The 72,089-nt window shown below is 41.5% G+C and overlaps 2 protein-coding genes across 3 annotated transcripts; one reads left to right on the plus strand and one right to left on the minus strand.

Annotated features, from left to right (window-relative positions):
* Window positions 1–13,005: 13,005 nt before the first annotated feature.
* On the plus strand, window positions 13,006–14,019 carry LOC311060720 (fructose-1,6-bisphosphatase 1-like; the record flags this gene model as incomplete). Its single annotated transcript, XM_084079021.1, has 1 exon — window positions 13,006–14,019. One exon carries the CDS (start codon window positions 13,006–13,008, stop codon window positions 14,017–14,019), a length of 1,014 nt encoding a protein of 337 aa, XP_083935147.1.
* A 2,119-nt stretch (window positions 14,020–16,138) lies between these two features.
* On the minus strand, window positions 16,139–59,938 carry itga3b (integrin, alpha 3b). Of its 2 annotated transcripts, XR_014602172.1 has the most exons (26): window positions 59,553–59,938; window positions 37,951–38,078; window positions 35,858–35,940; window positions 34,627–34,876; window positions 33,953–34,051; window positions 33,202–33,406; window positions 31,714–31,907; window positions 30,467–30,555; window positions 30,231–30,367; window positions 29,952–30,041; window positions 29,424–29,491; window positions 28,869–29,014; window positions 28,279–28,425; window positions 28,090–28,187; window positions 27,716–27,884; window positions 27,220–27,300; window positions 26,605–26,684; window positions 25,787–25,864; window positions 25,006–25,108; window positions 23,219–23,395; window positions 22,463–22,594; window positions 21,910–22,023; window positions 21,186–21,284; window positions 20,642–20,767; window positions 18,852–19,024; window positions 18,187–18,336 (listed from the first exon to the last, which is right to left on the minus strand). XR_014602172.1 is itself a non-coding variant. In XM_084077530.1 (25 exons), the coding sequence occupies exons 1-25, from the start codon at window positions 59,711–59,713 to the stop codon at window positions 18,169–18,171; spliced, it is 3,222 nt and encodes a 1,073-aa protein (XP_083933656.1). In that variant the 5' UTR covers window positions 59,714–59,938; the 3' UTR covers window positions 16,139–18,168. The 2 variants fall into 2 exon arrangements, 1 of the variants encoding a protein (XP_083933656.1); XM_084077530.1 differs by lacking the exon at window positions 18,852–19,024 and having other exon boundaries at window positions 16,139–18,336.
* Window positions 59,939–72,089: the final 12,151 nt, after the last annotated feature.

A 72,089-nucleotide genomic window follows, 5' to 3' on the forward strand; every position in this document is an offset into this window, starting at 1 on the left:
TGATGTTACATAATATATACAAGCTATTGGTAGCTTGTTCATGTTTAACATATGCTTTGTTAAACATTCCTAAAGTATCTATAAATCCTTAGTACATGTTATTATGTGCCCTATAGTAAAGTGAAGACAGTTCATCATTTACAACTGTCTGTTAATGTGTTTGTTCATGTTTAACATGCCTTGTAAAACATTCCTAAAATATCTATAAATCCTTTGTACATGTTATTATGTGCCCTACAGTAAAGTGAAGACAGTTCATCATTTATGACTGTCTGTTAATGTGGACTTTCTCCTTACCTGTTGCAAACTACCTGGCTTTCATGAATGCAGACACCAAACAATTATAGAATTATCATTCATGTTAAGCAAATGATGCGTAAGACATTCGTAAAGAGTATGTAAACCATTTGTGGTGTTAGGGACCAAAAAAGTCACTACAAAGTACTACCAATCAACTCTAAATTGCCTGAAACAGGTTTTTGGGGGGACGATTTTGGCCTCCACACTTAGTGATTATTTCGGATTTAACTTTCGTTTCGGTGGTGACCAACTTTCGTTTCGGTAGTTTGATTACAAAATGTAAGTTGTGTAAAAAATAATCTGACTATACTAAGTTGTTATTTGTTTGTTTAAGTCAGGCTATACTCTACTCAGAGTCATAAGTTTACAAAATGTACTAAAGTACAGTGAACGTCTGTGCGGTTTGTCTTCATCACTGAAAATAACGTACATGTAAACTGATGTCATGTGCAGTTGGGGTGAAGAAACACAACCATTTCACTCCTAATAATACCTATTTAATTTGACATCCTGACTTGCTGCTGGAGCTGAGGCTTGAACCTGTTACCTGCGGCTCACTAGTCAGTGACTCTAACCATTCACCTACAGCTGTTTCCTTAGATCTGTGGTTCTGAAACGTTTTGTTGTCAACCCCCCAAATTGACATGTATTTGGGCAGTGGACCCCAATGTGAAAAGATGTAGTGTCAGGGCCCCCCATGAAAAAGATTTATATTTATGCTGTAACACATTTTTTTAAAGTTATTTGTCTTGTTTGTTGTTCAAGTCAAAGCACCAGGAAGGCTATACTTGTCAGCCATCTGTTAGCTCAATGGGTTGAGACGCAGTATTCATGATCCAGAGGCCATGAGTTCAAATCCCATTGATGTCTTTCCTATGATTCTTTCCTTTGCAGACTGGCTTCCAGAAGATCAACTGAAAAGTACCAGGAAGGCTATATTTGTCATCCAACTGTTAGCTCAATGGGTTGAGACGCAGTATACATGATCCAGAGGCCATGAGTTCAAATCCCATTGATGTCTTTCCTATGATTCTTTCCATTGCAGACTGGCTTCCAGAAGATCAACTGAAAACTACCAGGAAGGCTGTACTTGTCAGCCATCTGTTAGCGCAATGGGTTGAGACGCAGTATTCATGATCCAGAGGCCATGAGTTCAAATCCCATTGATGTCTTTCCTGTGATTCTTTCCTTTGCAGACTGGCTTCCAGAAGATTAAGTGAAAACTACCAGGAAGGCTGTACTTGTCAGCCATCTGTTAGCTCAATGGGTTGAGACGCAGTATTCATGATCCAGAGGCCATGAGTTCAAATCCCATTGATGTCTTTCCTTTGCAGACTGGCTTCCAGAAGATCAACTGAAAATTACCAGGAAGGCTATATTTGTCATCCAACTGTTAGCTCAATGGGTTGAGACGCAGTATACATGATCCAGAGGCCATGAGTTCAAATCCCATTGATGTCTTTCCTATGATTCTTTCCATTGCAGACTGGCTTCCAGAAGATCAACTGAAAAGTACCAGGAAGGCTGTACTTGTCAGCCATCTGTTAGCTCAATGGGTTGAGACGCAGTATTCATGATCCAGAGGTCATGAGTTCAAATCCCACTGGTGTCTTTACTGTGATGCTTTCCTTTGCAGACTAACTTCTAGAAAAACAAGTTAAAACCACCAGAAAACCTGTAACTCTCAGCTAACAGCATAGCTCAACTGGTAGAGCGTCTGTCCAATAACATGACTTGACTTGACTTGACTTGACTTGAGTGGGTTCGATTCCCACTCGAGTCAAGTGTCCCCGGTCGGCAACGGATAAATTGACTTACCTGGTTACCTGGGACACTTGACTCGAGTGGGAATCGAACCCACTCAAGTCAAGTCAAGTCATGTTATTGGACAGACGCTCTACCAGTTGAGCTATGCTGTAGGCTGAGAGTTACAGGTTTCCTGGTGGTTTTAACTTGTTTTTCTAGAAGTTAGTCTGCAAAGGGAAGCATCACTAAGGATATCAGTCAATTTATCCGTTGCCCGGGGACACTTGACTCGAGTGGGAATCGAACCCACTCAAGTCAAGTCAAGTCAAGTCAAGTCATGTTATTGGACAGACGCTCTACCAGTTGAGCTATGCTGTTAGCTGAGAGTTACAGGTTTTCTGGTGGTTTTAACTTGTTTTTCTAGAAGTTAGTCTGCAAAGGAAAGCATCACAGTAAAGACACCAGTGGGATTTGAACTCATGGCCTCTGGATCATGAATACTGCGTCTCAACCCATTGAGCTAACAGATGGCTGACAAGTACAGCCTTCCTGGTACTTTTCAGTTGATCTTCTGGAAGCCAGTCTGCAATGGAAAGAATCATAGGAAAGACATCAATGGGATTTGAACTCATGGCCTCTGGATCATGTATACTGCGTCTCAACCCATTGAGCTAACAGTTGGAGGACAAATATAGCCTTCCTGGTACTTTTCAGTTGATCTTCTGGAAGCCAGTCTGCAAAGGAAAGAATCATAGGAAAGACATCAATGGGATTTGAACTCATGGCCTCTGGATCATGAATACTGCGTCTCAACCCATTGAGCTAACAGATGGCTGACAAGTACAGCCTTCCTGGTAGTTTTCACTTAATCTTCTGGAAGCCAGTTTGCAAAGGAAAGAATCATAGGAAAGACATCAATGGGATTTGAACTCATGGCCTCTGGATCATGAATACTGCGTCTCAACCCATTGCGCTAACAGATGGCTGACAAGTACAGCCTTCCTGGTACTTTTCAGTTGATCTTCTGGAAGCCAGTCTGCAATGGAAAGAATCATAGGAAAGACATCAATGGGATTTGAACTCATGGCCTCTGGATCATGTATACTGCGTCTCAACCCATTGAGCTAACAGTTGGATGACAAATATAGCCTTCCTGGTAATTTTCAGTTGATCTTCTGGAAGCCAGTCTGCAAAGGAAAGACATCAATGGGATTTGAACTCATGGCCTCTGGATCATGAATACTGCATCTCAACCCATTGAGCTAACAGATGGCTGACAAGTACAGCCTTCCTGGTGCTTTGACTTGAACAACAAACAAGACAAATAACTTTAAAAAAATGTGTTACAGCATAAATATAAATCTTTTTCATGGGGGGCCCTGACACTACATCTTTTCACATTGGGGTCCACTGCCCAAATACATGTCAATTTGGGGGGTTGACAACAAAACGTTTCAGAACCACAGATTCCAAGGAAACAGCTGTAGGTGAATGGTTAGAGTCACTGACTAGTGAGCCGCAGGTAACAGGTTCAAGCCTCAGCTCCAGCAGCAAGTCAGGATGTCAAATTAAATAGGTATTATTAGGAGTGAAATGGTTGTGTTTCTTCACCCCAACTGCACATGACATCAGTTTACATGTACGTTATTTTCAGTGATGAAGACAAACCGCACAGACGTTCACTGTACTTTAGTACATTTTGTAAACTTATGACTCTGAGTAGAGTATAGCCTGACTTAAACAAACAAATAACAACTTAGTATAGTCAGATTATTTTTTACACAACTTACATTTTGTAATCAAACTACCGAAACGAAAGTTGGTCACCACCGAAACGAAAGTTAAATCCGAAATAATCACTAAGTGTGGAGGCCAAAATCGTCCCCCCAAAAACCTGTTAGGAGTACGTTTCAGGCAATTTAGAGTTGATTGGTAGTACTTTGTAGTGACTTTTTTGGTCCCTAACACCACAAATGGTTTACATACTCTTTACGAATGTCTTACGCATCATTTGCTTAACATGAATGATAATTCTAGTAATTGTTTGGTGTCTGCATTCATGAAAGCCAGGTAGTTTGCAACAGGTAAGGAGAAAGTCCACATTAACAGACAGTCATAAATGATGAACTGTCTTCACTTTACTGTAGGGCACATAATAACATGTACAAAGGATTTATAGATATTTTAGGAATGTTTTACAAGGCATGTTAAACATGAACAAACACATTAACAGACAGTTGTAAATGATGAACTGTCTTCACTTTACTATAGGGCACATAATAACATGTACTAAGGATTTATAGATACTTTAGGAATGTTTAACAAAGCATATGTTAAACATGAACAAGCTACCAATAGCTTGTATATATTATGTAACATCAGTTACAAATGATTTAATAATCATTTACAGATGTATTATACATGGCTTATTCATGAATAGTTACTAATACCTTTATAGATGATTTGTAACCGTAGTTATAAAGGTTTTAGTAATCATTTACGAATGTCAATAAACAGGTTGTTAATGATTTGTTAATAGTCTACAAACTGCTTATAAACGTTTATAAATGCTTTAGAATGGGTCGTTACAAATGATTTAATAATCTTTTACAGATGTATATAAATGGCTTATTCATGAATAGTTCACTACTTACTAATACTTTACAAATGATTTGTAACTGTAGTTATAAAGGTTTAGTAATCATTTACGAATGTCAACAAACAGGTTGTTGATGATTTGTTAATAGTCTACAAACTACTTATAAACGTTTATAAATGCTTTATAACGGGTCATTATTGTAAAGTGCTACCAAAAAGTCACTACAAAGTACTACCAATCAACTTTAAATTGCCTGAAACGTACTCCTAACAGGTTTTTGGGGGAACATTTTTTTTTTCGTTTCGGTAGTGACAGTACCGAAACGAAAAAAAAATTACTAAGTCCAGAGCTCGATGAATGTTAGGGACCCAAAAAAAAGTCACTACAAAGTACTACCAATCAACTTTAAATTGTCTGAAACGTACTCCTAACAGGTTTTTGGGGGAACATTTTTTTTTTCGTTTCGGTAGTGACAGTACCGAAACGAAAAAAAAATTACTAAGTCCAGAGCTCGATGAATGTTAGGGACCCAAAAAAAAGTCACTACAAAGTACTACCAATCAACTTTAAATTGTCTGAAACGGACTCCTAACAGGTTTTTGGGGGAACATTTTTTTTTTCGTTTCGGTAGTGACAGTACCGAAACGAAAAAAAAATTACTAAGTCCAGAGCTCGATGAATGTTAGGGACCAAAAAAAAAGTCACTACTAGTGATGCGCGGGTTGACCCGTAACCCGCGGGACCCGCGGGTCAACCCGCGGCGCGGGTGGGTCAAGTCAGAATTTTGGAGAAAATGATGCGGGCTGAGGGTGAGCGGGTCACGCGCTCTCACACGCAAAAAAAAAAAAAATAATAACATGCTCTTGTTTTGTCTTTATTCCTAATAAGAATAAGAATAATAACAATAAAACAGTTTGAATACACTTGGGGATTATTTTCTAACCATAATTTTACAGAATAAAAAAAAATCGCGGGTCGCGGGGCGGGTTGAGCCATAGATTTATATATGGGTTCGCGGGGCGGGTTGAGGCGGGTTGCGTTCCGTGGCGGGGCGGGGCGGGTCATGAAAAAACCCGACCCGCGCATCACTAGTCACTTCAAAGTACTACCAATCAACTTTAAATTGCCTGAAACGTACTCCTAACAGGTTTTTGGGGGAACATTTTTTTTTTCGTTTCGGTAGTGACAGTACCGAAACGAAAAAAAAATTACGAAGTCCAGAGCTCGATGAATGTTAGGGACCAAAAAAAAAGTCACTACAAAGTACTACCAATCAACTTTAAATTGCCTGAAACGTACTCCTAACAGGTTTTTGGGGGAACCATTTTTTTTTCGTTTCGGTATAGTGACAGTACCGAAACGAAAAAGAAATTACTAAGTCCAGAGCTCGATGAATGTTAGGGACCAAAAAAAAAGTCACTACAAAGTACTACCAATCAACTTTAAATTGCCTGAAACGTACTCCTAACAGGTTTTTGGGGGAACATTTCTTTTTTCGTTTCGGTAGTGACAGTACCGAAACGAAAAAAAAATTACTAAGTCCAGAGCTCGATGAATGTTAGGGACCAAAAAAAAAGTCACTACAAAGTACTACCAATCAACTTTAAATTGCCTGAAACGTACTCCTAACAGGTTTTTGGGGGAACATTTTTTTTTTCTTTTCGGTAGTGACACAATGGTGTCACTACCGAAACGAAAAAAAAATTACTAAGTCCAGAGCTCGATGAATGTTAGGGACCAAAAAAAAAGTCACTACAAAGTACTACCAATCAACTTTAAATTGCAATTTATTTTTCGTTTCGGTACCGAAATCACTCCATACTTAGTGATTTTTTCGGATTTAACTTTCGTTTCGGTAGTGACATAATGGTGGAAAAAAAATTACTCCAATACAAAGTACTACCAAACAACTCTAAATTGCCTGAAACGTACTCCTAACAGGTTTTTGGGGGGGACGATTTTGGCCTCCACACTTAGTGATTTTTTCCGATTTAACTTTCGTTTCGGTAGTGACACAAAAACGTTTCGGTAGTGACACAATGGTGAAAAAAGAAAAATACTCCACTACAAAGTTTTGGGGGGACGATTTTGGCCTCTACACTTAGTGATTTATTCGGATTTAACTTTCGTTTCGGTAAAATACATTTTACCGAAACGAAAATTACCAATCAACTCTAAATTGCCTGAAACGTACTCCTAACAGGTTTTTGGGGGGACGATTTTGGCCTCCACACTTAGTGATTTTTTCGCATTTAACTTTCGTTTCGGTAAAATAAATTTTACCGAAACGAAAATTACCAATCAACTCTAAATTGTCTGAAACGTACTCCTAACAGGTTTTTGGGGGGACGATTTTGGCCTCCACAATTAGTGATTTTTTCGGATTTAACTTTCGTTTCGGTAGTGACAAACTTTTGTTTCGGTAGTGACACAATGGTGAAAAAATAAATTTACTAAGTCCAGAGCTCAATGACTGTTAGGGACCAAAAAAAGTCACTACAAAGTACTACCAATCAACTCTAAATTGCCTAAAACGTACTCCTAACAGGTTTTTGGGGGGACGATTTTGCCTGCACACTTGGTGATTTTTTCGGATTTAACTTTCGTTTCGGTAAAATAAATTTTACCGAAACGAAAATTACCAATCAACTCTAAATTGCCTGAAACGTACTCCTAACAGGTTTTTTGGGGGGGGATTTTGGCCTCCACAATTAGTGATTTTTTCGGATTTAACTTTCTTTTCGGTAGTGACAAACTTTCGTTTCGGTAGTGACACAATGGGGAAAAAATAAATTTACTAAGTCCAGAGCTCGATGAATGTTAGGGACCAAAAAAGTCACTACAAAGTACTACCAATCAACTCTAAATTGCCTGAAACGTACTCCTAACAGGTTTTTGAGGGACGATTTTGGCCTCCACACTTAGTGATTTTTTCCGATTTAACTTTCGTTTCGGTAGTGACACAAAAACGTTTCGGTAGTGACACAATGGTGAAAAAAGAAAAATACTCCACTACAAAGTTTTGGGGGGACGATTTTGGCCTCTACACTTAGTGATTTATTCGGATTTAACTTTCGTTTCGGTAAAATACATCTTACCGAAACGAAAATTACCAATCAACTCTAAATTGCCTGAAACGTACTCCTAACAGGTTTTTGGGGGGACGATTTTGGCCTCCACACTTAGTGATTTTTTCGCATTTAACTTTCGTTTCGGTAAAATAAATTTTACCGAAACGAAAATTACCAATCAACTCTAAATTGTCTGAAACGTACTCCTAACAGGTTTTTGGGGGGACGATTTTGGCCTCCACAATTAGTGATTTTTTCGGATTTAACTTTCGTTTCGGTAGTGACAAACTTTTGTTTCGGTAGTGACACAATGGTGAAAAAATAAATTTACTAAGTCCAGAGCTCAATGACTGTTAGGGACCAAAAAAAGTCACTACAAAGTACTACCAATCAACTTTAAATTGCCTGAAACGTACTCCTAACAGGTTTTTGGGGGAACATTTCTTTTTTCGTTTCGGTAGTGACAGTACCGAAACGAAAAAAAAATTACTAAGTCCAGAGCTCGATGAATGTTAGGGACCAAAAAAAAAGTCACTACAAAGTACTACCAATCAACTTTAAATTGCCTGAAACGTACTCCTAACAGGTTTTTGGGGGAACATTTTTTTTTTCTTTTCGGTAGTGACACAATGGTGTCACTACCGAAACGAAAAAAAAATTACTAAGTCCAGAGCTCGATGAATGTTAGGGACCAAAAAAAAAGTCACTACAAAGTACTACCAATCAACTTTAAATTGCAATTTATTTTTCGTTTCGGTACCGAAATCACTCCATACTTAGTGATTTTTTCGGATTTAACTTTCGTTTCGGTAGTGACATAATGGTGGAAAAAAAATTACTCCAATACAAAGTACTACCAAACAACTCTAAATTGCCTGAAACGTACTCCTAACAGGTTTTTGGGGGGGACGATTTTGGCCTCCACACTTAGTGATTTTTTCCGATTTAACTTTCGTTTCGGTAGTGACACAAAAACGTTTCGGTAGTGACACAATGGTGAAAAAAGAAAAATACTCCACTACAAAGTTTTGGGGGGACGATTTTGGCCTCTACACTTAGTGATTTATTCGGATTTAACTTTCGTTTCGGTAAAATACATTTTACCGAAACGAAAATTACCAATCAACTCTAAATTGCCTGAAACGTACTCCTAACAGGTTTTTGGGGGGACGATTTTGGCCTCCACACTTAGTGATTTTTTCGCATTTAACTTTCGTTTCGGTAAAATAAATTTTACCGAAACGAAAATTACCAATCAACTCTAAATTGTCTGAAACGTACTCCTAACAGGTTTTTGGGGGGACGATTTTGGCCTCCACAATTAGTGATTTTTTCGGATTTAACTTTCGTTTCGGTAGTGACAAACTTTTGTTTCGGTAGTGACACAATGGTGAAAAAATAAATTTACTAAGTCCAGAGCTCAATGACTGTTAGGGACCAAAAAAAGTCACTACAAAGTACTACCAATCAACTCTAAATTGCCTAAAACGTACTCCTAACAGGTTTTTGGGGGGACGATTTTGCCTGCACACTTGGTGATTTTTTCGGATTTAACTTTCGTTTCGGTAAAATAAATTTTACCGAAACGAAAATTACCAATCAACTCTAAATTGCCTGAAACGTACTCCTAACAGGTTTTTTGGGGGGGGATTTTGGCCTCCACAATTAGTGATTTTTTCGGATTTAACTTTCTTTTCGGTAGTGACAAACTTTCGTTTCGGTAGTGACACAATGGGGAAAAAATAAATTTACTAAGTCCAGAGCTCGATGAATGTTAGGGACCAAAAAAGTCACTACAAAGTACTACCAATCAACTCTAAATTGCCTGAAACGTACTCCTAACAGGTTTTTGGGGGACGATTTTGGCCTCCACACTTAGTGATTTTTTCCGATTTAACTTTCGTTTCGGTAGTGACACAAAAACGTTTCGGTAGTGACACAATGGTGAAAAAAGAAAAATACTCCACTACAAAGTTTTGGGGGGACGATTTTGGCCTCTACACTTAGTGATTTATTCGGATTTAACTTTCGTTTCGGTAAAATACATCTTACCGAAACGAAAATTACCAATCAACTCTAAATTGCCTGAAACGTACTCCTAACAGGTTTTTGGGGGGACGATTTTGGCCTCCACACTTAGTGATTTTTTCGCATTTAACTTTCGTTTCGGTAAAATAAATTTTACCGAAACGAAAATTACCAATCAACTCTAAATTGTCTGAAACGTACTCCTAACAGGTTTTTGGGGGGACGATTTTGGCCTCCACAATTAGTGATTTTTTCGGATTTAACTTTCGTTTCGGTAGTGACAAACTTTTGTTTCGGTAGTGACACAATGGTGAAAAAATAAATTTACTAAGTCCAGAGCTCAATGACTGTTAGGGACCAAAAAACGTCACTACAAAGTACTACCAATCAACTCTAAATTGCCTAAAACGTACTCCTAACAGGTTTTTGGGGGGACGATTTTGCCTGCACACTTGGTGATTTTTTCGGATTTAACTTTCGTTTCGGTAAAATAAATTTTACCGAAACGAAAATTACCAATCAACTCTAAATTGCCTGAAACGTACTCCTAACAGGTTTTTGGGGGGACGATTTTGGCCTCCACAATTAGTGATTTTTTCGGATTTAACTTTCGTTTCGGTAGTGACAAACTTTTGTTTCGGTAGTGACACAATGGTGAAAAAATAAATTTACTAAGTCCAGAGCTCAATGACTGTTAGGGACCAAAAAAAGTCACTACAAAGTACTACCAATCAACTCTAAATTGCCTAAAACGTACTCCTAACAGGTTTTTGGGGGGACGATTTTGCCTGCACACTTGGTGATTTTTTCGGATTTAACTTTCGTTTCGGTAAAATAAATTTTACCGAAACGAAAATTACCAATCAACTCTAAATTGCCTGAAACGTACTCCTAACAGGTTTTTTGGGGGGGGATTTTGGCCTCCACAATTAGTGATTTTTTCGGATTTAACTTTCTTTTCGGTAGTGACAAACTTTCGTTTCGGTAGTGACACAATGGGGAAAAAATAAATTTACTAAGTCCAGAGCTCGATGAATGTTAGGGACCAAAAAAGTCACTACAAAGTACTACCAATCAACTCTAAATTGCCTGAAACGTACTCCTAACAGGTTTTTGGGGGACGATTTTGGCCTCCACACTTAGTGATTTTTTCCGATTTAACTTTCGTTTCGGTAGTGACACAAAAACGTTTCGGTAGTGACACAATGGTGAAAAAAGAAAAATACTCCACTACAAAGTTTTGGGGGGACGATTTTGGCCTCTACACTTAGTGATTTATTCGGATTTAACTTTCGTTTCGGTAAAATACATCTTACCGAAACGAAAATTACCAATCAACTCTAAATTGCCTGAAACGTACTCCTAACAGGTTTTTGGGGGGACGATTTTGGCCTCCACACTTAGTGATTTTTTCGCATTTAACTTTCGTTTCGGTAAAATAAATTTTACCGAAACGAAAATTACCAATCAACTCTAAATTGTCTGAAACGTACTCCTAACAGGTTTTTGGGGGGACGATTTTGGCCTCCACAATTAGTGATTTTTTCGGATTTAACTTTCGTTTCGGTAGTGACAAACTTTTGTTTCGGTAGTGACACAATGGTGAAAAAATAAATTTACTAAGTCCAGAGCTCAATGACTGTTAGGGACCAAAAAACGTCACTACAAAGTACTACCAATCAACTCTAAATTGCCTAAAACGTACTCCTAACAGGTTTTTGGGGGGACGATTTTGCCTGCACACTTGGTGATTTTTTCGGATTTAACTTTCGTTTCGGTAAAATAAATTTTACCGAAACGAAAATTACCAATCAACTCTAAATTGCCTGAAACGTACTCCTAACAGGTTTTTGGGGGGGGGATTTTGGCCTCCACAATTAGTGATTTTTTCGGATTTAACTTTCTTTTCGGTAGTGACAAACTTTCGTTTCGGTAGTGACACAATGGGGAAAAAATAAATTTACTAAGTCCAGAGCTCGATGAATGTTAGGGACCAAAAAAGTCACTACAAAGTACTACCAATCAACTCTAAATTGCCTGAAACGTACTCCTAACAGGTTTTTGGGGGACGATTTTGGCCTCCACACTTAGTGATTTTTTCGGATTTAACTTTCGTTTCGGTAAAATACATTTTACCGAAACGAAAATTACCAATCAACTCTAAATTGCCTGAAACGTACTCCTAACAGGTTTTTGGGGGGACGATTTTGGCCTCCACACTTAGTGATTTTTTCGCATTTAACCTTCGTTTCGGTAAAATAAATTTTACCGAAACGAAAATTACCAATCAACTCTAAATTGCCTGAAACGTACTCCTAACAGGTTTTTGGGGGGACGATTGTGGCCTCCACACTTAGTGATTTTTTCGGATTTAACTGACAGACGCAATAGTGCGTCTGTCCATATCCTACCTAGTCCATAATATGTGTAATTATATTAACTTGCCGGGCCAGATATTATCGCTGACCAGACAGTTCTGACCCACAGCCCACCTGTTGCCTACAACTGCTATAGGTAGTGGGTTATACACAGGAAGGACGTATGTTGGCAAATGGGCCTAAATACATTGTCTCCCATATTATGGCTTTGTTGTTAAACAACAGAAATTCAACATTAATTTAGACTGCAAACATGTCATTTTACAACAGCAGCCCTTACTGGTGAAGGAACTGAAGTACAGTATATAAAACCATCAACAAAAACGAAATCAAATCTTTAATTCACAAACTGCGTTTTTTTCTTCTTTCTTTTTCTTTTTTTGTTGTTCATGAAATCCCTCAAGGCAGGGGAGAAACCTTTTAAGTGATAAATGTTGGGAACAGGCATTCAGGGCTAGAGAAGAGGAGAACATTCTATGATCCATGTTCCTTCATCCAGGCCACAGTGATGGGGGAGGGGGATAGGAAGAGCGTTGCAGTGCATTTCAGACGGTTTCCCAAACATCTCATCACCTCATGTCTGTGTCTATACTGTAGGTTGTTGTTTTTTGTTTTGTTTAGTTTTTTTTTACAAATCTAAAACTTCTAACGTTTGATTGGTTGACTGATATTTGTATTGACAAAAATGCATAATTACATGACCATATGACATGTACATATCTGTCAAATTATTGTGATGTCTTTCACCACTTCTGTGTCCATTTATGCCCATATATAGATCTCCCTGACATAGTTCTGACATCAGAGACCGATTATAATGGGCACTGCATTAAGTACTCTGAGGCAACAGGCTCAGGTCCACACGCAGTCATTTGACATAGTCATGTCTGATCAGAGTGCCTTCGACACCAATGTGTTGACCCTCACCAGGTTTGTTTTAGAGGAGGGGAGGAAGGCCCGGGGTACAGGGGAGCTGACCACCCTGCTCAACTCAATCTGCACAGCTGTCAAAGCCATCTCCAATGCGGTCAGGAAGGCTGGCATCGCTAACCTGTATGGCATTGCTGGGAGTACTAATGTGACAGGCGACCAGGTGAAGAAGCTGGATGTACTATCTAATGATCTGGTCATGAACATGATCAAGTCCTCCTTCACATCCTGTGTTCTGGTGTCAGAGGAGGATGAGAAAGCCATTATTGTGGAACCAGAACAGCGGGGCAAATACATTGTGTGTTTTGATCCCCTGGATGGTTCATCGAACATCGACTGTCTCGTGTCAATTGGAACAATCTTTGCCATCTACAGAAAGACTACAGACGATGAGCCTTGTGAGAACGATGCTCTTCAGTCTGGCAGAAACATTGTGGCTGCTGGTTACGCCTTATACGGCAGTGCCACAATGATGGTCCTTTCCACTGGTCAAGGAGTCAACTGCTTTATGCTTGATCCAGCCATTGGTGAATTCATCCTTGTGGATCGAGATGTCAGAATTAAGAAGAAGGGAAAGATCTACAGTTTGAATGAAGGATATGCACAGCACTTCTATCCAGATGTAACAGAGTACCTACAGAAGAAGAAATACCCAGAGGACGGCACAGCCCCATATGGTGGCCGGTATATTGGGTCCATGGTAGCTGATGTTCACCGTACTTTAGTGTATGGAGGAATCTTCTTGTATCCCGCCAATGTCAAGAGTCCTCAGGGCAAGCTAAGGCTGCTGTATGAATGCAACCCCATGGCGTTCATCGTAGAGCAGGCAGGAGGGATGGCCACAACAGGAGCCGTGAATGTTCTTGATGTGCAGCCCACCAGCATCCACCAGCGAGTCCCTGTGGTCCTGGGTTCCCCGGATGATGTACAGGAGTACATCTCCATCTTCAAGAAACATGCCAAGTGAAGCATTCACCTCTGTCGAAGCAGTAGCCACAGCTAAGTTCAATAGGCCTCATGACAACAACACAAGGCTGAGATGTTTCATGTTTGAAAAGGATTTTGTTTTCGGTTGCTGATATCTGAACAGGTCAATGAATGTGTGGACAGGGTCACTAGGATACTTCCTCTTTATCATAACTGCACTGAATGATCAAGGAGAAGAAATTCAAATGAGATAAATGGGACCTAATGTTTTCAACCTCATCTACAGTATGCAGCCTCACACTGTCAGTGGAAGGCACATTCAGTTTGTCCATCTTTCATTTCCTATCGTAGAAGATCCGGGTAGATCACAGTCACAGAGACATGCATATTCTTGCCTTCATCTTGATCTTGAGGTCTCACCAATCACTAACCAATTCTGTCAGTCCTATACACCCACAAGAGGACCACCCAGAAGTCTCTGACCACCAAGAGGCCTTCTCCCTCCTCTTCTGGTGGGACCTCCCATGTTTCGGGGGCTAACGCACAAGCTCATGGGCCTGCAGCCCAGGGCACCATATTACGGGGGAACACATGTGGGCCCTATATGCTTATGAATTATTGTGTTTTGAAATGTAATATGTTAAAAGGGGTTCAGTCAGGAACACTCATGTCTTAAGTAGATTTACCATTTATTTCAACAAATGGAATACAGTTAAACTTGGCATTAACATCTCTTTAAGATGTTCCCTAATTTTAGCTAGGCATAATGCTATGCCAGGTATACAAGAGCGGGACTAAGAAATACATTGATACTGTAGATTGATACTGTAGATTGACTTGAGTCAGCAGACATTAAATCTGAATAATCTTTGAGCCTATGCTAGACTCCGATCTAAAAGGTGGAGGCTGGGGTGGAGGAAGCAGCAGCAAAAGCAGCGTGAGAAGTGAGATCTAATGACTGAAGAAGCCATATTTAAAGAAGCCGCCCTGTTGAGAGTGTGAGCTCTGATTGGAGTCTAGACAAGCGTGGCTGATTGAAAACAGTCAGCAGACTGACAGCTGATTATAAGGCATGTATGACGTCTGTGACCTGCATGAACTAACGAGATGCTTCAGTAGTAGTAGTGCATGCACATTCACTGCAGTTCAGTATCCAGGTTCAGGATTAATACATCTGCACACTGCTCCCACCTGTTTATTGCAGATTACTGCAATAAACCGGTGGGAGATATTACCAGTCTGCAGACTTTATTTTATTTATTATGTTAACCTTCAAAACACCTTTTTTTTTTTTTAAAGCTTGAAACCCAAAAGAACCATCTGGCCGACGACTTCAAACTCGGCATGTGTGTCATCGTCGACCCGAGAGAGTGCCGTGCCTGGCGTCAAGTCGATCAGATAGTCAGTTGTCCAGAAATACCGATCAAACCGGTATGCCCAATTGCCCATATATTGGCATATGATGACATCAGGGATTTACGTATGGGCATAAAAGGGACACAGGCAGACAGATAGATACAGAGATCTCCATAATTATATGGGAATAAAGGGACGCAGACAGACTGGTAAAACGGGTACTCTGGGTTTGACGGGTATTGCATAACCGGGTGGGGCATTCATTCCCGACTTGCATCGTTCCCAAGTAGTCCGGTGCCCAATGGGCTACTATACTAGACCAAGTTTAGAGTCTAGTATGACGTAGTTAATTATTATTTTTTACAAATGAGTTTAGTGTCTCATTAAGTTATTCAATGAGACACACAAATTCAAACATATGTTTTTTCAAGAGAGACCAATCTCACGATATTGCTTTAAAGGCAAATACCCCTACGACTACTTCATCTTCATCCAGTGGCATCAGGGACACTCTCCAGTAGTTGAGTAGCGTGTTGACCTCATACAGCAAAATAGTCTGGTCTGTCTACATAAAGCAAAAGAAAACTGCATTAACAATCTAATAAGAGAAAGCTATCACATTGCTAGGGAGAATGTAGCGTTTTCTTTGTCTGAAACATTGTTGTGTTACTATGTTTTCATTCCAAGTTGCTCATACGATATGTTGCATTTTCTGGTTTGCTAATTTGTTCCAGGCCAATGTGGGGAACACGGTTGTGCGGGTCACAACCGTGTTCCATTCAGGTTAGAATTGAACCAGAGAGTTCCTTACAAACAGTTTAATTACATTGAAACAGCACAGTAAAAACATAACAAAAAACACCAATGTAGAGAGAGGAGTTTGTGCACTGGTCTTTCCCTCTTAACTGAGTGAGTCAATGGGGCCTCTGTGGTGATGTCCACAGATAGTCCAGTGTGCAGAATACCTGTGGGCTCTCAGGTGACAGAGGCTGGTAACACAACACTTGGTCCCGCCGCCTCTCATTTTAGATAACTGACTTGTCTCTTCACTGAAAAAACCCAGTCCAGATCCATTTGAAGAGTTTCTTTCCAAAGTGGTATTTACAACATTTGAAAAGGGTGACACCTGGTCTTAAAAAACACACATACAAACAATGGACAACGGTACATTTTAACGTAGGATAATTCAGTCCTTGATTGACAAAACGGCAACTCTTTTGGACTGGATCCATCGATATTTTCGGAATATTGTATGATTAAAGGACATTTTGTGACAAATGACATTTCACCATAAGCGATGCTTAATATTTGGGAGATTAACCTTTTATTCTCAGTGTTGCAGATTGACCACGATGGGGGCCATGCTGTGATGATGGTCCATTATTAGTGGCAGCTTGTGGTTATGCATAGCACAGGGGCAATGAAACAACAAAAGCAACTGTGGCAATATGCATTCAGATTCAAAAGTACTGTAGGTGTTCATTAAAATAGTCCATGAAATCAGCCCTCGCTATACAACTCATACTGTATCTGTGTGCTATAGTACACAATCATGACACTTCCAGACAGACACATAACTACATTATTATTCCAGTGTTGAGACTCCCCATATGTGATTACTTGAAGATAATCAGTAACTGTAATCACATGATACAGTGTAATAAATAGCAATCCCTAGGGCCACAGCGGTTTCAAATGCACTCCTGCCACCCTCATCAAATGTTGACTAGATCTAAAAGTGGATAAGCGGATTTTCAAAAGTGGATAAGCAGATTTTGCTCATCTACAGAGGCCTGTCATGGAATGTTTGCAGCCTGGTTACTCTACTTCTGTATTTGTTCAGCGGCAAAAGATGCCGACGTGATGACAAAAGGAAAGACTACAAGTTTATGACCACTTGTGGTGGTGTGTCCTTTGTCTAGTAACCAGTCTGTGAACATTCTGTCATAAAACCTCTATTTTCCACTCTTGGAGTGCTGGCAGCATATGAGAAATATGTGTAGGAGAAAACCTGGAGAATGCGAAGATATGCTGGATAAATTTCATTATGCACTTAAACCATTTGTCTCTCTACCAAATCAATGTGCTCTGTATTTGTTTCCAGAAAGCAGGGAGAAAGGCTTCCATTTGTCAAGGCAGCTTGACAAACACACAGTTAATGCTGTCAGCAAAATTGTGTTTGATAAGCTAAGCTATTTACTGTAAACCTCAACACAAACATTCAAATAAGGCACTCTTATTATTCTTTCATCACCGAATGTTTGTTGGTCAACAGTACAAAATAATCTCTCGGGCTACTGCTGTAGGTTCCGTTTCATAACCATGCAGAGCCAGCTGGTTGTTAAACCACAAAGTGATAATCAAGGACAGAGCTGAAAGAACAACATTAACAATCACAGAGAAAATCAATAGACTAATTCCTCTGATTAGAGACAAAACAGACATAATAGATTACCAGCAGGAAAAACAACAACAAAAGAATAGAAATATATATGCAAAAGCCTTACACAAATTCTGCAGCAGAATAAAATCATAATAAAATCATTTACAATTTGAACATACAGTAGCCCCCTTTTCCAATGTACAACACTGCATTCATCAAAAATACTTAACAATTTACAATCTCTGAAACAAAACTGTTTAGCATATTGCACTAAAGAAAGGACAATGTCTTGATGAAACTCACTATGGCATTTACAAACAATAAAGTTCCAGAATTCACGATTGCTCCATGTGCCACGACATGTGGCACGACAGGCCCAATGTTCTCTTCGCTTGGCCAATGTCAAAAAATGGAGTGGAGGTGAAACGTTTGGGGTTCAACGTTGAGAGTTCAGTAGTAGTAATGCTGCATCTCTGTCCAGTTAGTGATCCAATACTTTTTCTGCGGCTCCTCAAGCTGAAAGCCCAGGTTGAACTGGTAGCGCTCAGCCTTGCGGATCCTCACCCCCTTATGCTTTGGCATGATCCGATAGTAGATGGTCCGCTTGAAGAATCCAAGCTGTTAGAACAAGGGATTAGGATTAATGAAGAGGGATATATTTGGGATAACATTCAGAATTAATGCTACAAGTCTACAAGTCAGAGGCTGAGGAGGAAAAGTCAGATTGAGTAAAAAAAAAGAATGCATTAGTAGCCGATGAACAGTAGGAATCGAGTTGTGTATTTATGCTGCGTTATCTTGCTTTCAGAAAAGCAGAACATTTATAGAAACTCTGCTCCTGCTGGTGTCCAAACATCCCCCAGCTGTGCAATAAAAACGGTGACTTTTACAATGGCTACAGCTGTCATAGTCAAGCCAGGCTGAAGGTTAAAGAGCAGACAAGCATAAGAGATAGTTAGTAGTGGAGTAAGGCACAGTATTAGGCTGAAAAGGAAGCAGAAAGGGTGTCAGTCAACCAGGAGAAGATGACACAGTTAGCAGTAAGGAAGAAGTAATAACGTGAAATCAGTCATTCCCTGCAGTTAGCCCCACTACTAATGTAACCGCATCCATTTGATGGAGTCAGATATTACCCAGAGCCCCTATAGGTGTGTGCCGTAGGCCCCCACGGTAGAGGGGGGACCCGGGGGGGGCCTCAGTAGTCTTCGGTAAGCCTCTCTGTCTCAGAGGGCTGGATCTTCATCTCAGCTTTCTGGGCTTTGGCTTCGTACATCTCCCTCCTGCTCGCCCGCCGGAAGAAACCACACTGAGGGAGGAGGACGTGGGGTGGGGGTGGGGTTTGGGGGGGGGTTGGGGGGTCAGACAGGCAGCTCAATGTGGAGGTCGCAGACACCGACGGCTACACCATTAATATACAATATGCAAGTCATTACTTTAGATTTGGCATGTTCTTGAATCTGCAAGTTCTGAATCAACAATCACAGCGTGTAGACAATGTGGAAACTTTTTTTTTGCCAAAAAGGAAAAAAAAGAATCATGGAGGCAGTACACAAAAAGGAAAATAATTAGACTGACGTGTTCAGTCATACACTAGACCCTGTACAGCAATTCCCTGTATGTGCAAGGATAAAACACATGTTTTAACACAAATATTATTCATATCATATTGTCTCTGTCCATATTTCATACTTTGATATTTTGGGGGTAAATAGATGTATTTGCCCTGGGTGACCGGAATGATAAAAGCAAACAGAGGATAATAACTGATAGCTTGAGCTGACAAATCAGCTCAACCTATGGAGCAGTGGTTCCTAGACGTTTTAGCTCAAGACCCAAGAGAGAAATTTGATTACTAGTGAAAACAGTCAGCTTTACCAATTGGCTGAGCTTCACTTTATTTGTGCCGCACCGCCAATATAAGTGGCAGAGCTGGAGCGAAGTGAAATGAGGTGCGCGTGGCTCTGACCACGACTACAATGTACATGACATAACAGGAGTATTGGGCAATGGGTGGGGCGTGTATTCGGTTCCCAACTTGCATCGTTCCCGCCTTGCATTGCCCTGTGTAGTTCTATATAGGGTTGGGATCCTTTAGGATTTTAACGATTCCGGTTCCTTAACGATTACCCCGAAATGGCTTATTTTCTATCAATTACACACCCCATGAAGCCTTGAATTCATGGAGAGTTTCTAGTTTTTGTCGCAGACTACTGAGTCTCCTATTGACCGATCAACCATTTTTGGTTTAGGAATGCAACAAAAAAAAAAAAATCTCCATGAATTCAAGGTTTCATGTAGCCTGGCTCCACCCCCTGAATCGCTTGCCTCGCATTCAGAGTCTGGTGATGCTGTCGAAGGCGGGGGTTTCTCGGTTGAAAATCTGTACGAAGAATCGGGATCGGGATAATCCAGTATGAACCAATCACCAAAGAGTCCAACTTTGGCCACGCCCCCACCTCAGAAAACGGCTGCACTGAGAGGGCCTTCAGACTGAATAATGGAGTGGAACAAAATGAAAATTCAGGCTGAGTGTCAGGCTAGGTTTCATGGGGTGTGTAATTGATAGAAAATAAGTCATTTTTGGGTGAACTATATTCCTTTAACGGTCCGATTCCTTAACGGTTCCCTTTAACAATTCCTATAAGAGGTTCCAAATGGACCCTTGGAAGTCTGTAACTCTGAGAGGGTACAAATGGAACCAAATGGAGCCATGGTGGTGCTTGAAATGAAAAGGTTTGAGAACCACTAGTATTGTAATTGTATAATAGACGTGACGTCCACATACCAGCTATGACTGTCTGATAAAACCGGTTTCCGGAAACGGTTCCGGTTCCTCAAATGTTGGATCCGGTTCCTTCGGTTCCTCCGGTTTCCGGATGCCCAACCCTAGTCCTATAATATGTATGAGTGAAGGCAATCTTACCTTCCACAGGACGAGGCTGATGACTCCTAATAAGAGGATCCCTGCTACGGCAGCAATTATGACGATCCACAGTGGAACCTCGTAAGGCGTCTCCTCGCCCAGCACTGGGTCTATGTCCACTCTGAACTGTGGGAGGAAAACACACATACAGTGTGTCTAGGGTTTGATTTTCTGGGGGGGACGGGGTCCATGCCTCTGATTTTGATATCCCCATTCTGGTGGATATGTTTTATTTTTGCTTCTGGTCAGACTGAGTTAAATACATGCATTTCCTTCTGGGAAATGTAGACTGTCTGATATATGTACAGTATGTCTGATACCACAATTTGAAAAATAATGTTGTTAAAAAAATGTTAACCACATTCAGCCTGGTGTCCCTGTTTTTGGCACATCAGTCAAGATTTGTCAAGATCAAGATTCAAATAGCGATATACAGTAGCAGACTATAGTCCTATAATCCTACAACAAATAGCAGAAATAGCTGTGGTTAAGAAAATGTGTGATTTTTAACAATGAAACCCTGATAGTCACTAGTACCACGCACCTCTCTGGTCACACTGTCCATCTTGATGGTGGGCTTGTCTGTGATCAGCTTCAGCGTGGCTTGACCCTTGACCTGTACCCTCCCTGCATTGGGATAGTCCTGCAGACAGACATCAAACTGATTCACTAAACGCTCAACAGGCTCCACATTTACACTATAATATAGTGTAAATGTTCACATAAAGGAGACAGTTCCCATAACCAAGTAAAGATCATTTACTAAATGATCTTTACTTGGTTATGGTAACTTGTTCAGATTGTACCTAGTTATGCACATGCAAAGACTCATAGATTGTTTAGAGGTATATAGTATATATCCCTTAATGAACTCAACAGCGACGGGGACAAAAAATACATGAAAGTCTGTATATTTAGATTTGACTTCAAATCAGTATTACAATTATTTCAAGCCTTTGCCTTGATTACGATTAATGAACAATTATAAAAATAAATACATAATGAAAATAGCCAATAACTGATCTACAAGCTCGAGCCTGAGCTATGAGCTTGTAGATCAGCTATTTTAGCTATTTTTGTACGCCACCATTGTACAACGGAGAATAATATAGGGCTTAAATGGTAAATAAGACTAATTAATTTAGTTGATTATAAAAAAATGTATTAGAACATTTGTTAATGAATCTCGATTCATTAACACAAGTTGGGTAAAAAAAAGTTGGGTTTTGGTTTGAAATAAATGTGTACTTCAGCCTGTGACCTCTGACCTCTAGCATTGTGCTGTTCCAGATGCGGGACCTGACGATGACCTTGGCTGAGGTATTCATGTTGAGCAGAGGGCAGGTGAAGGTCACACAACGCGCTGAGCTCAAGGAGCAGTCCTTCATAAACAACAACAGTGATTACAATGCAGTCAGAGTGCAGTCAGAGTGTTCATTTAACTCTGGAGAGTGTGCAAATATAACCAAATGGACCTAAGGAAAACAGTGTCACACACACACACACACACACACATACATACAATCATTTAGAATATTTTTAACACAAATCTTCTGGGACAAACATTTTCAGATGGGGGCAAATACATACTGTATCATTTTGGGGGGTCCTTGACACGAAAGAGAGTGAGAGCTTTAGAAGGCATTTGTAGAATCTTAATGGGTTAAGCTTTGCTACACACACTTTTTATCTAAAAAGGCACGATCTATGCAAAGCTATTTCCTTGATTGTAATGAAATTCTACTCATAATGTTCCCAAAAAGTTGTACTGCATAGACAGCAGTTTTAAAGGGTTCCATTAAGGCAGTGCCAAGCCCTCACCAACAAGTAGGATTTTCGATGTGTTTGCAGTGTGATGGCCGCCTGCGGTTCAAGTATATGTGGCTGGACGTTGTTGTCACCATCGTCCAGCGCGATCTGTCGCTTGGGACGCTTGCGCTTGCCCTCGGACAACTGGAAGACGGTGGGGGAGACAAAGGAAAACAAAGAAACACATGACATCACTGGGCTTGGTGGTAATTGCTGGTTTCGATAAAGACATTATGGTCTCCCAGAATCTTCCCAAAATAGCATTTCCACTGTCTATACGTAAGCCAAACTCAGAATGGTTTTCTATTTTGGACCCTGTGAGTAAGCGTTCTTGTCTGGCCGAGGTTTTTCCAAATATTATTCCTGAGAGACGGTGGTTTTGGCACAGAGGAGTTTTCACACTGTACGACCTCGCTCACACTGACCTCTGTTCAGACTGACCTCAGAACAGCAAGTAGGGACACTAGGGTAAAGAAAGTAGCCAGGGTGGCATAGTACAAGACCCTGTTTGCTCCATTTACATAATGTTGTTCATTTATTGTGAGCTACGATTGTGTTTCACGCCTCACTGCAAAGTCTGCAGTTCATTTCCCTTTCATTTCATTTCAGTTCATTTGAGTTCAGTTCACGTTCAATACACCACAAAGCCAGGTTTAGGTCTCCCAAATCTATCAACATTGTTCCACTTAAAATAAAGTAGCTTTTTTTTGGTGTCTTTCAGGGATCAAGACCTTCATTTCTCTTCATCAGAATATAAACTCCACTTACAGTGAGGTTTAGTGGATTGACAACATCATCACCGGGAACACAGTGTGTCTGTGACGTCCCCTTGACGACGATCTCCGTCAGGTAGAGAAGCCACTTGCCATTGGTCACCTCGAATGGCCACGCAAACTCCACCGCCAGCGTTCCCATGTTACCTAAAGGTGAACCCAACACTGTCACCTGGTGGGAACAAAAGTCATCACAGTCCATAAATTCATGGATGGGATTCATGTGCTGTGTGATACAGTAACATGCAGTGGGGTGAAACGAAGGCTTTGCTTAAGAGATTGTTATGGGTGAATGCTACGCCATCCCGGCCGCACCCCAGTTAATAATGGTCAATTACAATGAAGCTTTCAGGCTAAAACACACTGGCTGCGAACGGCCCTCGTCCAAAAAGCCGGCAGCGGCCACTGTTCTGTTTCCAGGCGCCACTGAAAAAAAAAACGTTTTAAATGCCCCTGGGTACCCTCCCAAGGCCTCCCACTCTTATTCTGCTCCCGTAGCATGTTTGCAAAGTCTGTTGTTGTCAAGGTACAATGGACGAGGACAGACTGTTGAAATAGAGAAATATCCAAAGTCGTATGGCACACAATCCTGTCATTATAAATACCTTAGCCATTGCTCTGGAGATTGCCTATTCAGGTGAGGAATCAAGTTGCCTGTAATTAACAAATGTGAGATCTCAATGGTGTTCTTCCTGCAGTGCAACGTTGACTTCACGTGCGTCAATGGCGCATTGCTGCGCCGCACAGGCACAGCGCACGTTCAACAAGGAAGGCCACTTCCCCTGGCCAGCACTGTCATGCCCCTTACTCATTGAGAAATTTATTTTTGATCAGCGCTCATATGAACCTGTCAATTCTTGACATATTAACCCTTTAAGACCGGGAATGCATCTGTGTCACTTTTTTATTTGAGCTAAAAAAGCATTATTTTACACTTTGGCTATTGAAAAATAGCAGATCTACAAGCTCATAGCTACGAGCTTGTAGATCTGCTATTTTTGAAAAATCGAGAAAATGTGTGCAAATTAATATATTCATATTCTTTTAAAGTGAACATTTTTAACTCTTAAATCTTTGCTTCTGGGGGTCCCTGGAACAAAATATTTTGAGATGGGGGTCGGCGGCCAAATACATATAATTTTGGGGGTCCTTGACATGAAAAAGAGAACCACTGATATAGAAACATAGTTTTTTTTTTTAAACGTAGGATTACAAGACATTTTGTAGAATCGGAACCTCAGGCCTTAATGGGTTAATATACAGTTAAATCCCTTAGTAACTAACAGGGTTTATGTCTTATAACGTGTTGCATCCGTCTGTCCCTAAATAAATCACATTCAAACATCATTTTGTTCTCTTCTGGTTGAACTATTTTCTGCACTGACGTGCCTTTGTGTGCTTTTGTTCACTTTAATTGCTGGACTGTGTTTTTTAATGTTCTTTTTTAATGTTTGTTTTGGCTGCTATTCCTTGGCCAGGTCTGGGAAAAAAAAGAGACATCAATGTGACTTCCTAGTCAAATAAAGGTTTAAAAAAAGGGGGGAAAAAGACCTGGCAACGACCACTAACAGTAGATCTTGTCTGTGAGCTGACGACCAGACCACCAGACATAGGTCATCAAATAATCCTTCCCCCGTGTGTGATATTAAAACTGCCCAGAATAAACCTGCTGATTCTAGCGACCGGGTGGGGTTGTTGTGGCCACCGTGGCTCGGTGTACCCACGCAGATGCAACATAAAAGCCCTGTTGTAATGTGGTCTGTGGTGGTGGAGGTGACTCACGCTGAAGGTGTACTCCACCAGACTGCCCACGTCACTGCTGCTGTTCATGGCTGACTCCCCCTTCACCTCGCCACTGAAGGAGCGCTGCAGCAGGGGCTTGTCTCTGGAGGGGAGGGAGGATGCTTAGAGGTTAGAGGACACTTTCTATGTAAAACGGGTAAAAAAAACAACAACAATTAAATGATATTGTTTAAAACTAAAGGGATATTTCACTTTAATACACTCACAGGGTCATGTTTTACTTTTACTTTGATGGCAAGCATCATGTCTTATGAACAGAGGGCTGCAATTATAGATTTTTTTTATAGCGATTATTTTTATAGCGATTCTTTTTATAGCAATTATTTTTATAGCAATTATTTTTATAGCAATTATTTTCATAGCGATTATTTTATAGCAATTATTTTCATAGCGATTATTCTGTCAATTACTTTTTTGATTAATCAAATAATTAAGAAGCAAGTTTTTCGGTAATCTGTTTCATATTTTACATATCAACAAATTGATAGTAGTAGTCTGAAAGTCTGGTTAACCACTTAAACCCTGCTTAATACTTTGTTGTTCAACAGTGTCAAATAAAATATAATAAAAAAAACAGCCCATCTACAAGCTTGTAGATCTGCTATTTTCTATTTTAAAAGAAACACAAAATTGGGGGGAAAGTGAAAGTTTGACAATTTCCCATTGATTATTATTGATTATCTTTTATAATTGATTAAATGTATTTGTTTGTTAACTGTTGCAGCCCTATTCTATCATTCACATGATCTTGTGTACTCACATGGAGAAGGTGGTGAGGATGGTGTTCTCAATGAGAAGCGTCACTGGAACAGCCACCAGGTCACTCTGCTCACTCAGACTGAACAAATCACACAGATCATATTAATGCAATTGTCAATTCCCCAGTCATATTGAGTTATTAGCGATGTGAAACAAATGTACCAAGAATTGTGCTGCAACCGCAATAGTAACTATACAGGCAAGATGTCGTTCTATTTCCTAAAGATTTCCTCCAATCTACAGAAATTATGTTTTTGTTTCAATATAGTATCCAGTCCAATACAGTGTTGAACCAGAACTGGGACCATAACAGGAAATCACAATTACACTTTTAAATATATTAAATATTATACATTTGCCACAAAAAGATGCGAGAAAGAGATAGTCCCACTTTAAATTTTCATGTGTATACTGTTGTGCTAGCCTGGGATCCAGCCTGCTACACTACATTTTTTCTCACTTCGTTTCTCAGTCTGGAAAGGCTCCTATTTGACTCGTTTTGCAGAACTACACTGGAACTACATATGTTACGTAGGCAACGTCGTTGCTGATTGGATGTTGGAGATAGGAGGCTTTACAGACTAAGAAAAAAATCTGCCGAACGTACTGCAGTGAAGCAGGCTGGATCCCAGGCTACTGCTGTGCAGTCATTTTGTAATATACAGTAGAGGCAGTAAACTGTCTTATTATACAGTATGGAATAGACTAGAATAGTAATGTGTAACAGTGTAATGTAGTCATTTTTAAATTACATTTGTACCTCAAGGTATTATCTACACAGTATATTGTCTGTATGCAGATATGCTTAGTAATACTTACGTGGACAGGAGTAACTGAGACACAATCTCTTCCGTGTCCAGATTGATCTCTGTTGTCTCAAAGATAAGCTGCAATGCCACCTATCATAACAAATGGACAGCGACACAAAGGGAGACTGCTCACAAAAGAAATGTTTTAAAATTATGTTTTAAATTAAGTTTTGAAGCTGCACTGGAGAATTTGCACACTTTGCGTACATTGGCGGCCACATGTGGCAGCGAGAGATAACTGTTTCAATAATTGCACCGCTGTACAGCATTTGAAACAGGGATGGTGTGCTAATCTCATATATTTTTAATCCTTTACATTATTTAGGCAGGTAAACACCTTTTTGTTTTTTACCATGATGACCTATTAAAACACATATTTGCTAACAAATCTTACATAGTGCAGCTTTAAATGTAATTGTTATACTTTATATTGGCTTTTTAAATTATGCAGGCAAACTAAACTACAATGAAGAACATGAAAGAGAATGGGTGAGAATAAAACCAAGCTAAACTTAAAGTGCCACTATGTTACATAGTGCAGCTTTAACATCAACTCAGTGAAGACAAATCAGTAGCATACAGTAATTAAACATTGTAGTGTTGTTGTGTGATTATTAAAATATACCTTCTCTTTGCCCTTCAATGGGTTGCCCAGTTCACATGTCAACTTGTCCTCAAAATGACACTCAATGACATCATTGGGGTCCTACATATGAGAGAAATGAAAGAAAAGAGACCAGAAAATGTATGTGAAACCAGTGGGTTTTGTGAGAATGGTGTCAACATAGGGCACTGTAAAAAAAAAACTGACACTTAATCTTTTTTTTTAAATGCTTGAAAAAATAATCTGGCAATAGACTGCCAAAAAAATATTTTTATAATCAAAGGATACAGTTTCTCAAAGTGAGGTCCAGGGTCCTTCAGGGTTAATTGAGGGGGTTCCAAATGTACCCTTACAGGTCTGTAACTCTGAGAGTGTACAAATGGGAACTTTTGCACACTCTCAGAGTTATTCTGGGGGTCCTTGACATTAAAAAGTTTGAGAATCTGGATTGGGGGGGGGGGGGGGGGGAAGAAAGAAAATGCAATAATAGATGTATGCTGCCCTCTGGTGGACGTACCTCGGACCTGACACCAGAGTATCGGAGCGTGTCAGGAATGGTGACGTCTAACATGGCCTGGTGAGCGTCCTCGGCCAGCTTCCCTGAAGCAGGATAGTTGGTCACCTTCACCTTCAGCATTATCTTCTTCACGTTGCTGTTGTAGTGCAGCACCTGGCGCTTGTCTTGCCTGAGCATGTGGAAAACCGTGCACATGCAGTCAGCAAGCAGCAGGTTGTACGGTGTTATTGACACGAAGCATCCTTTAGTTTAAATACTTTCTTAAAACCCATGGAGTCAGTAATTGACCTCTTCCAGCACCACGCCTTCAAACACAGTTTTGCGGAATGAAACTCAGTCGGCTAATTAAATGCACACATGCGTGTCTCATTTACCTGGGGTAAACGTCTCCCTCTGCGCTAGCATATTGAGCTGTCAGCACTAGGTTACTCGTACACTTGTTGTCTAAGCCACACTCCCTCAGGAAGTTGATCTGTGGAAGTTAGCAAAACAGTTTAGTGAGAAAGTCATATCACATACACACACAAACAGACAATATATAAACTCAGCTTCACTGTATATACCTCGGTTCTTTCTGTGAGTTTCTGCTTCTGGCTGAGACTTGGGAAGGAGTCCAGGTTCTGGAGAGAGCGTCTGGATTTGGGTTTCTGCTCTTGAAGGGACACATTGAGCGAAAAGACCACGGGCTCCAGCTTGTCCCTCACATTTGGCTGCAGAATCAAACATGGCTCTTAGTTCATGTCAAACAGTGGCACATGACCAGCTATTACAGTAGGTCAACAGCAGCAGATTGCCTTTCAATCAGTGTTGCCATATTTTGCGAGATAAATAAGCAACCAGGTATATGAAAACAAGCCCAAAAGAAGCGACTAACACATGAGCACTTTAAACCTGTATACATCGTCTATTTGAAAATGGCAGAGTTGTAGATCTGCTATTTTCAAATGAAATCTTCAAATGAAACAATTGGTTTAACAACATTAGGAAACAAGCCCAAATAAGCAACTACCGTACACTTTACAAAAAAAAAAGCAACCCGCTGCAGCCAAAATGTACAAACAACTTTACAGAAAAACAAACCCAAAGTCGCTTATAATAAGCGGACATGGCAACACGGCTTTCAATAGTGTGTATGTGTGTCTCTGTTCCTTACCACCACAGTGAGCTGCAGGACCACACATTTAGGTTTGTGGGAGGGCAGGTTCATGGTGCTTGTGAAAGTGTCATCTTTGTTCTCCACGAACAGAATACGAGCGCTCTTCCTCCTGTCCATATCTGTCTCCACTGTGTATTTCACCGCTACGGGGAGATTAAAAAAATAACAAGAGCAGTGATTCTCTACTGATCTCACACAGGGATAAAAATCTTTGTGTTGGTCATAAATCCAGGAGAAACTAGAACAAACAATTGAAATCATTCTTGTAAGAAAATCTCAACCTCCTTTTGGGTTGTGAGACGCACTGGTTGACGTATTATTAGTGAGTACAACCAAGAGAAATCAATAAATGGTCAACATTCCCACATTCAACAAAGATTGCAGGGATATTACATGACTTCAGTATACACAACGTTTACTGTTTTTTAATTTTGAATGTTAATACATATAGTAGTCTTTAAATAGAAAGACTTATACACCACCTGTGAATATTTAAAATATACTATGATTGCTTTCATTCATATATATATATAGGTAAAGGAGGATACTTACTGATATCTTTCTTGAAGTCTTTGTTGCCATTGCTGAGGGTGTAGTTAAAACACACAGTCGCTGTAATACTGCAAGAGACAAATGACTGCCATTATACAAACATTATAATGGCAACAATGATAGGCCTATATGATGTAATTTTTGCAGAGGTTTCAGAATTTCTATTTTACAATCTAAAAATGTAAGATTAGAGGGATATCCAGGAATAAATGTATCCCTAAAAAAAGTAGCATCTTGCACTGCAAAATAATGTTTCATTTGCAGTGATGAATAAACACGTTTGCATTGTAATGAACTATTAACTAAAGCCTGATTTGTACTTAGTTGCTCGCCGGTGTCGACCCACTGAGAATAGCAGAGTTTTGCAGATTGGCTATTTCCCGTGCACGCCAATTCACAACCAAGTATAAATAACTGCATCATTCCCTGTGTGGTCTAATGAGTTGTGGTGTTTTGGTGTGTTTCACATTTATTGTAAACACATTTCCCTTTTGAGAAAAGATAGAATAGATTAGAATATTTTCTCACCATGCTGGTTTCTCAGGGGTACACTGGTTGACATCCACAATCAGTGGCTGTACAGTGAAGTTCTTGAAGAGGTGGACAACAGGACGAGCTCTGAGAAAACAATTTAATGAATTGGAAAAAAAGGAAATAAAAGCACCCCAATTAAATAAGTAATTACAGCAACAAACACATACATTTACAGGTGCAACATAAGATGAAGAATGCAATACTACAAGTGCTGGTTTGATACAGTAAATATTTAACATTCCTGGGTTGTGAATATCTTCTCATAACCACTACCTGAGCAGGGCAATGCGATCATCCAGGGATCCAACGAGGATGTCTGGGTATCTGTTACCATCCATGTCCATCCCCCCGTTGATGGAGTAGCCAAAAGTCTGGAACCCGCCATTGCCCACTGACTTCCCCTCAATCACCTGTAGAGGGTGACAAAGGATAAAAACGGATATTTCAGTAGAGCTGAATGTAATGTGAGTTATAGCCACCACAGTGAATAATATCCACCAGGCTGTTACCTGACTTGGCTCCTCCGAGATTCCCTTCCTACTTCCCGTCCATATATAGACTCTTCCTGAATCATGGAAGGGGGCACCCACGGCAAAATCTATGGAAAAAAATCAGTACATTGGTAGGGATATTTAATGAAACATAGAATCAAGGCTGAAGGAAAGACTGCAATGACAGCCTTGTGTAAGCAAGGTGTCTTCCCTCTAGGTGGCACAAGAAAGCAACTAGGAGAATACCACTATTAGTTTAAATTTTTACTTCTCAGATAATAAAATTGCCGCATTTGTATGAATTAAACATGTATAAGATATTGAGGCAGGCAATAATGTGTCTCTTGTTATATACGTATACTATTGGCAAGATAAGAAAAATGCTTAATGCACTGCTGCACATACAATACCTTTGTGGGCAAATTCCACACACATTTTTCACTGTTTAACAAAGGCATAATCACTGAGTAACTATAAAATAATTACTTCCTTTCCATGGTGTAGAGAAGTGAATTGACCCACTGTTGTCAAAATACAAGAGTAAAAGAATGTTGCATTCAAAGTCATTAAGTGTTTTAACCACGATGGTTAAATCATATAGTAAATTACACACAAATTACAATAATAACTAAGTAATTGCTTATTTCCCTTACATTCACAATTAGAGCCATGGCCAGCATATGACCAGTATTTTTAACATCTGAGAAAATATGAAACAATACAAAGTGTAGTTGTTTTGTCGTTTTTGTAGCTCTATATTCTGTTTTGATCATTGCTATTTGTTCAGTAACTGGGATCTCCCTGTCTCTCCGACTCTTTAGTAAACAAAAAATGCCTTTTCAGATCAGAATACCAATTGTATCCAATCAGGATACAATCAGAGAACTCATACAGGACAGGATAAATACAGTAAGTGAAATTGGAAGTGATGACACAAAGAAATGAGCATACAAAATTGGAACTGAATCACTATTAAAATGAAAAATGAAGCTGATAAATTGGTACTCTCTCCTGACTGGAAAGAATTGGCAACCCACCTGAAAACTTATTTTCTGTTTATTAAAGAGCTGGAGAGACGAGAGACCCTTGTTACTATCAGAATATATAGCATGTTTTGACAGTGATGGATAACGTTGATGGAAGCGAGTGTAAAAAAAAATACTGATGATTTCCTTTAACTCTAAAATCACAATAAACTTAATTTCTAACTTCAATAATGTCATTCTGGGCTTGGGATTAATACAGCATCCCAATCACTTCAATACCTTGGAATCCATCTTGGTTGACATCCCCAATGGCGGCCACAGCCAAGCCGAAGCCAGATTTTGCAGGGCCTTTCAGCACCATGGTAGCAGTCTTCTGGAAAGATCCGTTCTCATTCATGAAGACGTACACAGCTCCACCCTCGTACTTTATACGGTCAAAATAGAACGGAGCACCCACAATCAGGTCGTTCCAGCTAGAACAAACAAAACACACACTGATTAAACACCCACCTTTTGAAAATAAACAATATATAGTATGTAACAAATCTTATATCTCAGATGCTGTCACAATTTTTGTTTTACAGATCCTTAAAGGTTGTTGCTCATTGCATGCTGGGATAATGCTGTCTTGATATAATATTGAAACAAGTACCCAACCAGGTTTCATTCATGGATTACAGCAGTGGTTCTCAAAGTGGGGTCCAGGGACCACTCGTAGGTCTGAAACTCTGACAAGTAAGGGTCCATTTGGGGTTCCATTTGTACAATCTCAAGAGTTATGGGGGTCCACTGGATTACAGGGAAACCATGCCAGGACTATGATGTCATCATGACAGACACCTTATCTAGGCTGCTGAAGAGCAGCAGCCTCCCTCCTCTCATCTTTACATCACGGTCATCCATTCCAACACTACAGACCATAGCTACAGAGCACTGATGCATTAAGATCATAAGATACAGATTCACATAACACCAGATTCCAGAGCTACACCATAGACCAGAGCTACAGAGCAGCGCTTCATTAAGAGCATAAGATACAGATTCAACAAGATGTTACTACCCACAAACAAATACAAATGAATGATAATAATCATTATTATCATAATAATAATGAGTAAATAAAAAAATTAAGACAACTGTTGGTTGCTGGCTTATGCTTACATCTTAGTAAGAATTCAAATTAGGAGGACAGAGAGACAGAAAATGATTTTCTTTTTGGCAAAGAGCTCTCTGGTTCTCTGGTTTTGTTTTCTCTTAACTCATTCCCTGCCTAGAACGACTAAAACGACTTCTGTCCCATAAGCCATGCCTGCCTAGAACGACTAAAACGACTTTTAGTTTTTACATTTAAAAAAAAAAAATTTGACCCAAAGACCAAGGAGATATGATTTTTCGAAGATCTAGACTCCCATCCACTTCCTTGTTAACTTAAAACTTAAAAAGTCTGTATCTCGGCTCCTGAGTACTTTTTTTTTTTCAATGAAAAATCTTGGCAGTGGGCAAACACGGCCAGAAATAATTCAGGCAGTGAATGAGTTAAAGGGCACCCTTAAAGGGTTCCCAGATTACCCTTCAGATTATGTGCTTATGATTATGAGGAGGTGCGGAACTGTTTTAATCGATGTGCATAAAATAACTGGCTATTATAATATTACTGTATAATATAATATCAACGTGATATGATGAAGTGGTAATAAGCCACTTATTGGCTGATGTTGCCTGCAGACACACTGTGGTGAATGGGGTATCCCTAACGTTGTAACATACTCATCACTGTTCAGGTCGGTGACAGCAATGCTGCTACCGAAGTACGAGCCCACTTGCTCTCCAGGGATGACCAACTCCGCTATTAACGAGGCGTCTTCCTGCCTGCCCAGCGTCACTGAGCCCTTGGACTCGTCCCTGGGAGACCCCGTCACCACTGTGTATTCATCACGAATCAGCAACTTCTTCTCCTCCACAACTGCATAACCTGTGAAACCCGACGTTAAGACATTTTAGAGCATTATAGCCCAAGTAAGGAAAGGACTACTGTCCAAAGGTTGACTCACAGAAATGTCCCGAATAAAGTCAAATAAGAAAATACAGGTAGAGGGAAGGGTCTCTGCAGATATAGACACTGCCACACAGTGGGAGATAAGTGATGATTCACAGGGATTCTATACATTGTTTATAAGGACATTTCTACTCATTATAAAAGTGGGGGTTCAAGTGACACACTATTTATTGAAAATTGAGTGTCACTGTGTAGATAAACATGTTTGTTCCTCTTTCTGGTTCTCGTTCAGTACATACAGAGAGTATTGTTACTTTCTTTGCACATACAGTACAGTTAGCTGCAACTACACATATATGTATGTATGTGTATGTGGCAAACACTTCTGGACATTAGATCGGTGATCGCTCAATGTATTCTGGAGTTTTTCAACTATGTAGTACGCTACATTTGTATACGTTGTATCCTGGATCTATCCCATTTATCGCTGAAGCTAGAGGAGCCAGAAGCTAGAATACATACCCATGTAATTGTCTTTTTTTTTCAGCTGTCCAAACTCCCTATTGTTCACGTTCCACTGGCGGTCAGGATCTGGGTCTCTCCACGTAACAAGAACATTACCTTTATAAAAGACAAACCACCAAACAATGTTATTACTTGCTTCCTACAAAATTGACTGCTTTTCCCAGACAGGAATAATCCTATTGTTAGAGTAATACTTTGTAAGTACTGTAGTTTCCGACGGGTGGTAATCCATGTCTGCCAAACCTACCTATTATTTCAAGGTTAAGTCACAAAACACACACTTTTTAGCTTTATAGATGTAGCCATTGTAGAAGACCTGATTTTTACTGCACGCTTGCCGTACCGGCACCATACCTGAGGAATTGTTGTTTATTTGGTGATTGAATGCGACAATGAATGTTCAGGTAACTGCTGGTCTGATGTGGTTAGGTGACTGGGTGGATGTGATGAGGTTACAGAAAACAATTGTTTTGTGCCATATTTTTAGCTATAATTAGTTTCTAGTATGCAACATTGGAGAAAGAACTGTAAACTGTATCAGTGCAGAATATATACTGTACAGACTAAATGCATGAAGGAGGAGCTTCTATAATGGCTTCCACTGTTCTATTCACCGTACTCTTTGGTGTCACAAAGTACTCTTTCTTTGTGGGTAACTCTTTAGTGCCTACCTTGCCAGAAGTAGCTTCCTGGAGTGCCCATGTAGATATCAGTGTCGGTCATGCCACCGGAGATGCCCATGTTGCACATGCCTTCCATCTCAAAGTCGGCATTGGGGTTGCACACCCTGGGCTCATCATCCTGCCATATGTCGCTGGGGTCGACCGTCAAGTCATTGCTCCTAATGTAGCACTTTCCCACCATTCGCCGCTGCTTCTCCGTACCTCCATCAATGAGCTTCACATATCGGTGGCCACATGCCTTGGACAGCAGATAGGGGTGTATTACAGAACATGCTTTTGTGTTTTACAAAATGCCCTATGCCAAATGTGGCTACCTTTATCTGGCTGCCACTACACCAGAGTGTGGTAGCGTATAGTTTTCTCTCAGCGTATAGTTGTTACAAATTGCACTCTGTCCAATCGGACAACCTCTAAAATCAGTTTTCAGACTGAGATCAATTTTTATATTTAATTCCTGTATTCACTATGTTTTGGTCACATAGACTTTCAACAGGCATCCATGCCTGACCTACTGTATGTGGGGAATAAATATAGGGACTGAGTTGATATTTCTTGTTTTTGCAATTACTTCTGCACACCAGTAGCCTTTTATCAAAGCATTTCAGCATTACATTGCAATTTCGTTCTGCAGCTTGTGACACAACACAATACCATAGTCTTACAATTTACTATTTAGGCATATTATCCAGAGCGACTTCGGTGCAAGACCGGAGTAATTAGCATGAACCCTTGTCGACAAACAACAGGGTAAAGTAAATAGAGTGCAAATTAAAACAATGGTGCTACACGTAACTAAGATACCAGGTAAACATCATGTCGTTTCTAAACAACATTCTTAGCATTTGTGTTCAAGCAAACAGTGTTTGTCTAATGCTAAGGAACTAAATAAACGAGTGTCATTGTTTTCATCTGAAGAAAGTGTGTAAAGGTGCAGCATTTACACACATTCCATGTTTTACCCCTTACGTATTGTAGCATTTAATAATTAATTATAATTCATGTTTGCAGGAATAATGTTGGTAAATTAACCACTGAAACCCTTTATACTTCATTGACTGGGGTACTCTACACCATATCTCTTGCACCGAAAATTGCCTGTCTACAAGCCCACATGTAGATCAGCTATTTTCTCAGAATGGTCGCCTATTATGACATGCCCAGAATAGGGACACTAGGGAGCATGTGGTTAAACTTGAAATTAAATGGCGCATTGTCTCACCATCACCCGTCCCTCTGGCGCGTCTCTCTGGCTGGCCACTGTCACTCCGAGCCACATGCCCTCTACCATTTCTGACGGTTCGGCTGCAAAAAATGACAGGTTAGCAGGGCACAGTGTACAGTCTGCACTATAATGGCAATGTGGTTGATCCTACTCATTCTCCACTGGTGTGTTCAGTACAGTATAACCAACCGAGGTAAAATCAGTATTTGGTCCTGCAATTCAATATACACAGTCAAATCCTCAGTTTTAATTTAACTCTGAGATCACGCAAATGGACCCAAATGGGCTGAACAAATTGGGGAAAATATGTAGGCTAATTGCAATTTTTCACACATTTCTTTTGTTTTGGAAAAGTATGGTTCCTGTCAATACAGTTCTGCTTTATGATAAGTGTGCAAGTTTTCAATTAATCACACAGACATTCTGCACTACATATAGATAGCACAGTGCAATACAACTTCAGTCATGTCACACCATCCATGAAATAGCAAAGCAACCAAAACATTCATCAAGGTTAAGCTCACTTTATACTGCATCATAAGACGGTGTCGCTGCACAAAAATAGCCGATCTAAGCTAACAACGCGTTGCGGATGCGATGCGTTGTGAGCTTATAGATTGGCTATTTTTAGTTGGCCACGCCATCGTATGACAGAGCATAAATTAGGTATTAGGACGATCACAGTCATTGTAAAGGCAAGACACCCGTCATGCTCCATTGAAACCCAGATCATGCCCTGGCAAATGCTCACCACAAAAATGCACCGTGAGAACACCGACATCAAACATCAAAAGTGACGGAGAATCCCCTTATTATGGTTAAGGCTTTCAACCTCCGGGGGCTATATTCACCTGCAGGTAGTAAGGTATATCACTTAATAACCCTCAATTAAGATGGACTACTCTTTCAAGCCTTTTTTCCATTGAAAGCATGCTGTAGAGATGCAAAAAACAGAAGTGAGGATGTGCTGGGTAATAATGCAAGTATGAAGTGCTTGAGGCTCTGCAATCTGTCGCTCAAACTCTTACGCAGAAAGAATTAAAATAAAACTGCAGGGGATTGATTGAGTTGTCTGATATAATTAGACTTCTGCAGATGGGGAGGAAGTGTAAGTGTCTGTAGATGAAAATCTAGCAGGCACGAAATGTAGGTCAAATTGTGGTTCAGACTGTCTATCTGGAACGGAAACCCATAGACTTCCTTTTTGTGTTTTGTGTCAGGAATTTAATGCAAAAGGCACAATTTTCTTTTCACAAAACGGACAATAATAAAGTTTTAATTCTGAGCCTGAAGGTGGGGAGGCCAGGAGAGAGACAATTTCATATGGGGAAAACCATAGTTCAACGACTCAACCCCAGTAGCGAATGTGAGTTGAGGAAAGCCACTAAATTGTTCTACTAGAAGTCACTCTCAAAGAGAGACATTAGCTAAATGCGTAAAACATAGAAAATTCTGGTAGCTTTGCTTTGATAGGTGTCAACAATTTCACACACAATTCTAATGTTTCTAATTACATCAGGTTAACATGTCTTTGTGACAGGCGAAGCGCATATGACAAACCAAATCAATAAAAGCACTGCCCAACTTGGTTTTCGGTCACCAAGACCTCCTTTAAGTATGAAGCAGCATGAAGGTCTTGGTAACCTTGCCTGTAATAACGTTTTTCCGTTGTACTACTGTGCAATGTGCGGGTGCTTTTAGTGATTTCATTTAGCGTTTCTAATAAAAAACTGTCCATGCCCAGAGCTGCCTGCCTACTGCAGAGGTAAAGACCTCATGTCTTATCTCATATAATATTCCTGCTATTATTTAGCATTTTTCAGAAAATGAAAAAAAAAAAAAAACTATATTCCAATGGACCCAATGTAATATAATATAAAACAATGTATATCTTTTTTGTGACACCGTAGTATGACGAAGGAGCTAGGGCATTAATTTACGAACAAAAGCGGCCGACAGCAAAGATATAGAAAGGGCATTGGACCGCCTTCTCTTTTTAGAAAGAAATAAGAAGAAGAATAAAATCCATTCCGCTTTCAAATCCTGTGACTGCCAATCCCACAGTTTTGCTTTAGTGTAGCAGTGCTTACTTGATGTGACCAAGTCCATTCTGGTACAGTCTGAGGTCTCCGTGGAAATAGGACAGGAGTAGACAGCACCGGTCTCGTTGACGTTCGTCAACGACAGGGCTTTCTCTTTGGGCGCTCCCACGAGGAGCCTGGAAACACACACACACACACACACACACACACACACACACACACACACACACACACACACACAGAAGATGGTCAGATTATGTTCAGGTTGAATCATAGACATTTCCTATGACCTTAGACAATACAACACATACTGCAGGAGACAGAAAGTAGGGTAAGACACTAGATTATACTGTACATATGGCCACAGGTGATACCATACGGCAAGTCTAAACAACAGTAAAACCGATAGTCTATCTCACTCCGGATATTATAACTGTGACCAGTTTTACAAAGAAGCATAGGGGCCTATGGTACATTTGCAACATAGCACGTTGTTCACTGTGCAACAGCTTTTTATCTCCAGTGGTATTTTTCAAAGGAGCAGCCAGTAGGCCGCGATATCCTTTGATGTTCTAGTGACTAATTTAACCACTTTCAAACTTGTGTGCAGTAGTGGCCATAGCTGAATGGATAGAGAGGCCGTCTGGGAAATAGCAGGTCCCAGAATCGTGTCGCGGCCCCAGATAGGTGTCCAATTGAGCCGACAGGACCAGACCCCCTCTTTACTCCACTGCTGCCAACCCCCCAGGACTGCAGGGGCTTTTGGAATAAAAAATGAACCAGTGGCCAAATCTGGTTCTGCATTCTACTGCGCATACTTCTATGGCCTGAAACCCTAGTGTGCATGCTCTATAAAGGTTTAGTCCGGAAGGAGAGTCTACTTCCATCCTCTAGTTTTTGTATAGCTCTATGACTGCACCACGTCAACTTCTGCAGGGGATTGATTGAGTTGTCTGATATAATTGCAGATAGGGAGGAAGTGTAAGTGTCTGTAGATGAAAATCTAGCAGGCACGAAATGTGGGTCAAATTGTGGTTCAGACTGTCTATCTGGAGCGGAAACCCATAGACCTTTTTGTGTTTTGTGTCAGGAATTTAATGCGAAAGGCACAATTTTCTTTTCACAGAACGGACAATAATAAAGTTTTAATTCTGAGCCACCCCGTCAACTTAGTGAGTCAACCACTTCACTACCACTGTGCAGTGTGCACAGTACTTTCAGCACTAGGGATGGCAGCCATCAGACCATTCACACATCATCAGGACTTATCTGACTATCATGCCACTGAGTTATATGCATTTAGCACTCCTGATGGCCAGAGTGAAATTCAAACAGCAAATGGGCCACACACACACACACACACACACACACACACACACACACACACACACACACACACACACACACACACACACACACACACACACACACACACACACACACACACACACACACAGTAGACTAGGATCAATTATTTTTGCCAGTTTGCAAATCTAGTCTTGAGTATCAGCTACGGTAACAGTCTGTGTGTGTGTGTGTGTGTGTGTGTGTGTGTGTGTGTGTGTGTGTGTGTGTGTGTGTGTGTGTGTGTGTGTGTGTGTGTGTGTGTGTGTGTGTGCGCGTGCGTGTGCATGTATTGTATGTGTAGAAATGACTGGATACAGTTTTGGAGAACGCGGACACTGCTTAAAAATGGAATGATAGCCTGGTGACGTGATGTTACTCAGACTGAGAGAGAGAGAGCAGTCACATGACCTGTGAACTAAAAGATGAGAGTGGAGGAGTTGGAGCGTGAACTGCGGCAAGTCTGGGCACCACAACGCTCTCTCTCTTCACACACGCACGCACGCGCACGCACACACACACACACACACACACACACACACACACACACACACACACACACACACACACACACACACACACACACACACACACACACACACACACACACACACACACACACACACACACACACACACACACACACACACACACACACACACACACACACACACACACACACACACACACCTGAACGCCCACACAGAGCACTGAACCCTGTCTTTTGGCCCACTCATCCAAACGCCCTCTACCTCAGCACCTTTTAACCACGCTGACGAACTTTGAAGAAAGGGGATAACTCCCTCTACAAGGCCCTGTGGTAGAACATAGCCTTTACTGTCAGCACAAGATTTATTAGCCCTTCTTTGTAGGTGGGTGGAGTGCACCTATTTGAAGTATAGGGGCCATTATGTCTAGCAGCGTTAGCTACTGTAACATGCTAAACAAAATATCAATCAATATACCAATCTATATTGCTTTGTTATGGTACGATTGTGACATGTCGAGCACAATTCAATGAAACAATGCTTCCTGTGAATGTTTTTTTTGCAAGGCTAATCAAGCGCCGACATAATTACTGGCACAGAAAAACTGTGTCAACAGGAAAAAAAGGAGAGCCAAGCTGTTTTAAGTAGCTTGAGGGTGTAGTACAGCCCTTCATCCAGGTGGTAAGAGGATAATTTGGCCTGTAGGGCAGAACGCATGTGCACACACACACGTACCTCCCTTAAGGCTGATGGGCATAATAGAGAGTACCAAAGTCTGACGTCAAAAAACACACGATCTGGGTCATAAAAACATTTACAGTGTGTGTGTGTGTGTGTGTGTGTGTGTGTGTGTGTGTGTGTGTGTGTGTGTGTGTGTGTGTGTGTGTGTGTGTGTGTGTGTGTGTGTGTGTGTGTGTGTGTGTGTGAGAAGGAGTGACATGCAGCAACTTGTCTGGTCGGCCAAGAATCAAACCAGGAACTCACTGTCAGGCATTAGAGTGGTATGCACATTAACCATTAGACTATCAGGTCACCAGAAAATAGCTTATTTTCAAATGAAAAAGTCATTTTCAAGTGGGAAATCTAGCAAAAATCGTATGAAAAAAGTATAACCTAGAAAAATCGGCTCCCCGGAGCACAGGTCATTAACGGGGCAGGTAGCTTATCGTGGGCCAGCAATGTTTCACGGTAATCAGACACTGCGTTCATGATTTGAGGCATTTTGTTCAAAACAGGCCACTCCTGCAAACCTTGGAAGCCAATCTTAGCCAATCAGGGTAGAATATGAAAAATCGGACAGATCAGTCTTGATCACATGACTATAATAAGATAATGTGTACCGATTGGTGTGATGTTTGGATAAAATCTGTAGGAGTAATATCAAAACATTTGTTTAGCAAAAAACGGCCTCCTGGTAGTGCTATTACAGGCCGATTTGGGGCAGAGGTTCTTCCTTGGCTTCCAGGGAGTGTGTGTGCAAAGTTTCACACAGACGGACAGACACACGGACGGACAGGGGCAAAAACATAGTCTTGGCTACGCCTTCGGCCTGGCGGAAACAATTAGGTTTCAGACTCTTTACATAGATATATAAAAAACTATAGGCTACACCTTTAAGCTACTGTCCAGTACGTGTGCCAGAGTAAGACTATCTCTCGTGAATCAACTGTAAGTTGTTCTATAACTTGAAGACAGATCAAGGTTCTCACAAAGATTTAAAAAAAACGGAACTGCAGGTGCGGGTGATTTGCTTGGTTAATATTTGCAAATGTGGAGGGAGGCATGACTAACAGGTTTATAATATTACACTGGGTGAGCCATACCTACAGAGGCAGGAAGGGGTGTGTGGTGGGTTTTGATTATAGAGATAGAGGAGACAGGCTCTACTGACCACGCCAACGCAGGCCTCAGTGTTTACTCATATACCCACACACACAGCTAGCTGATAAATGCCCCTATACTTCCTTAATACTCACATGAGCACGTCAGCTAGGGGCCAGAAAAAATAAACATTTGGCCTTTGCTGTGTCACAATGTATTAACCTGAACACAGAACAGACTCAGAAACATCTCGATCTTCTTTCGCTTGGGATTCAGTCAAGTGAGTTGGCCTATATACCTCTTATGTTCTTGCGTGCAATTATCTTGTTACCATTTCCAAAGTGTTATCCATTAGGGATATCATTTCTGGCCAAAGATCAGGAGCTGTGGGAGTTCATACCCCTTTTTTGTATCTTTATTTGACCCCAAAGGTTATGGAATAACTAGGACCAGGTAATAAACCCAGAAGGGACTAGTATGAACACATATGCTTCGAGGAGTGACTGCCTCAAGCACTACACTCTAGCACAGTGATTCTCAAGGACACGCAGTTTGATATACAATCATTTAGCTGGGGATCCCCTGGAACCCCTTCAAATTCCCCTTGGGCTCCCCAAAACAAGTGCTCTGGTAATATTGTACCTCAGAAGCACAAAATGTCCCAACCACAACTACATCATTTGAAACAAAGACGAGCAATTATCTCGATCTTCTCCCTGTCAACGGGCATTATTATGAATTACCTGGCTTGTCATAATGATTTAGGTCTATCGAGACTGAATTGTTGGCACATACATTTTTCAAATGCTACTACCTAACATCTGAATATAACGGAAGCACTGACAGTGCACAGAAAATAAAGTGCATGTCTCCCCCCACACACACACACACACACTTCTGTTTCGCTTTCAATTTGCAGTCACCTACAATTATACTGGAAACCAAATTAGTTGAAGCCTATCTAGCTTGCTGCATAACAGAAATGGAAATTCTAAAAGATTTGTAAAAATATCTTTTTTAGTGAACAGAAATGACAAATGACAGCGTCCTGTGTACAATCCTTGCGAGGTCGGAGTTATACAGACTGTGGAAGCATTAAAAAACTGTGGAAGAGTTGCCTGGCTTGAGAGACTATAATGATGATGACCAGAAAGAGCCAAGATGGCTTCTCAGTTGCATCTATCTCAAATGATAGGACGGAAACGGCCATGGCCCAGGTAATCACTTATCGATCGATCAATTCCACAGAGGTTTGGAGTGGCAGTGGGGCTGACAGATATGTGGAGAGTCGAGGACATGAAGGACCACTGTGTGTACAACTGGAGTGGCATTAGGACCCACTGTATTACAATACACAGAGAGAGAACAAGTGCACGCACGCACGCAGGTGTGTGTGTGTGTGTGTGTGTGTGTGTGTGTGTGTGTGTGTGTGTGTGTGTGTGTGTGTGTGTGTGTGTGTGTGTGTGTGTGTGTGTGTGTGTGTGTGTGTGTGTGTGTGTGTGTGTGTGTGTTTGGGCGCGCAGGTGCGTGCGTGTGTGCTGGAATACATGTACAGTGACGTGCATGATTCTCTGCCAGTCTGTTAAATCAGACATCATGACCACCCAAAGTGTTATTCAACTGTAAACTCAAACCAACTGACTCAAAACAAAGATTTAGACGACTGGGAGAACAAGGCACCATTAGCATGGGGGATTATCCAGACAGAGGGAGAGCGTGAGAGAGAGAGAGAGAGAGAGAGAGAGAGAGAGAAATGTACTAAGATAGAAATAAAGAGAGAGTAGATAAATTGACAAAAAGCCAGGTAGAGAGAACCCGTCTGAGAGACAGAGAGAGTGAGACGGCTCTAAATGTCTTAGCAGCCCTTCAGAAACGGTCAAAGGAACGTTCTCTCTGACCTTTGCACAACGAGAAAAGTAAACAACGCTTGTACAAGCGAAAGCCCCAGACTCACTGTGTCACTCCAAACTGGACCAAGTAGAGTAGTGGACTGGATTACAGTCCAGCACTAATCACTGCTGATGAGGACAAGCTCACAAGCAGACTGGCAGACTACATATTTAAGCCAGATTTTTACTCTGTAGTATGACGGTGTCGACGCTGGCAAAAAATAACTGATCTAAATGCCGACGCGTTGTTCGCTTCTAGAGCAGATCTTTTTTGGCAATTAACCCCTTGCGTGGCGGAGTATCTGACCTGATTCAGAAAACACTGTACTGCAAAGGTTCTTCAAAAGCACCGGGATGTTGTTCTTCATCTTCCTCCACATCTTAATAATTCCACTATTATACCTGTGTTTGTATCACACTGACCTTTGCACTCTTCCTTATTGGTCGGCAACTTGGCCTCTATTTGTTCCAACAACACAGATTTCAGGCTTATTCACCGTTGTTCTAATTGTAAATAACATTATTATGTACATGTAAATGCCTAAACCCCACATGGTAACTGCTTGAGCACATGCCAGACTAAGCAAATGTAGTCTGGGAGGCATTGCCTCGGAGTTTGGACAGCGGGGGCGCGGCCACTGCGTTGTGATTCAAATCAACAGCCAATGAAGAATAGGGGGCGGGATCCACATGCAGTGGGTGTTGCATCTAAATAGGATCGACGGAAAGCAATTTCCCCTTGAGAAATTTCGACCGCCATTGTTGTGTACTGCTGTTTGCCTCTCGTCGGACTTTTTAGACGAGTTGCAACCGGTAAGAGGCGTGTCCGCTCAGATTCAGAGCGTGACGTACATCCCGCCCACAAATACAGGGGGTTTGGCCCAGAAGTTCCTCGCCGAGCCGGCGAAAACTTCTGGGAACTCAGATTAAAGCAAATGTGAGGTGAGGCTTTAGTCTCACCTGATTCACAAGCACTGCAGACGTTGCAGAATGGTCTCTAAATGCTATATCGCTGGTGTGGGGACGCATGGGTCACCCATGTTTGTTGTGACAATTCCAACAAAATGATGACACCAGGTTTTTGACATAGACACTGTTTTTACAAGTGTCATAATAGGATAACATTCTGTGAGAATAGGCGGGCTTACAAGCTCACAACTTGTGTGAATTGTGACGTGTTCCGAGCTTAGATCGGTTGTTTCCGGCGAAGAGATTTGGTGTAGACGGAATAAATGAGGTGGCCATGGATAGGCCCATCTTAGGGGACCACGGTCAACAAAGTGTACAGGGTTTAACCCATTAAAACCTTTTTTTTTTACACAAATCTTCTCTTATGGGAGACCCTGGCACAAAACCTTTTCAGATGTGGGCGTCCGTGGCCAAATATATATCAATTTGGGGATCCTTGGCACGAAAAAGTTTGAGAACTACTGATTTAGAAGGCATTTGTAGAATCGGCCTCGGGTCTTAATGGGTTAAGTGTTAAAAGAATCCTACTGTGTGGTTTTAATGCATCGCCACAGAGCTCACTTATCAAAGCTGCTTGCGATAGCAGGCCAACGAGGCCAAACAGAGCACGGCCCTGTCTTTCACACGCTGCTCCCTGCCTGCCCTTCATGTAACAATGTGTGCACTCCTACCTCCCTGATCAGCACCTTCTCATAAACACACTGTCAAGAGGCTCGTCTATGTGTGTGTGTGTGTGTGTGTGTGTGTGTGTGTGTGTGTGTGTGTGTGTGTGTGTGTGCGGGGGTGGCAGGGGCGAGAAGTAGGTGGAGGAGAGGTGGAGGATGGGATGACAACCAGCAGCTGCATTCCAACTGCGGGGACATGTTGAAATTCGCCCCGCCAACGAGAGAGAGAGAGAGCGAGAGAGAGACAGACAGAGAGAGAGAGAGAGACAGACAGAGAGAGAGAGAGCGCACATACACCCGAGTTTAAGGTTGAACTCTGCATTCTCTACGCTTGGTGCCGGCAGCCCCCGGTAGGGGATGAATACCGTTCATATGTACAGTATGTTGTTATGGTGATGATGAGAACATTGAGCACACACGATGAGTCACCTGAATGCCAATTTCATGCCTCAGACTCTAATTGAACAAAGTACAGAACAGAAGAAAAGAGGACGAAAGAGGAGCGAGAGAGAGAGAGCAGAAGAAGAAGAGGAAAAGAGGAGAGGTACACTGTAGTAAAGTTCAGGATTTATGAGCGAGGATAAAATGGGAAAAGAGAGGAAGGAAAAGAGAATGAAAAGCTGGTCTGGGAGAGTAACCACTACAGCAGTGGTTCTCAAAGAAGGGTACAGGCCTTGAGGGGGTTCCAAATGGACCCTTACAGGTCTGTAAAAAGGAATATGGCCTTATGGGCTTGAAATCGTAAAGGTTTGAGAACCACTGCACTACAGCGATCAACAAGTCAGAGCCAGACCAAGGCAAGGAGAGAAAGGACGAAAAGGGAAAGCGACATTCCAAGGTCTTGTTTTGGTAAACAGTTGTCTGTCTGTGGGACACCCAAGGCAGCACAAGCCCCCAGTCAACTCAAAATGAGTGAGCCATAATCTCTCTCATTCTCCCTTCCCGACAAGCAAGCAAGCAAGCAAAGGCACCTGCTCTACACAAACCTTGACCGACTACACTTGCCTCTTTTTAGTGTGATGTTTGGTCTGAGCATACGTCTCGTATCTGATGGGCTTTTGCACGACTAGTGCTGAGAGACAATGTGCAGGGCCAGCCAGTCGTGTCTGCAAGAGATGGCTGCGGAGCCTCATTCACTGTGCAAGCATGTCTATATGGGTCCAGTCTAAACAGCAGGGCGATAAGATGCATAGCACAGGTCTGTCAGACATACAATAGCACAGTAAATTCCTGAGTTAATTTAACTAAAAGGGAAGAAAATTACATGTAAGGGACGGTTAGACAGACAACAGCACAGTAGAACTCTGGAAGTCAGAAGTAATGGTGGAAAAATTGAGAGAAAAAAGAGAAAGAGAACGATACAACAAGAAACAGTATATACCGGTATTACATAATTTGCTGACTGTACGTGTAAGGTGCGCTTCCTATACTCTTATTCGTTCTTATGCGTTTATGTGCAAGCAAACGTGCCTAAATGAGTGCCTGTGCAAGCATGTGCCTGAAATGTCAACCTTACACTAGTGACTGATCACCTACCCAGATAAGGCTTAGGGCAGCCTTTTAGTCACAGGGTGTGGCGGGCCAACAGCCCTCAGGGTATGAAAAAATGGAGAGGTAACCTAGTTTACGAGGCGGCGGTGGTGCTACAGTGAGTTTCACTAGCAGCCATGGCAACTCCATGGCAAAAAAACACAGGAAAGACTCTTGTGGCACAAACACACACACCTACACTCACACTCACTCACACACACACACACACACACACACACACACACACACACACACACACACACACACACACACACACACACACACACACACACACACACACACACACACACACACACACACACACACACACACACACACACACACACACACACACACACCTGTGCTACATCCTTGCAGTACTTCACTACGGCATAATTAAATTATGTTATGGGCGAACCGTATCGATTCCAGGAAATACATTGCCACTTGACCCGATTAGACCTGCTAAGCGAATAGATGGGGATAATATTGAATGCGGGGACTCAATTTTGCAGATTAAATTAAGCATTAGTACAAGAGGGGACAAGGGCTGGAATCTATTTATGTTGTTGTAATGGAGTAATGACTACTCTGAACGAAGATGGGGCATAGGCTAATATGTTAGAGATGGTGTGTATTCTGTGTAAGAAGAGATACAGTACAGGGTCTTCTGTCTGGTCTTCTACTACAGCTCTTAGACTGGAAAGTGATATGGAAGCACACATGACTGGTCACACGTGATTGTGTATGTCTGTGTCGTGTGTCCATGAGCCACCCATCATTCATTCATGCCCTCTCAATATACACGCTGTCTTTCAACAGCGCCATGCAATACCATAACTCATTGCGACACTATCGTGAACTCACTTGACTGTATTTTCAGCAAACACCAAACTGTGGCTTTCACAAAAGAATGCGTGGTCCGTGAGCACACACACTCACACACACACAGCTATCAGGCTATTTACCATTAACAGTAACACACCTGTTAACACATTCACTTTGTGTGTACCCACACATAGCTAGCAGATGAGTCCTCTGTGACGAGGGTCTGTGTGGTAAAGCAACCTGCTGCTTGCGGACAAAGACACACTCACAATATGACTCACAACACCTGCCACAGTAATATCCGCAGTGTAACTCTCAATGTGTACAAATGTACCGGTCAGTGCCAGGGGTTGCGTGTGCGCCACTCAGAAACCTTATGAACACATTCTGTTTCTTAATTGGTGTTATAAACTTAGAGCGTTAATGCCTCATTGTGAGGTTTATTAATGCACTGCCGTTACCCGAGTATGACACCTTATATATCAGTTTACAGAATGAATATCATAGGGGTACAACCTAATGCAGCACAGGGCTAAGAGGCTGTAGTAGCTGCTTAACCAGATCCATAGATAAGTAATGTAACACCCTATGGATGCTAAGGATATGCAAACGTTCATTTTTCATAGAAGATGCATTGGTTCTTCATATTCATATTGAGCAAATGCCCGGAGGCCCGTCCATGAATTGATGACTTCCTCTTCCATGTTTGACATGGAAGCATTGCTTAGCCCCGTAATGGTATACTTCAGAGTGATCATATCTAGTCAGCTCTGGAGTGCAGAGATGATATGATCGCTCTGAAGTACCATTACGAGGCTAAGCATTTCTATGTATGTAAATGTCTTTCCTATACTTTCAAATGTGTTAGTATCATTCATTACCATTAGTGAGTGTAATCCTTCCTTACCAAAGCTGAATGAGCAGATTGAGCACCAAATGAAAGGTGGTTTACTTTGTGGTGAACCATGGGCACAATTACCTGACGGAGATTACCTGATGCTAATTTGCGGCCAAGCAATTTTTCGCTGACATTGATACAATCAGAATATAACTACATAGCTACTGTACATGTTTTATCCTGTCATTCACAAAATAAACACATTCACATTCCCACCATTGAGCTGATGTTTTTTTCCCAGACAGAACAACCATCAAATTTCTGACTTTTTGTTGTTGTAATAACCAGTTTACCTATTTTAAATTTGAAGGCATTTTACTGATAAAAATTCAAAGTCAAGGAACTTATGAGTGCAACACAACTTTCACTGCCTACATTGCAAAACCCTGAGTTTAACTCTAGAAAATGCACCTGCAAGTGGGTGCAATTTTAACACTCAGGATTTTTCTGTGTCATTAGTTTAACCTATACAAGCTAACCATGACAAGAAGCACAAGTGGCAGAAGTAAGTAAGTAAGCCCGTGGCACTGCTAGGAAGATTATGTAAAAGAGTAGTGTTGCTACGATATATAGTATCTGATTCATAATTGAATAGGCCAATTTTTGCATTGACTATAATCTGTGCATCAGCTGATAACATTAAAATCACAGTAGTGCTTGTCTGCTTGATAATTATATATACATGTACAGTGTATAGTTAACATAAATGTCATAATAAAAGAAGCTCCTTAAATCTATAGGTTTCTTATTGGTTATGTGAAAAACAGGTTCATAAATAACAAAATATTGCTAGGCTGTCTGTATCTGTCAATGTTGGTATTGGTTGGCCCATCATTTTCAATATACATAAAAGAGAAGGCCTATGACAAAGACAACCAAAAAAAGCAGGAGAAAAGTATAGAGGGGATTTTACAATATAGTATACAACACATACACCGCTGTATCATCTATATTTCAGTTATCTTTCTTCAGGCTCTGTGAAGGCCATTGAAGTTATGAGCTAAAGGCAGAGAGAGAGAGAGAGAGAGAGAGAGAGAGAGAGAGAGAGAGAGAGAGAGAGAGAGAGAGAGAGAGAGAGAGAGAGATTTTGTTTGCTTTGCCCTCTCCCCTCTCCCAGCATTCTCTCCTGTGGTCGCTTTCACGTTGTGGCGCTACTCAAACACTGTAGCTGTTCACAATGATGTCAGATATTTCAGACAGCAAACCGGGAAACAGCTCGGGTACAAATGGCAAAACACAGAAAAGAGAAATGCAGGAAGTGAAATGCAGACATCAATAAGATGAATGGTAATTCAGTCTCTGGGGGAGATTGTTTGGCTGGCAGAGGAAATGGAGCAAGGGCTGCTTTGATTTCGACCAGATACCGTGTATCACAAGGGGAAATGACGTGGAACGGTGCCATTTCTTTTTTTCCAAGACCATCCAATATCAGGCTGCACCTGCCCTCCACACACACACAGCAAAATCCTCAGTGTTCTTTTTTTTCTTTACTCTGAGAGTATAAAATCTGATCCAGAAATGAGTGTAAAACATTTTACATTTACAGGTTATTTAGGGTCCATTTTTACTATCGCTGAGTTTGATTAACAATATTATCCTGTACACACAGAAAACAAACACAATTTCTCCGGTGTATCTCAACTTGACAAACATCCTGTTTGCAGACCACCATCTGCCATCCGTGAAACAGTGACAAGAGAGCAAACTCATTTAGAGCCTGTGTGACAGACTGGATGTGGTAGGTCACCACATGATGGCACACTACATTAAATACGCACTGTTCATTTAACACTGATTTTATTGAGTGATAAACTAGCCCACAGTAAATCCTCTTTCATTAACAACAAAACATATACATATGCTTTGTTGTATGATAACGAGGAAGACCGAAAATGGCAAATCTATTAGCTCACAGCGCATGGCATCAGTGTGTAGGTTGTTGGTAATACTGTGTCACACTGATGTCATAGCGATGGTCAGTCCACACCGCTGCTGCAGATGCATACAGCAAAGCATATACGTCGTACAGTACCTGCCATTCATGAGAGCAGAGACAGAAATACACACACACACACACACACACACACACACACACACACACACACACACACACACACACACACACACACACACACACACACACACACACAACAATACAAACTCACTCAACAACACTGCCATTCATGAGAGCAGAGACAGAAATACACACACACACACACACACACACACACACACACACACACACACACACACACACACACACACACACACACACACACGACAATACAAACTCACTCAACAACACATACACACAGGCGTAACAACTTACACCTACATGTACTCTAACACCAAAATATTTGGACACGTGGTGCCTGAGCATATGCACAAGCACGTGCACGTGCACGCACGTACGTGCTCGCACGAACACGCACAGCTGCTCTGTGTCTCGTTCCACACATCTCTGGGTGCCCCAGGCCCCCAGCTCCCTAATCTTTACAAGGCAACAAAAATCAGTGGCCCCCACGTTGAGCAAACCAACCCAGTGCACTTATATACCCAACACACTTCCCTCATGGAGCCATAAAATAGTGGAATTTACGATGCCCTGACATTATCTCACCCATTTTGACCCTTCTTGTTGCTACAGTGCAGTATGGGGAAAGGGTGGGGTGCAGGTGGGTCTGGCTCAGTGTGGCTATAAGCGCTGACAGCTGACATTCTGCTGACGAGTTTAACAATGAGATTATTTTTGGCAGGTACCATATTTTGTACTATAACGAGTCTCTCTTCAGCCTGTGGACTGAAGGTACAGCCTGTGTGTGGAGTGGACGCCCTGCTGCTATTATTAACACGGCTGGAACGACGTCCTGTTACAACCCACCGAAGCAGACAGTTTCTCGTTATTGTCTTATCTGCTTCATCTCTCTCTCTCTTTTACTATCAGTGTCAGCTTTAGGCTGTGCACTGTGACATGGAATACTGTCACTTCTAATGGGGAAAACACCACAAAGCTACCTCATATGCACTTTTAAGGATAAAAAGACACACATACCAAGTGTAAACCAATACCTCGGTGTTGCATGTCCTTTAAAGATGAAAAATGACATGCAGAGGCTGAAAGGTATTGAAGCATGTAGCTTCACTGGCTAGGTAACCCGCCCCCACCCCCTCTCCAATAAGCCCTGAGGTGCATACGTACTAGCTTCTTTTGCATGCTGTTTCTGTGCATTTGTACAACTGGGCAGTTGGGGGTCACAAAAGGATCCGGTCCAAGTTTGTTGTGATAGAACCGTCTTCACCGCAGGTACCTTCCAGTGAAAGCCCCACCAGAGGGACTGTCCTCTGTAGGGGTCAGCAGGGTGCCTGTGCTTCGTGCTGTGCTTCATTTCAACATGTTATTAGAACCTGCCATTCATTCCACTGCTACAACAGACAAGTATGTTATGCCATCACCAACTGATTGGACACACGCAATAAATGCCATACAGATTACGGCCAATCACCATGGATAAATGTAGTTTTATATTTACTAACTATATAGAAAGGCCTTGGGATATCGCATTTAGGGTTGCAACTATCGATTATGTTCTTAGCGATAATTCTATCGCTAAGATTCTATTTCTTTTTTAAATCGATTAGGATGATTAAGTCGTACAACAGTGTCACGCAAAAGGATACTGAAAATATAAAAAGAGAATTCATGATTTTAGATATAATAGTGACCAACAAAGAACACATTCTTAGGGAGAGAGGACAATTTTTTTGTTTGACATACCCAGACAGTTGAGTCATAAAAAGCAATATCACAAGCCCTTCTCAGAACTGACAAAGTATTTGAGTCATTCACATCATTCTCAGTGGTTTCCAAACGGTGTTCCATGAGACAAGTCCAGGTGTGCCTTGGGATTTTATGATAATCACATATTATTACTGCAGTATATACAACAATATGAAAAGTGTTGAAATGTTAACTTTCCCTTTAGTGTGACTTATGCACAAAAAATGGGAAAACCACTGTTCTATAGATAACAAGGCTTAAACACAAAAGGAAATGTGCTATGAGCATTTCTTAGCATTTTTCCAAATTTGGTCAACAAACAAGTGTTATCAACAGGGAGCGATAGAGTTTCCCTCAGCTGACGCTTTCCAACATCAATATAGAAAGAGGAGAAACTAGCCTAATTTAGTGACAACCAGCAATCAATATACATTTAATCTAGTTAGCTCCAGTACAGCTACAGCAACTGCTAGCTAGACTATCAGTCTCTGCACGAGCACGAAGCAGTGCAGAATCTTTACATGCGTAAAATGAGCAATTGTAATTGAAATGAGTCTCCTTTTTACTCATCAGTGCTCCCTTTGATTGTCATGTTTACATCAGGGTATAATGGACAGTGCAGGACTCTTATCACAGTCTTGTCATTGTGCCATGACATTCATGCTTTGATGGACCTTCTTCAAAGGCAACGACCACTACCATCTCTCTATGACGGAATGTTGGACCACAGCCAAGTTCATCCATCCTCCTCATTTGCACTAAGTTCTCTAGTTCATGTGACACACATTAGTTCACTCAGTTATGGTGCAGAATGCCCTTTCATGGCCATAATTCCTGTCTGATGGATGGACATTCACCTCAAAATGTTTGTATCGACAATTAACCACTTGAGCCATAAAAACGTCTTCGTACAACAAATAGTGAAAATAGCCTATCTACAAGCTCATAGATTTGCTATTTTCGCTGTTTTTGAATTTAGAAACTTTTTAGGTTTTTCAGATTTTCGCCTCAAATGACATGCCCAAAATAGGGATGTCAGGTTTAAAGTTTTTTTTTCGAGCACGGAAAAAGAATGAGTCATTAATATCTGTGGCATTTTACAAGTTGAGAGAAGATGGATGCGAGTGAGATATGTGCCTTGTGCCAAACACAGGCATGGAGGAGAACACAATATACATGTTCTGTACATGTTCCAACAGAATGCTGTATTCAGCTGTGTGTGCATGTCTATAAAATCCTCCCAACCACCACTCAAATCTCCAACTTGCAGGAGAAAAGGGAAGGCCCCGTCAAATTAAATGACTGAGTTTCACATCCTCAGGCCATGGCTTTCAGACAGAGGCGCTGGTCGAAGAAGAAGCAGTATTCTCTTTCCGTAATGCTATATATGGATTCAGGAGGTAAAAGGTAATCACCAGTAGGTTATCATTCAATACCTTTACCATACTGTATAACCAATTTGTTTTGCACAAAGTGATTTTTTGTTATTGAAAATGTTTCAAGTTGCACCAAGGTGCCATCAGTTTGTATTCGATTTCCAACCCAGTTCCAGGCTGAATGCTCTCCCCACCTTTCCTCTAACCTTAACTACACCAAAACCAAAACTAAGAGACTGGAGGTCTAACTTTGGCCGCTTCCTTTTTTCTCTCTACACCAAATCTCTTCTGTAAAAATAGCAGATCTATAAGCGTCCTGTTGCGATGCGTTGTGAGCTTGTAGATTGGCTATAATTATGGTCTTATTATTGGTCAGTTTTCATGACTATATTGATGATGCCTGATTGACTTCTTGATTGCTGACTATGTGCATTTGTCTGCACTTGTTCACGCCTCCACTCTACAGTGTATTTGGATTGTGTCATTTCAACCTCCACACAGTTCTGAAGGAGGTCTTGTACCAAATGCTCAGCCAATAAATTGATGTTACGTGATGCCTGGAATCTCTACTATGATGTATCTAATTATATAAACGACAAGTTACTTCCGCGCGCCGCTGACGCTATAGCCACAGCTCTGTAATCGAGTAAACACAACGGCACCACCGCACAGCTCGCCAACACAGTAGCCATTCGGACTTTCACAATTTACGGGTGGCGTAGGGCACCTATCATTGCTCACTTCACAGTTTCCACGTCGCAACATAATTTCTTCCACTCACCACATTACGGACAAAACGGAAGGTGAATCACTTTCGTACCGTTTAGCGTGCCACCACCGACACCGAACGGCGCCGGCTTGAGCCGAACAGAGCCGAAACAACACGAGCGGCCGCCATTGAACTCTGCCCATCTCCTCCACAACAACACACACGCAGCTCCTTCGCTTCAACCCCCCCCCCCCCTCCCCTTCTTACGTACCTCCTTTGTTCCACCCAGGCCGTTACTTTCACTTCACTCATGTCTCCATCACAATATGTCCGTCCTTCACGTGCCATGCACACCCCAAACACACAAACACACGGCGGCGGCCACAGTACAGCACCATAGCACGCTGGCAAATCTGGTAAACAAACCAGCCTAGGTTCATGACACCAAAGGACTCGACAGTGATGTCATCATTATGCAACCCGGAAGTACAAATACCAAGGATACGTCAGTGATGTCAGTCGGGTTGCCACGTTCATGCCAGGTTTTCAAAAACAAGCCACAGAAACAAGCAAACCGTGCATGAAAAAAAAAAAAACAGCCGAAGGGGTCCGCCATGTTCCAGTGGGGTCCCCGGGGGTCCCAACACTCACAGGGGGTCGGCGGACCACCAGGGGGTCCGCGGACCACCAAGTTAAAAATAAATATTAACATTTTTCCCCACATTTTTTTTTTTTTAAGTTAAAAATAAATATTAAAATTTTTCCCCAAATTTTTTTTTTTTTCTTTTCCTTTTGGACAGTTTTACTCCGGCGATTTCGGTACCCCAATATACACGCGCCCACGCTGGGCCCCGTGCGCGGCTGGGGTTGAGGGGGGCGTAGCCCCCCGAAACTCTAGTATGTATATAAAATGCCTAAATAAATAAAACCAAATGTTCCTGCGTCCGAGGACATGACTCTCTTAAGACCTAGACTATCTTGTTGAGAAATTACAGACTAAGCTTGCCCATCTCCTGAGGGCTGAACAGTCTGCTTGGATGGAACATTGGAGGGGTTTTCATAGGTGTGTGTCTGCAGAATTCCCCCTAAACTCCTCATTTTCTGCCTGTCCTGTCCCAACCTGCAACCTGGATGGTCTGAGTGTGCAGAGAAGGGTGAAACATTCCAGGCATACCACAGGGTCAGGGGCCTGGAAGAGCCAATAGATGCCCAGCTGACAGCCTGGTCCCTCCTCTCTGCTCCAATAGAGAACAAAAAAGGCCCTCAGAAGTGTGGGGGGGGGGGGTGGTGTCTCCGAGACCTTACATGGTTCATAGGAGGGAAAAGGGATGAAGAGAGGAGAGATGAATGCCCTGTACAAATTGGCCTCAGGTAGTCGCCGGATGAGCAAGGTGCAGCTCTTCCCAACAATAAGCACTGTCTGTTTCATAATTGCCAGTGGCCCCCCATTCCAAAAACAGTGTTTAGTGAAATACATTTTTTCACATCACTTCAATTGAGTCAAGAAGATACACTTCTGGCAAAAGCCAAATTGGATAATTGAGTACAACTTAAGCGGTTTAGAAAAGAAAAAAAAAGGCATGGTTTTGTTTTATTGCACTGGTAACCCACTGTCTCAAGTTCTTTTATCCTAATGTCTGGCTGACTCATCATGCATGCACATGAGTCCCCACTTTAAACGCTGTACATGTCAGTACTGGTTTATATTCCCAGTTCTCACATTTTTCAAATATTCACACCCTTGCTCGCTCTGAAAATGAGAGAAATGTGTGTAATGAAGAGCTTTGCGGCTAGCCCTTGCTGTGGTGAAACGAGACAGATCCCGGAGTTAGGAGAGAACCAAAACAACACAGATCACGCAGGCAATTACTGTAAAATACTCATAGACACATACTCTTTTCTCAGCACTGTCAATACATAATGGGTAATAGGTCTCATAAGCTTGCTGGCCTGCTGGGAGACATTGTTTAGTGAATGGGTGATTCAATTGACTTAACTTTAAGAGAAGTGAGCACCTCTGACAAATGGCCAGGCACTTCTCATCTTGGGTTAGCATAAAAAATACATCTTCTACTACACTCAAACTAAATTGATTGTTGTTGTTTGTTTTTTACAGCATAGGCAATATTCCATAGTAAAATGAGACTACTCTTGGCTTGTGTTGTGACTGATAGGAGCAAGAGATGCTAATGGCAAGTGCATCTCTAGTCTACACTCTTCCTTTTACAGGACCGATGGGTCCCCAGGCCTCTAGCCTCTTTACCACGGCCATGTGGTCCCCCATCTAAGGTTGCAGCCTGCAAACGGTGACACCATCCCTTCGGGGACGGTTCCCAGGATAGGCCATCGATCATGTGTCTGTCAGCAGGACAACACTATCCCTTCTACCAGTTGGTGGAAATCTAAAGCCACATGAATCTGCCACTTTGCAGAGATAATGGCTGATACGTCTATGTGCTCCAAGATAAAGAAAATGTATTAAGTCACTGGTCATCGCTTCCTCTAGTAAACGTTGTTCAGGAAGTAGGGAGGCTGGGTTTGCAGCCCTCTTTCCTGCATAACTCTTCAAAGCATTTACTGGTGATACGGCCACTTTCATCAAGGAAACAAATAGGCAGCTAAATGACAACACTGTGGGATCACGGATGGGGAAGGATGAGGACACCACTTTAATTGGCTAAAGGAAATCCTACACTGACATTTGGAAGACCAGGAAGGCTTCTAACATATACAACAAGCCTGAACATCGATCATCTCGCTTTAACCCATTGAGACCTGAGGCCGATTCTACAAATGTCCTCTAAATCTTAAAACAGCTTTCTGAAAAAAGTATGTTGCTATATCAGTGGTGGCAAAACGTTTCATGTCAAAGACCCCCAAAATTATATGTATTGGTGCGGACCCCCATCTCAAAATATTTACTAAAAGATTTAAGTTAAAAATCTTCGCTTTAAAAAATAAATATATTCAAAATTTACACAAATCTTCACGTTTTTCAAAAATAGCAGATCTACAAGCTCATAGTCGTGCTATGAGCTTGTATATCTGCTATTTTTGAATAGTCAAAGTATAAAATAATGGTTAAAGCGGTTAAAATCTAAAATGACACAGAAGCTTTCCCAGTTTTACTGGGTTAAAATAGCATTAGAATAAAGGTGTTATTTGACCCTCTACTTCTATGTAAAGCTGTATCAGTGTTAATTCTATGGGTGAGCAGTTATACGTCTAGCACTGTAGGTAAGAACAACCTGGAAGTGTTACAAACCAATGCAATGGATTCACTTATTTGTGAAACACAAATCCAGTTCTGTCACAGTTGAATGCAATAGCCTCAGGACACATGGAATAGAAAGTCGAATAGGCTACAGCACGTCACAGCTTTCTATTGCATTCCTGATGGCTGTAGAACACAGAACAGAATGTGTATGCACTAGTTGTTTGTATTTGTTGATGACATGTATTGATGTGTTAATATTCTATGCTATGTTGATGAATTGAATACGCATAGGACCACAATGGAAACAAGTTCCCAGGACATTTTTGTGTCATCCTTTTAGCCTAAATGTCTTACTGTACCTCCATGTTGTTTACATTTCTGACTAATAAAGTATTCAATCAATCAAGACAAAGGTAGCCCAGATTGATAAAATATGAGGGAATTAAGACATTATCTTGTGACGCTAAAATGAAATATCTTCGTATGTGTAGAGTAGCATATTTCCCTCATGCTGTAGCAGCCCTGCTTGAGGATATATTTTCTTGGGTATATGATTCCTTTTACTGCCTGCACCACAGACTATCTGCAGGGTCACCTGGCTGGCCCACCTGTGTAGCCTGCAGACATGGCAAATGACAGTCCCCTAGGCATGTAAACCCCACCGCCTACCCTTGAGTCATGTATAACTTTACGTTTTTGGCACTTATTTGCAGTAAGTGTGATAATAGAATGGTTATTAACGTATTATTGCTGTCTGAAGAAGCCAATATTCATAAATAATAAATAGAGGCACGAGGTGGTCATGCTATTACCTGACTCTGTCAAATGGAAGAAGCTTGCGACACACATTTTGTTTCACAGCCTACTTCCATCTGAGACTCCTGAAGCAGAATCGATGACAGACGGCATTTTTATTTTTTCAAGCTACTTGGTAGGTGATTGGATGATCCCGCCCCTAGCAGCCGCTGATTGGTTAGAACACGCAGCGGTTCGGGCAGCTTTACTCCCTGAGCGATCCCAGACCTCCTTCCTGAAATCAAATGCAAATGAGATCTCCGGAGGGAGGGGGGTTTACCAGGCTAGTCATGCTAGTCAATGGAAGGAATAAATAAACAAATAGACAAACTGAATGTTGTTAAAGGTAACAGTAAAGGGTAACATTATGAGGACATAGGCCATATTAAAGCACACACAGTCTACACCAGTGGTCCCCCCCCCCCCCCCCCATTTCCTTGGGGGGAGTGTTCTAAATTGACCCTTTCCTTATCAAGTCTGTAACTCTGACCGTATACAAATGGAACCAAATGGACCCTAATGGGTCCATTTGGGTTCCTTGTAATTTAAAAGTTTGAGAAACACTGGTCTACACCCTACTGTAATTAGTAGTCACCAACACATCTCTAATAAATGAAAAGCTATGTTAAGGTTTGACAGCATGGTGTTGTTGCTCACTACGTGACTACAATTAATCTATTAATGTTTAAGTCCAGCTAGCAGCAACACAGGTATTACTTCCGCACACTGAAAAGCAGCAGCCTACGTAGACGAATCCTGTTTCAAGGACTGCGCACACTTGCAAGCCATTGTCAAGGACGGCAGCCTTTCTTCTCATGTCTGTCTACCAGGTGCATTGTCGACTCCACATGCTGAGATTTATTAGACTAGATTATTTTTTGACGTAATGCAAATCATTAGATCATATGGGAAAGCCCCACAGGTTGGTACAGTAGCCCCACTGTGCAGACAGACAGTAACAGGTGGCTGACATAATAGAGGGAAATGTTGGTGTATGTAGGGGTCTATCGAAATATGAATTTAAAAAGTTGGAAAGCGCAAGGCAAACTGCAAAACACATTCATTTCCATGTAGGCTAAATGAAGAGACACAGGTGTTGACAATGTTTCATCACCGTGTGCGGGTGCAAATGCCTTTCTGTTGCTTTAACGTATTTATTATGTATAATCGCGTTGTCAAGCGTAAAAAAAGGGCACATTTGGCTGTTTTATCATTTAAGCTATATACCTTGATGCCTATAAACGGAAGACAATGTGTTTAATCGTTAACTGACAAGAAAGTAGGACATGGCTGAACAAAGTGGGACAAGTAGGCTGAGATCACCTGATGTACTGGTAACTTACAGGTATTTGGATCCCTTCGTCTGTTTATGCAGGGCGACCGAGAGTCCAAAGAAACTTCCCTTCGTCTTCCCTTCTTTGATCACCGGGAACCGCTCGTCAATATTAAATCCCCTGCAGAAAGAGACCGCCAAGAATCCAAACAGCAACAGACTTCGTGCCATGTTGGAGATTTAGTTGAATCCCGACGCTCGGGGGGTCTGTAAGCTCCGCCGTCTCCCTCACTGCGGATCCAACAGGTAGGCTTCACTATACGGATCCAACAGGTAGGCTATAAGCACCCCATTGAAATGAAAGAACGTCCTTCGCCTCTCGCACTCTGCAGTGGTACTGCCTATAGGTGTCGGTGGCGCATCATGCTCTGTGGTGGTGGTGCTGCCTGCTGTCCCCCGGCCGATCCCCCCTTTCCTGTCCCCCTCTCTACACGCCCACATGAACAAGTGAAGTGTAGCTTCAATCATAGTACAGCGGATAAGCTCCCATTTTATTTTTTAAAGCAAATCATGCACTTTTTGTAAGAAGCATGAAACTTTCAGCATAGTTAGCATATATGCCATAATGTTCATTTTCAGAACAAAATGGCCGCTAGTCCAACTTAAGTGGATATTTCACTTTCCAAAAAACGTTGGGTCATTTTATCGTCTACTCAGGCTTTTGTGAACACCCAGACCGTTTTTAAGTTTCTTGATTCAGTATTTAAATATTTGAAATTCATTTTATCAGACACGCCCCCTTCCTATACAGACCCATTATCATTTCAAACTCAATTTCTAACATGCTAGATTCATCAAAAACACCCGTCCTTCGTTCTGGTGACTCACCCTGCCCTCCTAATATGTGAGGGGGGCGTGTTTTTTCATTTATTATTAATATTTTTTTTGGAACGTTTTATTTAAAGTGAAAATATCCCTTTAAGTTTGAAACCAAACACAGTGGTAAAACGTTTAAAGTATCAATTCCAACTAAATACGGGATGCCTTTTCATTTGGTGATACCCTCAAGATCACCAGATTTCAAGGAAATGCATTTAGGTCGAGGTCAAGGTGAAAATGTGCCCACATTTTTTTTTGTGATTTCCTCAGAATCAGCAAATGGCAGTGTAAACAGACACTGGTCTCTTAGTGCTTGCCAACGTGTCGTCACCACGGGGGGCGTGGCATAGTAGCTGCAGACATACTTGTGGAGGTCAATGTTAAGTCAACCTGTTTATACCTCACAAAGATGTCCGCGCTACCAAATGACACTTGTTGACGCCCCCTTCAGGATTTTTTGGTACGCACTATAGGCGACACCAACAATGACACACCTGAAGGGGTTCAGACAATTCATTAACATTCCTCTAGCAGAGGGCAAGGAACTTTATGCCACCAATGGAAGTGGAGTCATCTGTTCTCCTGCTGATTCAAACTTGGCCTGCCTTGCCCAATGTTCGCAAGAGGATGTTCCTGCTAGAGCAATTTGTGGTGCTCGTGTATGACCAAACGGAAACCAATGAGTCCACCACAGAAGTGAAGGATGCCACGAAACAGCTCTTCACACAGAAGTCAAGAGCACTAGTAGAGAACATTCCTCCAACGCAGGTAGCACTCAAGCAACACATCAAGCGTATTTGCTACCAGGCCAACTGTTGGAACCAGGCAGGCATTGGTCCTGGAACCAGAGATGCCAGAGACATCTGATTGGATAATGGAAATAACTGGATGGACCCGTTTTGGACCACTCGCCCCGGAAGCAAAATTGCGCCATGAATTGATCCGCTGTCACTGCACAAAAGGGTGTACTGGACGATGCAAGTGTTCCAAAGCTGCACTCAAATGTATTATCATTATCATTATTATCACTAATATTTTTTGGTCTTGTTTTTCTCTCTTTCCTGTACACAAGTGCAGTGTGACAATAAATAACAACATTGAACCTTGATTATTGTCATTTTAATATAGTATTAAAATAGACTACCACCATGGGTTTATTCTTTTAATTTGGAGTAAAGTTTCACTATATTGCAGTATAATCCAGTGTCCAAGCTAAAATATACGTATTTTACAGTATGTAATTTGACCTGGATTTAAATGTATGTCCTTGGGTTCTGGTAATCTCCAAAGTATCATCAAATGAATGGGCAACCCCAACTTAGTTGGAAAGAACACCTTCAAGGTTTTTCTACAGTATTTAGTTCCAAAATTATGTGTTTGACATTTAGACCTAGTGGATTAGCGGCCATCTTGGATTTGATCTCTCAGTGGTCAAATCAGACTTCCCTCCACATCTGAAAATGTATATTATGGTATTTACTAACTATGCTGAAAGTTTCACGCTTCTTACAAAAAGTGCACGATTTTATTGCTAATCCGCCCGCTGCACTATCACAAGCTGCAATCAATAAATCCATGTAGCCTGAAGCCCGATTTTTGGTGAGTGACAGACAGTGACACGGTCGTACGACGAAGTACTACTCAAGTACTTTCACCAGGCAAGCTGCTATTAAGGTGTGGGAGTTGGATACATAATGGCGAGATGAAACATTCTGAGTGCAACAATGTTTCATTGTAACTACTGAGGTACAAAGTGAACATGATTGCACCTTAGTGCAACTATATAACAATATGTTTCATTGTAACAACTAAGGTACAAATTAATTAGCTGCTGTATAACTCTGGATGGATTCAGAAGTTGTTGCATCCTTTTAGTCCAAAAAAACATTTTTTTAAATTCTGTATCGTTTCTTTTCAGACATTTCACACAATTGTGAGTGACATTTTATTTCAGTAGAGCCTGCAGGTAAAACTACCGTGTGAGCTTATTTAGTTATTTTGTGTTTCAGCATTGTGTTGGAGTGGGACTGTGTGATTGCAGTGGGTTATTTTGCTGTTTCTAATGAGTATTGGCAGTGGCCTTGTGAGCCTCCTGACTCAACTCCTCAGGGCCAGCGTATTTGTTCTCAGCGTGGTCACATGAGCATTCCAATAAGAGCCACCCTCCACATTGCTCTATTGCGTGTCGCTTAAATTTCTGGCCTCCAATAGGTAGTTCATTAAACCCTTAATCCCCTTAGAGAGGTCAGGGAATGGGCCAAAGAGGTTTTTAAAAGTGTCCCCTTCCCTTGCACCCTTCCCCCAATTACCCTTCTTGAAGTCTTCCCTAGGGACCCCTGGTGTTGAGGGACTGTGCCTTACTGCGTTATCCCTCACTTTGCTCATATCTTCACCACAATGTGTGACCTTTCAACAGGTTGTCTTCTCCTGGATGAAATCTCATGCCATGTAGCCAGAGATAATGTAGGCCTAGTGATTAACACCCCCCTTCACCCACCCACCCAAGAATGCTTCAACTATGCTATCTCTCTATATCAGCTTTCTTCCTACTGTCAGTCCCAAGGAAGACAAAAATATAAAGGGAGTGGATGGACCGCTACTTTGACCTCCTCCAGCTGTAGAGGCGAGCTCCCACTCTGCTTCTCCTCACAGTCTGGGAGTTCCTCTTGCTTCCTAAAGTAATCCCTCTGCTGCCCCCAATGAAATAATGCCCTTTGGAAATACTACTTTACCCTGCTGCACATTCCACAGGTTGACAACCAGAGCTCTCCTTTTGTTCAGAGATATGTCCCCTTAGCTATTTCTAAGATACAGAGATAGTGTAGCCGAGTTGGTTAAACTATGTTGTTTACATTTAGAGAAAATAGCGGCTTTAGAAGCTCACAACACGTCCATGCATTGTGAGCTTGTAGATCTCTATTCTTGGATATATTTAGTGTAGGGCAAAAACAAGAGGGGGGCTAGTAGAGATGGTAACCGGAATGCTTTTTTCACGGACCGCTCGCCCCCAGCGGTTCTTGTATTCTTGTATTTGTTTTTACAGAGGTTATGGTTAGGAATAAGTTTAGGTTTAGGCATAGTTTTACTGAGGTTAAGTTTAGGCCTACGGTTAGGTTTAGGCATAGTTTTACTGAGGTTACGTTTAGAATAAGGTTAGGTTTATGCATAGTTTTACTGAGGTTATGTTTAGGGATGCCAGGTTGAAAGTGTTTTAACTTCATCCAGGCTTTTACATTGTGTTTGCATGTTCATATCACCTGTCAAAGTGTACCGTACAGTGTTCAAACCAAACGCACAACATGTCAGTGTATACAGTGTCAACATACTAACATCCCATATCGAGACATGCACCTGGCACAGAAGTGATGTTTAACAGGTCCACGAGATCATGCACACATAGGCACAGCTTGACCACCCTGACACGAAGCGAGAACAGCGTCCCAAACAGAGACATTAGAGAGGAATTTAACCCGCAACTATAATGGACCACTGCAACGCGACCTACGCCTATATCTTGTTCTGTGTGATCGATTCCCTTTCATATTGTAAGAGGGGTAGAGGGTACTTGATCCCAACCCCTCTGGGTCTTAACCCCACCCTTTTACCATGTTAACTGAGTCAGTCGGGAGACTGGCAGCTGATACAGATCCTCTCTTCATTATCATCACAAAAACATATTTTCAGGTGCATCAGGTATATGATTACACTGATGTATGGATGCTCTTGCACACAAGTCAACTAGTATATAGTCATAAATATGTGGCCATTATTATATTTACAGATGCAATGAGAATGCAGTTTATAGAAGAGCCTACTTGAAAGAAAACCTTAACTTCCTTTTTAAATCACTGTTAGAAAATGACTTGACTGAACAAGCATATAGGTAGCATGCTTTATGAACAGCGCTTACAAATGTGGGAACTTTCAACTTCTACAGTTGCACAGTCGCAAATAATTCAAAATTAGGCTAAGCGAAGAAAACAACAACAACAATCATACTATATATATATATATAACAAATGTTGTACTAAAACATTGGGTAAAACAGCCCCTTCCTACAATTACAGTAACCATACAGTAACAATGCACTTCCGGCTTTTAGCTGAGCGTTCCCTAGATCCCACTGTAAGCCAACACCAGTCTCTCTGAACTGCAGGGACAAAGGCCCTAATGCAACAGCCACCACCCCCAGAGACCCTTACAGCAGCCCCCCCCCCCCCCCCCCCAGTCCCAGCCCAAGCCCACAACACACATGGAATGTAATTTGCAATTTATCTCCCAGTTTCCTGCGCCCCCACCCCCTTCAAATCCACTGCCACCCTCATTCCCATACTGTCCCGGAAAAACAGAATTCCCCACGTCTCATTATTCCTGTGTTTTTGCTCTCCCTCGTAATATCCGTTTAATTGGGGAGGTTAAGCCTACATACTTTAAGTGTGTTTATATGCCGAAGTTTGGGATCAGCTCTGTGGTTTGTTGTGGATGCTGACTGGCTCCGTCCCGTCCCCCTATGCATGCTTTGAAACAGGGGCTGAGGGGTGGATGACATGGGTGGGCGGGAATCGCGGGATGCTATCTGGACTTCCTGATGTAAAGAGGTGATAGAAGGAATGAACTACAGTAGTCATTAAGTCATTGAGTCTGTATGTATGGAGAGTCCATACTGTTTGGAGTACACTGGCCAGGCAAGGAGCAATTATTGGCCTGCATGAGTAAAGAGCACTTAGAATACAGTGTGCTCCATCATAATCGGATTATACAGTACTATAACAAATGGAAATGGATTGATATTGTACCTGCCTAGAAGTTCTATGTCAGAACTTTATGTCAGAAGATTAAAGAACTAAAGAAATTGTCACCAAAAGGTGTATATTTTAGGATTACAACAAAGTATTGTAAAATGCTAGGCACTAGACTAGAGGTAAATTGAATGTTAAAGTGTGTGCAGGATTCTTTATTAATCTATAATTCCATAATAATTTTGTATTGTATTGTATGGCTTCTTTCTAGTCTTTTTTTCTACTCTTGACTAGCAGTATTTCCATTACTGGATAATGAAGGCAACTCCGAGTCTTATGCCTAAATCCTTGAAAGATACAAAGTAAACACTACAGTACAACCTTGAAATTATCAAAGAAACGCGGTTAAACAGGAGCAGAAGTCCTTGAAAGAAGTTCACATGGGTTAACGTTGCGTGGGCGTGAATGCCATGAATATGAATTCAGATAAGCTAGACTGAAGCACATAACGCATTCATTTGCGGAATATGAAACACAGCACGCTCTCACACCAAGTCCTCGCTGCACCTCGACGACAGAGCGAGGTGTTGCCATGGAGCCGCGGGTTGCTATGTGCCCAGTGTGCTAAAGCGACTGTGGTGTCTGAGGGGGGGGGGGGGGGGGGGGGCAGTGTGAAGCTCCGTTGAAGCTCCAACCAAGTCCGTCGCCAGGCCCAGATGACCTTTCACATGGAGAATACGGGATCCACTCATTTCTGGATCCCACCCACTAAAAGCACTGATTTACTCCAGACACAGCACACACACTCACACAGACAAAGTATATAAAACCACACACTGTGTAACAATATCAAGATTCATTACTCTGTTTGTATAGACAGGTACAGTAGGCCTGCTGTGAGAATAACAACCTCTCAAGCTTTGGCTCTTCCTCAATACTTGGCTACATTTTAGAATATCAAGTGAACGTTTTTGCTTTCCCCGGGGACACAAAGGACAATGAACCTCGACACACTCTCCTGCTGAAACCTGACCTATTCGGCACACATATAACCTATTTTTAGAACAAAATAAGCAATAAGAAACAAATATCCAGTGTTTTTCACGTGAGAACATTGTTTGACAATACATGCATGGTAGCTTCAAGTAAGGTACGTTCTGCAGCATCTCATGCACAGTTTTACCAGGTCTACGAAAACAAGCCCAAAAGAAGCGACGAGGCTGCATGATCACAAACACCCGGGGGTCCCCAGCAAACCACCTTAACCCATTAAGACCTGAGGCAGGTCTACAAATGCCTTCTAAATCAATAGTTCTCAAACTTTCAAGATTTTTCAAAAATGTTCCAAAAAGCAGATGTACAAGCTCGCAGCGTGGCACAAAGTGACGTGCTGTGAGCTTGTATGTATGCTATTTTTGAATAGCCAACGCAAAAATCTAAAATGACACAGTTTTAATGCGTTAACCCTATATATACAGTAGATCGGCTATTTGAAAATAGCCAATCTACAAGCTCACAACACGTCGTGATGCGATGGAAAATCTTTTAAACATTTTAAAAACCCAAATCCCTGGCCTCTGGCACAAAACATTTTGTCCATGGGGGTCCGTGGACAAATACATATAAAGTGGGGGGTCCTTGACATGAAAATGTTTGAGAACCACTGTATTGAACAACATTAGACAGCAAGCCCAAATAAGCAACACCAATTTTTACAAGTGAGTCACTCATAATAAGTGGACATGGCAACACTGCACGCACCAAGCAGTTGCCTGAACAAGCTAGTGCTCCTCCCAATTTCTTTCTACCGCTGATGGCTTAAGTACTGTTCAAATACACAGCTGTTTGCCAAGTGAGGGGACAATCATATTAGTATTCTGTCCGTATGTGTTCAATCTCCCTCAACAAATGTTCATAACAGCAGGGAAACAAATGGCAATGCCTTAACTACCAATCACCATTTGGTATGTCTTTTTTTACACTGTAAAATATCTTTGTTATTTCAACTATAATATTACATAATGTGAACCAGATAGTAAATTAATGTGTTGAGAGTTATTGGCAACATGAGTTCCTCTGACTTGGGGGTCCAAGATAAAGTCATAAGATGAAGGGGTTGATAGCAAAACTCTACATTTTCAAAAAGTTCAATACAATAGTATTATAACAAATTTCAGCCTACAGTTGAAATCTATCACAATAGGAATAAAGATGCCTCTATTCTCCTCTAACCTTCTCTGGAAGGATAGAGAGATATTGCAGACAAAGGTCTTACAGGTTTTGGGGAGAGTTGGAGGAAGAATCTTTCAAGTGGTGTATATATCATCTTGGAATGAAATTTGTAATCATGTATCTTGAGGTCTGAGATAAAGCTTCCATACTAGCTGATGGATTTCCCATCATCAACCCCCCCCCCCCCCCCTGTGTGTGTGTGTGTGTGTGTGTGTGCGCGTGTGCATGCGTGCGTGCGTGTGTCAGGAAGGAAATGCAGCAGGGAGTTGGGACCCACACAGCAGCTTTCTGTCTGTCATGTCTCCTATCTGTGCTGAGCGGAGGAATGTATAGCCTGAGGTGAGAGGCGTGGTTCAATCCACTCTCCCACTGTCCGAGGGCACCTGTTTTTTAGCTTAGTTCTCAGTGAGAAGAGAGAAACACACACACACACACACAGAGGCAGACTGAAAGACAGGCGACAGCCAGCCATACTGCTCTGTTTTGGAAACAAAACAGCTGGTCTTCGAGCTCACGTAATCCATACTGTACATTCGTAATCCAGGGCAAAACAACACAGCGTACAATGCTTGTAGTTAACATTTCACAGTTCCTCTCTGCTCCACTGTATTCTCCACTCTTGGATTTGCAGTGAGATAAAGATAGACAGCCAAAGTTTGGCATGCCAGCGATTAATTCACAGATACTGTAAAACCATTCACGTTATCAGGCCATTTTAGAATGCGGGAGGAGGGGTGCAGTTTCCAAGTGGAATTTATTATTTTCCAAAAATGCACTCCGGGCTGAGCCATTCATTTGTTCTCCTATGCCCCAATGCCAACCCCTAAGCAGTAGCACTGGATGTCAGCAGCAAGGAGAATTGCCAAAAAGAATCAGTAACAGAATGTTGCACCCAAGTCTCTCACGCCAATGCTTATTGGAATGATTAATACACAATAAATAAGCCTCAGTGTTCATTTCAATCTGAGAGAGTAAAAAAGTACCCTTGTGGTTCCATTTGGAACCTTGAAGTAAATTATTTACTAGGGGAGACAAAAAGAACGGAATTGAAAGACATTGCTGTACAATGGAGTTATTTGAGTGGTGCTTAATCATTAAAAAGGGAGTCATACCAGAACAGAATTCCTTTCTTGGCACATAGAAACAGTTGTGATAATGTAATGGGTTTTCTGTGAACACATTAGATTCTGTGCAGAGAAGTTCAAGATAAAAACATAAATAAAACATTTTGAGGGATTGAGTTTAACCTAGCTTGGTGCCTTGAGGTCTTATAACACACGGCACAGGATCTCACATTGAACGAGAGCAACTGTAATGAGTACAATGGAAAATGCATGAAGCATATACACAGTGTCTCGTCCATCACGCGTGGAGTCTAGCTGTGTGTATACTGGTGGTGAGTATAAGACCTTGGGGGATTGGGTGGGTCAAGGGGGCTATCTCTCTAGGGAATGACACCTGCTTGACCTTCAACCACACATCAAATCTAAACCCTGGTTAAGTGTGCAACCAGTTTACCCAATCAGGGAAGTTTGCCCTCAAACTCCAGCAGGGGATTGTTTCTATGAGATTAAATGATCCCATGGATACAAGAAAGACAAATTGTCTTCCAGTGGGACCGGAGAAGGTATGTGTCAAGATTTTACCTTATTCTCCTGGGACACATTACCGCACAAGTTGACGCTTAACAACCTTGTGAAGCCCTGAAGCCCATGCCATCACTTGTCTGTAATGTTTACCAAAGGGGCAGCTATCTGTCTTTGGAGGCCCCAGACCTAAACAGTCTCCTCATTCATTCTTCTCGGACGTCATGGAGCAGAGGAAGTGGTACATTACCTTTATGGGTGGACACAGGAAGAGCAAGACAGTGGAGGAAACACAGGCATATGTCTGTACTTTGTCATATATTATCTCTGTGAAGATATATATGACGAGAGGACAAGGGACAAGTGGCTTATGATTGTCCCAATATGTCACATTGTCACATTATGAACCAGAAAATTATATTCCTATCAACATCGACTTCCAATAGGTCTGCTATTCTTCAACCTGGCAATTACGTACAATTACGTAGACATAAAGAGCAGTAAAGGTGATGCATGTGTGCTGAGAACAAGCCTAATGTAATCTTGTGGACAGACCAGAGAATAATGCTACAATGAATCCAACTAGTAAACACAGAAGCGTCCTGGAAGTTCAACCAGCATGTGCAGTTTTTGTGCACTGACCACATAATCATGATGACCTGAATTAGAACCTAGATTCTCTCTACCCTGTCACCCCTGTCTACCTCCGTCCATTATACTATCAAAAGTGTAACCACTTGAACCCCAGTGTGCTTATTCTGGGGGGAACATTAGCTTGTGGATCGTCTATTTTTGGCAAAGACATTTGGTGTAGACGGAAAAAGTACAGAGCCAACTCAGGTCCAGTTTACTAAATCTACACGGTTTACGTGGTTAAAGGAATAGTTCTGTATTTTATATTTTGGTGTGATATATCACACATCCCTTGGTTCTTGTCAAATAGTTGAAAATGATTTCTAAGTCAGGCCATAAACTGAATTATTCCTTTAGAGATAACCTGCAAAACCAACTAGCAAAAACGATGCTCAGCAGACTCTCCCATCCATAGTCTTCTCCTACTGTGGTCAGGAGAGTTGGCATCATTTATGAGCTTTCCTTATAAACCTCCTTCCAGTCTATGTAAGCTGCATGGCTCCGTGGTTATCCCTTAGTTAGTCTTCTTCATAAACACACTGGGCACTTCCTCTTTCCTGTTTGCCTTTGATTGGCTGTTTCCAACTGCTCCTCGGTGACCACATGGTGTCATTTTGTTTATGACAATTTATACGACCCGCAAGTAAATATTACATATTCTAGATGGGAATTTACTGAACACATGTGTGTTTGTTTTCAATAAGCTTACCGTTTTGGTTATAGACATTGTTTATAGTGAGTGGGCTGATCCTGGCAGATGGTTCAGATTGGATTGGCAATATTACTGCGGCAACATCAATAAACATCTTGGGATGTGAATATCAATGTCTGTATCCACAGACTGATTTATCACAAGAAGTGTAGATGCAGTAGGATCATGTAGGCAAACAGTCGTAACTCAACTCTTACGCAAATAAAACTTTGACAGCCAGCCACTTCACAAATAAATACACTTGAATGTTAATTGCAATTGGAAAGGTGTTTGAGCCAATAAAATTCAAGATTCAAAAGGTTTCATGCAAGTTCATGCAAGTACTGTATGTGCAGTGAAAGGTTGGTGTGGCAGACTCCTCCAGAAAATGTTCAACATACATGTATAGAATAACAACAAGTGTAGAAAATGTAAACCTGATAGGTGTGCAATGAAACAACATCAATATACACAGACATACAGTAGGTGTTGAAAATGACCATAGATAGACCTGGACCATATCTTATATTATATACAGTACCAGAGTAACCTATATACCATATGTGCTATTTGAAAATAGCTGATCTACAAGCAGACAACGAGTCACGATGTGATGCGTTTGTGAGCTTGTAGATCTGCCATTGTAAAACCATCTTGATTTTTTTAGATTAAATAAATAAATAGACACAAATCGTGTATGGGGGTCCCTGGCACAAATTATTTTCAGATGTGGGTCTGTGATAGCCTGGTAAACCCTCCCTCCGGAAATCTAATTTCCATTTGATTTCAGGAGTGAGTCTGGCCTGATTGCCCATGCTGCAATATTGGCTGTGGGCTGGAGTTGGGCGGGAGTAATACCGTTGACTGACAACCCCTTCAGCCAATGATCGTTTTTCCCCTTCAGCCAATCAGCAGTTCATTTTTACCACCTCCAGACTATGTGACGCAACGGGACTTTTGAGACGGCCATGCCCAAAATAGGTTGCCTTATTCGGATATATGTGTGTCACTGCCCGCCCCGGCCGGTTCTCTGAATTTGTATTTTTAAATAGGCTCTGTCATGATTAATTGACCACATATATGAAGTTTAACAACTAAATTCTATCCAAACGATATCTTATAAGTAAATTCCGTGCCTCAAAATAGAAGTTTGAGAGCTTTTTGAAGTAAAAAAAACAGCGGAGAAAATAGCGGACAGAAAAGATGGCTGCCGTTCGTGTTTTGTCGGCTGTATTCAGGCTGCACTCGGTGCCATTCGGGCTCACTCGAACTCGACACCTGATTGGCCAACTGTCGCTGTCAATCACAGAACGATGTGCGACGACGCTGATAGGCTCGTCTGTTTGGCGTACACAGCCAATATTGCAGAATGGGCGCTCATGCCAGACTCACTCCTGAAATCAAATGGAAATGAGATTTCCGGAGGGAGGGTTTACCAGGCTAGGTCTGTGACCAAATACATATTAATTTGATGGTCCTTGACATGAAAAGGTTTGAGAACCATTGATACAATTGGAAATTGGAATTGCACCACCTGTGTGACCGAGGGATCACCCATTACCAATACTAATCTTAGATGTGTGTGTGTGTGTGTGTGTGTGTGTGTGTGTGTGTGTGTGTGTGTGTGTGTGTGTGTGTGTGTGTGTGTGTGTGTGTGTGTGTGTGTGTGTGTGTGTGTGTGTGTGTGTTATTTATGTCCTTTATATGGACATAAATAAATTGTTAAAATGTGTGTGTGTGTGTGTGTGTGTGTGTGTGTGTGTGTGTGTGTGTGTGTGTGTGTGTGTGTGTGTGCGTGCGTGCGTGCGTGCGAGTGCGTGCGTGCGTGTGCACCTTCCTCTTGACCT

Source organism: Gymnoscopelus microlampas, assembly GCF_963454915.1.
Source record: "Gymnoscopelus microlampas genome assembly, chromosome: 14".
Classification (NCBI taxonomy): Eukaryota; Metazoa; Chordata; class Actinopteri; order Myctophiformes; family Myctophidae; genus Gymnoscopelus; species Gymnoscopelus microlampas.

Excerpts from the sequence above, each read along its gene's own strand:
- itga3b (XM_084077530.1), bottom strand. The coding sequence starts at position 59,713 with ATGGCACGAAGTCTGTTGCTGTTTGGATTCTTGGCGGTCTCTTTCTGC. Across the intron at positions 31,908-33,201 it reads ACCGACCTGAACAGTGATGA|CTGGAACGACCTGATTGTGG; the intron begins GTATGTTACAAC and ends TGTTTGTTCTAG. Across the intron at positions 30,368-30,466 it reads TCTCGGAGGAGCCAAGTCAG|GTGATTGAGGGGAAGTCAGT; the intron begins GTAACAGCCTGG and ends CACCCTCTACAG.